The 72,089-nt window shown below is 38.5% G+C and overlaps 1 protein-coding gene and 1 pseudogene across 4 annotated transcripts; one reads left to right on the top strand and one right to left on the bottom strand.

The window, feature by feature from the left end:
* Positions 1-962: 962 nt before the first annotated feature.
* On the bottom strand, positions 963-28,334 carry CD55 (CD55 molecule (Cromer blood group)). 4 transcript variants are annotated; one of them, XR_009531203.1, is made up of 10 exons: positions 28,082-28,331; positions 27,069-27,251; positions 25,467-25,658; positions 24,976-25,075; positions 22,951-23,036; positions 18,714-18,902; positions 13,794-14,528; positions 10,204-10,224; positions 2,650-2,755; positions 963-1,771 (listed from the first exon to the last, which is right to left on the bottom strand). XR_009531203.1 is itself a non-coding variant. In XM_060090983.1 (10 exons), exons 1-10 carry the CDS (start codon positions 28,182-28,184, stop codon positions 2,738-2,740), a joined length of 1,701 nt encoding a protein of 566 aa, XP_059946966.1. In that variant the 5' UTR covers positions 28,185-28,333; the 3' UTR covers positions 2,651-2,737. The 4 variants fall into 4 exon arrangements, 3 of the variants coding, with proteins under 3 accessions (XP_059946968.1, XP_059946966.1, XP_059946965.1); XM_060090983.1 differs by lacking the exon at positions 963-1,771 and adding an exon at positions 4,671-4,744 and having other exon boundaries at positions 2,651-2,755; positions 28,082-28,333; XM_060090985.1 differs by lacking the exon at positions 2,650-2,755 and having other exon boundaries at positions 965-1,771.
* Positions 23,265-23,890, top strand: LOC132483889 (DNA-directed RNA polymerase II subunit RPB11-a-like; annotated as a pseudogene).
* Positions 28,335-72,089: the final 43,755 nt, after the last annotated feature.

Consider the following 72,089-nt stretch of genomic DNA (forward strand, 5'->3'; position numbering starts at 1 on the left):
AGGAGCCCACCTGCCACAATTAAAGAGCCCACATGCTGCAACTAAGGAGCCAGTGGGCTGCAACTAAGATCTGGTGCAACCAAATAAATTAATAAATAAAAATTAATTAATTAATTTTAAAAACACTACTTTTTACAACCATATGTACCTGTTAAGTTTATTAATAAAATTTAAATTTATTTAAAAGAGAAAAAAATTATTTGATCACCAGGTAAAGTGGTATCAAGACTTCAGAAGCCTCACAATCTCCTACCAAATTCCCATTAAAACTATGAAAAAAAAAAAAAAGGACAAGACCCTAAAAATTCTGTATTATCAGATGGGTGAGAATGAAGCATAGCTATAGATTGTCATACATAATGGCAAGTATATGATGACTCCCCCTTCAAAATGAGAAAATAAACTTGACTCAGATTTAAGGTAGAAATATACCCATATATAATGGATGGGTATAAATCTTTAAAATGTCTGTAAATGTATCATTAAAGTATTTTGCAATCCATGAAACTCTTAACTATGTCACATAGGTGTACATTTGTGATCTCACAAATCTTGAACTTAAGTATAATTTTTGGAATGGAAACAGAATCAACTAATTTTATGCTCTTTGGAGAAGAACTGTGTATAGAAAAGGAAGACGATCTGCCTGGCAAAGATTAGAAGAGAATCAAAGATCTTGGAAATATTCATCCAAACACAGTAAAGAGCTCCATGACACAGAGATTATTCTCTGTGTCAAATACCACCTGAGAGAAAAATGTGATCAATTATTTCTATTTAGGGAAAACAAATTTTTCTTTATGTATCTTCTCTAACTTTTTTGGTATACATGTAAAATATAAATAAATATAAATTAAGCTTAATATTACAAAAGAATAAGATTTACAATTTGAATACGAACATCTCACTTCAGAAATACAGAATCTTTTCTTATATTAATATTATATTACCTCTGGAGACCTTTAAAGACATTAAGTCAATAAAGACACCTTTCACCCTTTCACAGGGCTGTTTTTTTTTTAATTGTCTTAAGAACAAAATTATAGCTGATTTATCTGACGAGTAAGGAGCTAATTCACTATCTGTACTTGTATGACAAAGGAAGAATTGTTCCTCCTTTGTCACCAAATAACCCAAGAAACTCAACACTCTTGGGTCATCGGCATGTTTTTCCTTTAAAAAATTTTGCCAACTGATTCAGACTCATTTTAATGGAATAAGAAAAGATGAAAATGCCTTTTAGTCAGGAAGGATTATTTTATAATGTTTCATCACTCTTTGACAATTTTCCTTAGAAGAGAATGGTTTATTTGTTTTCAATATCCAATTAATGTTTTTAATTTGTTGTGTCCTTTGTAAGTAAAAATAACATTACACATTCATTGAAAACAAATTCACTTTTTTCCTTTTCTTCTTGTTCACATTCTAAGTATCAACAAATCTCTCCACTTTCCCACACTTTTATGAAAGTAATCACTCTCAATCTTGTGAGTTCTTCTATTTTCAAGAGTCTTAAGAGTGCTGAGAATGTGACTCCAGGACAGATTTGTTTTTCCTTGCTTCTTGGACATTCTTATTCATCTTAAAGACAAGATAACACACAAAACGAAGAACACTACCACATATGCTGTGTTCACTCCATCAGAAAGTTCTACAAAACTAGAAATATTCTGTGTACTCATGTGCACGTTCTTCTCAACTCTTCTCTGGCTCAGTTAGCCAATGGTTACTAGCATCATAAGCAAAACTGTCAATGTCATGCATATATGTCCTGAAAGTTAAAAAAAGTTTAAATCAAAATAATTTTATTTACTGGTGATAAACATTAATTTTTAGTTACTATGTGATAAACCATGAAAAAGAATTAGTTGGTTAATTTGGGGTGCAAAACAAATGCAAAATTCGTAAGTTATAGAGTATGGACAACCTTGGCCAGCATAGTTTAGAGTTTGGTAGCTATAGCAATACCAACTAAAACATGACACTTGAGTTTTTAGTTTCTTCAGATTAAGTGGCCAAGCTGGATTCAACTAAGATACTTTCAGATTAAAAGTCAGTGAAAACTCCCTGGAATAGAAGAAAGTTTAATCAAAAGAAGACACCTAGAAGGTTTCACGGGTACATACATATTAAGTTAGTTTTGTGTGATAATTTTCCCTAACGACGTAAAACAGATAAGATCTGTAAACTTGACTTAGAAAAGACACGTTAAAATAGATTTAATATTTCTTAAACACTGGAAACTTTAAAAGTCACCAAGCAAGACGGAGGAGCAAATACAATAGGGGCCAATCATCTCATGATGCAAGTAGTCACAATGAAGGCATTCCTATTTGTAAGCCCTAATGTATCAGCCTTTTGTTTTTTCCAGATATTTGTAGCATTGTAAGCATCCAATCATTTCAATAAACTGAGAATAAAGCACAGGATGAGATAATGAGTATACTGCTGAAGAGTGGAAGACTGAAGACACATCATATTAATGAAAGATTCAATGTGTTAGTCACTCGTTCAACAAAGAAAAACAATTCTGACAATAACAGAGGTTTAAGCCTCTATTGTCCTTTAATAGTCACAGATAGATATCAAGCTAATTGTGTTAATGGACATTTTCCAAGATACAGAAATTGATTTTATTGAACCATATACCTGTTGTAAATTAATAGAAGATCTTACTTCCATAGCATCACCAGTCACAGTCAAATTATGAAACTTAACATTAAACGCTTTGTTGTTCTCATGTGTGTAGTAAGAGCTGAATAGTAGAGAAGGAAAATACTGATTGAATTATAAAAGTTTAAGTTCACTCAAAAAGCAGTATCAGCATTTGCTTACAATCACATTCTTTTCATAAACTAAAATTTATCATACATATCCAACACTCCTAAAAGATGTAAATAAACCCTTTGATAGGCAAACACAAAGGATCACCAGGTGAAGTTACATTACACCTTCACAGGCATTAACTCTTTCTCCTGTCTCATTAAGATCAAATTTTAATTAAATCAGTATGAAATTGAGGGAATAACCAGGAATGTATAAAGTTAGCTCTTACCCTCAACATCTTATACTTCCAAAATAAGGCAAGTGGAGTGTTTTTAAGTGCACATTAAAAAAGGCAAATTCTTTCTTAGAGGTTTGCATGAATTTCCTCTGATTCAGAAATAGAAGAATTAGGTTTACTGCAAAATCCCAATAAAATATAAAACAAATATTCCTTCCTTCTACATTTCAGCACTTTTCATTCTATTAAAAATATGATGGTCTTGGGCTTCCCTGGTGGCACAGTGGTTGAGAGTCTGCCTGCCGATGCAGGGGACACGGGTTCGTGCCCCGGTCTGGGAAGATCCCACATGCCACGGAGCGGCTGGGCGCGTGAGCCATTGCCTCTGAGCCTGCGCGTCCGGAGCCTGTGCTCCTCAACGGGAGAGGCTCGCGTACCGCAAAAAAAAAAAAAAAAAAAAAAAAAAAGATGGTTTATTATTTTACCAAAGTATCCAGAAAACTAATGATAGCCAAGAGACAGCCAAGAGGGAGCCAACTCATCACATTCCACCCCCCTCATCTACCAAGCCCCAGAGCAATGGTTTTAGAAGTAAATTAATAATGCTCCAATTCAAAAGGAGAGCTGGACCAAATGTAAGGAAGTAGAGAAGATTGGTGGTTTATTCTTTTTTCCAGAGTAGTTTTGCTGAGACTTCTGTACCAACTTAACTCACTTTATATGACTTAGAATTCTGTTCATTTATGCTGGGCTCTAAACCACATTCTTTAAAAGTTTTTGAAAAATCTGAAGAGAGAGTTATATTTTACTACATTTGTTCTTATAGCATCTAGAATATTTTATTGGCAGCAAACAAATATCTGTAAAAGCTATTAAAAAAAAAGAAACAACCCAGGACCTAATGGTCAAATATTTTTTGTAAAAGACTGAACCATTTAGTGATTTAAAGAACGTTTACATACTTTAGGTTATAATAGGCTTAAATAATATTGTTAATTTAAAGAGTAGGGAAAGAGCCATGGAGGGTAAATAGTAGATACCTCACATCATCCAAAGAATTGAAATAGGCAATTTAGTAACAGCATTAAAATATAGTTGTTCTTAATTAAGTAATGAAAAATAGGTATTAGGGCACTTCAGAAAGAATTCAAGTTTATATGAAATCCACAATTAGTTTTCTGAACAACAAAATCTACAAAACAGAAGACAGTCAATTTAAATAATACTCTGTCTACAGGATACATCAGAGCCAACCATGACTTTATACTTAACACATGTAAATTCAATGCAGATCAGATGTTTCAAATACTGATTTTTTTTTCTGTGTGTTGTTGTTTTATCACCTGAGTGCTTACCATGTGACAAGTAAGGTTCTAACCTCTTTACAGATGGCAATTCATTTGACCCCATGAAATAGATACTACAATCCCATGAAGTAGGTACTATGTTTCCCCCATTTTTACAAATGAGAAAATTGAGGCATAGAGAGGTTAAGCTGCTCACAGAGTCTGTTCATCCAGGATAGTAATCATAGACAAAAGGAAAAAAGAGACAGCATATCAAAAAACGCAATTAAGCTAAGAAAGTTATCTACTGGCATAGTGTCAAGTTTTACTGGAAAGAAGCTAAAAATAATTTTTTTTAAATCATCAGAATTTCTGCTCACCCTGATTTTCCACTGACCCCAGAAAATTTTGACTAGAATTATGGTACCAATTATTAGAGTACCAGCAACACATCCTTGAGGGGGAAAGAATTTAATAAGACAGTTAATATAGAAACATGAACAATTATATATACAGTAGTTCACAGTGACAAACATATTAATTATGAGGCAAGTTAAAGAAAAAATAGGAGACATGAAATATATTTTGCTTGCCTGCTTATGTCACAACTCTGACAGTAAATACTGCATGTTATTTATCCTGTTTTCTTTCAAGGAAAGATGAAATATTTAGAATGAATTATCACAATGCTCAAATAAAATTTGACAGGTTTGAGAGGATTCTAAAGTGTTTCAACCCCACCATGCTTAATTTTAAATGATTTGATCACTGACTTAAATATGATGACTGTATTATATAATTTCAGCACTAGAAGGCATCTTAGAGTTCATGCTCATTTTGTAGATAATTAAACTGAGTCTCAGAAAGGTGACGCGTTCATATGTGGTTAATGGGAAAGCCATTTACTTAGTTCATAAAGGTAACAGAGATGTAGGTATTTCTCCATCATAGGAAAGGTATCATCATCTGAGCACCGAGAGTAAAACATACTTTGTCTATAGAAATGCTTTTCAGTGTTTAGTCTGTTGCAGATAAAATTTCTTTTAGGAAAACTAATATTTACTTTCAAGATTAAATGCACGATTTTGAGTTGAGCAACAGAAAATAATTGGTTAAACAAGTTGAATAACAGCAAAAAACTTTTGACTTTTACACATAAACTTTCTTCTTAAAACCACCCATTGCCCTTTCCCCTCACCATCTTGGGTCTCCCTTTACCTCCCCACTCCACCCTCCAAATCCTTGAACTCTATTCTTTTGATCTGTACTACAAAGAAAATTATAGATGACACTAGAAAAGCAACTGAAGGTAATATGACTAACAAGTGTATCTGGTTCCAAATCAGCAAAATACTACAGATGTCACACAACTGAATGGCCATGTCAATACATAATTTTAAAAACAGCTGTTTCCACCACAGGTTTTACACTATTTTACCCAATCAATTTCTTTAATTGATCCCTTAGCACCATAGCATTAGTTTGAAAAGACTGTACTCATAAAATAAATCATGGCTCCTCAAAAACTTGGGGTTTCTTTTCCTTTCACCACTCCCCATTAATCCTACCATTTTCAAATGATGCAGAAAGATCCCATTTCAGTTTGAATGATAAATGAAAATAGAAAATTTTAAAGTGATCCAGAATGTCTGGATGACATAAGTTAGGAATATTCTTAGAACACTGATCAGCACATATAAGTGATTCAGGAAGAAAGTGTGTGGAGGTTGATGTTTTAACAGAAAACCAGTGCAAAATACAGAAATTGAGAAATATAATTCTAAATAAATGATTCCTCAATAATTAATAATTAATGAGAGTATTATTTTGCAAATTAGAAACAAAGAAAACTTTATAGTATAAAGGCAATGATCTTAACATTCACCCAAAGGTGAATCAGTGTTAATTTAAGATTGACACAACTTGAGCTACATGAAACTATACAATTATAAATGAAATTATTATTATGATTCCAATGTTCTTAATTATTCATTGAAGAGATCATAGGTAGGAAAATTACATAATTTTAGAAAATGTAAAAGGAGTAGTTTAGTAATGCTCCCCATTATGTAGAATTATATTTACCTAGTACTTAAAACACTGCAAGGCAATTTGTCACCTATTGTCTCCTTATCTCCAATAAATGGCATGGTACTTGTAAATAGTAAAGAGTGTTCAGTAAATATTTATTAAATTGCATTGCATGATATTCTTTTCGCAGATGAGAAAACTGAGACTGAAAATAAATAAGACAAACAGTTTATCACCAGAGAAAACCTATTTCTAACCCCTGGTTCAGGGCATGATTTTTTTTTTTTTTTTTGCGGTATGCGGACCTCTCACTGCTGTGGCCTCTCCCGTTGCGGAGCACAGGCTCCGGACACGCAGGCCCAGCAGCCATGGCTCACGGGCCCAGCCGCTCCGCGGCATGTGGGATCTTCTCGGACCGGGGCACGAACGCGTGTCCCCTGCATCGGCAGGCGGACTCTCAACCACTGCGCCACCAGGGAAGCAGGGCATGATTTTGACTGTTCACAATATTCTCAATAAAAATACCTGAGATTACTCAAACAAAATTTGTATTAGATGGGTATTACATTAATATATAGAGTATCATCTCCATTCCTGAACAACCCAAGTCAGAACCTAACTACAAGATCGGGTATTATCAAATGAGGCTTGTCTCCTTTTCTGAAGAAATGTGGATTCATCCAGTCATTTCGAAAGGTCTCATGTATACATCTCATAAAGTGGAAATGCAGTCTATATATTATGAAAAACTAAGAAAGCTATGAATAGGTTTTGTTCTTCCTTATAATCCTATTTAACATAAAAATATAAGTCAATAAGCATGTGATATTTAAAAGAAAAAGTATTTTAGATATTTCACTGAGCATTCTCTAATTTTTTCTTTAATATTCCTCCAATTGACCTATTAATTCCCACAAGGGATTTATGAATGTCACAATATAGGATTTCAGCAATGGAGGGAAAAAAAGCAATACTTGTAAAGAATCAGGACTATCTTAATTGTCAAATTTGAGTTGTGCAGCTTTAGGAGAAGAATTTTTCTATCCTTTCAAGTATTTAGTGCTGAAGAAGCTAGTCATCTGCCTCTATTTAAGAGCCTAATAGCTGTGTGACCTTGAGCAAGTTAAGAATCTTGCAAAGCCACAGTTCTCTCAGCTAAAAAGTGGGACATAGCTACATTATAGGATTGTTGTGAGAAGTAAATGAAATAATACATAGGCATATTTCAGTACAGTCCTCGTCACACACCAAACACACAAATATTGCTCTAATAAAGGACTATTCTTATTCTTTGGTGTGGCCAGAGAGAATGATAAAATTATCAGAGGGCCTCCCTGGTGGCGCAAGTGGTTGAGAGTCCGCCTGCCGATGCAGGGGATACGGGTTCGTGCCCCGGTCTGGGAGGATCCCATATGCCGCGGAGCGGCTGGGCCCGTGAGCCATGGCCGCTGAGCCTGCGCGTCCGGAGCCTGCGCGTCCGGAGCCTGTGCTCCGCAACGGGGGAGGCCACAACAGTGAGAGGCCCGCATACCGCAAAAATAAAAAATAAAAATAAAATTATCAGAAATCCATCTTAGGAAAATAGTGATAAAATAAAAATGAATTCTTAAAGCTAGGATTTATTCAATTTTTAGCACTATGCTAGTAGTTTTCACATCCGTTATCTCATTAAGCTTCCAAGACTTTAAATAGGAATCATTATCACCATCTCATAAATGAGAAAATTGGGAGTCAGAGAGATTAAGTAAATCACTTGGGTTGAATTATTACTAAATGGAAAAAAAAAATCCAAAAGAGGATTGAAACCAAGGTCTGACTGACTCCAAAACACAAGTCTTCCTTCTATATGACACTGTTGACAAAAACAAAAACAAAAACCCCACAACTGGGCTTCCCTGGTGGCGCAGTGGTTGAGAGTCTGCCTGCCGATGCAGGGGACGCGGGTTCATGCCCCGGTCCGGGAAGATCCCACATGCCGCGAAGCGGCTGGGCCCGTGAGCTATGGCTGCTGGGCCTGCGCGTCCGGAGCCTGTGCTCTGCAACAGGAGAGGCCACAACAGTGAGAGGCCCGTGTACTGCCAAAAAAAAAAAAAAAAAAAAAAAAAAAAACCCACAACTATATAGAGCATGTATTCTCAATGGGGTTGGTATCATCCCTAGACGGGAAAAAAAAAATCTCACTTTTTTATGTATAAAGTACAAATGTGTATACAGTACATAAATAGATTTATATTACATCTGTAGTATTACTATTTCATAGGGATGATTAAGAAAAAATGCCTTAAAAGCTCCATGAGGGGGAGAGGGTAATAATGAAAAAAAAATTTTTTTGAAAAACACTGATACAGAACCAACAGAGAATAGCTTTAAAAGTCAAAATGCAGGCTTCACTTACAGAGCAGATAAGAAAGTTCTGGGAAGAGTCATCAGTCTCTACTTCTTAGCAGAATTAAATAGGAAAAATATTAAATACTTGCAAAGTTCTAATATCATTTGTATCATTCATGTGCACTGCAGTGTAATCAATAAAAGAAATTTCCTTGCTATATAGTTTATCTTTAAAATGAGAAAAGTGACCTCATTCACAGAATATATTTAAGAAGTAAAAATATCAATAATTTTCAGGTTTATATTTTACAAGTATAGGATCCTAAAGGAAAATATTGTCATATGTCTGATATAAGAGGGAAGGAGTTCCTCTTTATTTTTGAGCACATGTTGGAATTAAAACTAACCCTAAGGGAAGGTTTCTGGGAAAACACACAGTATACACTTAAAGAATTTCAGAGAAAATAATAAGCACCTCAAACCTTCATTGAATGCTACTGAGTTTGTAAGAAAAAGCTCACCTATTAAAATTTTAAGCTCATCTATTAAAAATGTCATCAAATCATTAAATCATGAGATTTTCATTTAGAATACATTTATTTTTATTTAAAATATAGAATGAACAAAGTGAATTCCAACTGTTGGAATCTTTCAAGATAAATCTTTTAGCTTAAAAGAGGTTCATTTAAAATATAAAAACTATAATAAATAACAATAAAAATAATAAAACAAGTACCTGCTTTCAGTTTTATAGTCCCTTGGCTAATTCATGCATGCATAAGATAGGAGACTTCAGCTTATTAACACATAAATCAAAACATTCACTTTTTAATATATTCCATTAGACATTACTTATCAATATATGCCTATTTAGCTGTATTGCTTCTTAACAAACATTTCTTTTACCATCTTCTTTAGGAGTTTATTAATCTTCTTGTTAATGCATAACATCAAGTAATTTACTTACGAACAAGAAAAGGACTAGACCAAATGGTAGAAGAAACTGTAACAGGTATGTTTTTGGCCTCATGCCTATAGCAACAGAATACTTTTTAAAGATAACTTTAAACCATTGACAGGGAAGGGAAAATGAAGAGGATATAACCAAAGGTAAGACTCTTTGATTTACTTGGGATAAGACAGACATCTAGAAATGGTCAAGGAGTAGTTTATGATTAATTATAAAATACTTGAGGATAGAAACTGTATTGAAAGCTCTCTCCTCTTGTGGTTCTTTAGCCACTAGAATGAGATGTATTGAGACAATGGGCACACAATAATACTTGATCAATTGGCCAAATGATTTGAAGTTGTCCTAAAATTACCTTGGAACAAGAACATGGTGGGGAATACTTGGGAACATACCAAGTACCTGATGGTAATACAAAACACATCGATAAAATGCATTTACCTGTTTTCTCTTTGGCACCCATAAACACTGTATTTTAATAGTATTCCTAAGACACTTAAAAGACAATATACTTTTCCAGGAACATAGATTACACATCCGAAAGCGAGGACAAGTTTTGTTAACTGCCAGAGGGCCACACTTACCCGATGCAATGATGCTAGCAACTAAAGAAAAAAAAAACAAGCAAAGAATTACAAAACTAAAAATATTTTAAAGTCATTGATTTGCTAGCAATTTAACAAATATATAAGTTTATCAACAACTGTACTTGAAAGTTCAAAAGTAACTCAGATTTTCATAACTAAAAGAAATAATTGTAAATAAATTGGTGAAAACAATTATACATTATTAACTTAATCAAGTAACATATATAGCAGTGCTATCTCTATTAAACAGAGTCAACACTATAAACATAAAATACGATAAAGAGTTATTGAATACTGAAACAAACACCATGTAAATTTGGTTGTATGACTTGATGGCAAGTCAAGGTTATTGTAAGGATTAATACTAAAAAATGGAAGGTGCATGGTACATGACACTATGGAACACACTCAGTAAGTAGTAGCTACTATTATTTTTTCAATAAGAGCAAAAAAAGTAAATAATATTTAAAGGGTAAATTAATTGTATATGAGAGAAATTTGATCCCAAATATTTGTTTGCATTTTTATCATAATAATTGACTTAGGCTTAGGTTAAATTTGTTAAATTATCTTGTATTCTTGCAGAAAAAAATATTTCAACAAAGTTAGTTCTATAACAAATTTATATAAGGTGAAACTTGTTTCTCTTTGCCTTGCCCTATTAAAAATTGGATGTATTCAACCTAAAACTTTTAGACCCAGAGATGTCATAAAATTTTAAGAAGTCAGTAACCACATATGTGTTAAAATTAATGAACTGAATCTAAATATATCAATATAAGCCACAAAAGCAACGTTGAGTGCAAAAAGTCAAGTTAGGTAATGAAATATATGGCATACTGTTTAAATTATAAAAAATATACAAAACAATAATATGTACAAAATAATAATATGTATGGTGACGTACATGTAGCATAAGAACAAAAACAGAGAGGAAGCTTGCACAATGAGGTATTACCTCACACCAGTCAGAATGGCCATCATCAAAAATTCTACAAACGATAAATGCTGGAGAGGGTGTGGAGAAAAGGGAACCCTTCTACACTGTTGGTGGGAATGTAAATTGGTACAGCCACTCTGGAGAACAGTATGGAAGTTCCTTAAAAAACTAAAAACAGAGTTACCATATGATCCAGCAATCCTGGGTATAGATCCAGAAAAGATGAAAACTCTAATTCGAAAAGATACATGCACCCCAATGTTCACTGCAGCACTATTTGCAGCCAAGACATGGAAGCAGCCTAAATGTCCATCAAAAGATGGATGGATAAAGAAGATGTGGTACATATATATAATGGAATATTACTCAGCCATAAAAAGAAGGAAATAATGCCATTTTCAGCAATATGGATGGACCTAGAGATTGTCATACTGAGTGAAGTAAATCAGACAGAAAAAGAGAACTATCGCATGACATCACTTATATGTGGAATCTAAAAAAATGATACAAATGAACTTATTTACAAAACAGAAACAAACTCACAGACTTAGAACATAAAATTTATGGTTACCAAAGGGGAAAGGTTGGGGGGAGGGATAAATTAGGAAGTTGGGATTAACATATACACACTACTATATATAAAATAGATAATCAACAAGGACCTACTGTATAGCACAGGGAACTCTACTCAATACTCTATAATAACCTATATGGGAAAAGAATCTGAAAAAGAATAGATATATGTATATATATAACTGAATCACTTTGCTGTACACCTGAAACTAACACAACACTGTAAATCAACTATACTCCAATAAAATAAAAATTTTTTAGAAACAATAATATATACTACTTATAGTGACATACATGTAGCATAAGAATAAAAACACAGAGAGGAAGCTTGCAGTGATTGCCTTAGAGCAAGAGAAGTGGGAGCAGGGAAATGTGCAAGGAAACTTTAACAGTAAGATTTGTAATGTTTAAGTTCCTAAAAATATTCAGGTAATGGCAAAATAGGCCTCAAGATAACCATTATTAAATGTATGAAATAATTATGAAAGTATGGTCATAATGTATAAAACACGATTCTAAAAGCACAACTATCTGATGCCACTGAATAGTGATCAAAAGCAGGCAGGTTCTGTGACAAACCATAAAGGAAAAGAATATGAAAAAACATACATATGTATATGTATATATGTATATATACATATACATATATACATATATATATATATAAAACTGAGTCACTTTGCTGTACAGAAGAAATTAACACAACATTGTAAGTCAACTATACTTCAATAAATTTTTTTTAAGAAAGAAGGCAGGAATTCAAGTTCCCCTTTTAAAGAGGGGAACTAAATGGAGTGAGAGTTTGTGTATTTGTGGGTATTTGGCCTTTTACCTAAAGGAATTAAGAAACATACAAAGGAAATTTCAACAATAACACCTGTAATGTTTTAAGTTCTTAAAGATTCTGGGTAATGGCCAAATGAACTTGATCATGGCAATTATGAAATCTGGACAAAATATTAAAAAAAACAACAATAACAATGATTTGAAGGCATGGAAGAGCAAACTAACTCAGACAGAAACTAATCAAAGCTGAAGAGCTCAGGCAGGGCTTAAGCTGCAGGGAGTGAGATTTGCATGGATGCTGCAGGGGGAAATCCCTAGGCCACTTGGTGCAGGGAGCAGAAAGCCACAGTCACACTGGTTGGAGAAGTCAGAGAATAGAGTTCAGAATCAACAGGGCATCTGGAAAGTGAGGGGCTGCTGATGCTCTATTTCTTGACATATGTGGTGGTTATACCAATATTTGTTTTAGAAAAGTTATTAAGCCTTATATGTATATTTTACACAGTTTTCTGTGTGTTGACGTCAATGAAAAATTAAAATAATTTGAAAAATTATCTCTTGGCTCAGTCCTATTGAGATTTTCCAAAAAATTAAACAAACAAAAAACACATATCTCTATTAGAGAACAAGAATGTCTATTAATATAGCTGTACATTAAGCAAGTTGTAAAACAAGAAGACATCCGGGTGGTCTGAAACAGCATTAATTAGTAAGAGGGGTTTCATTCACTCAAGAGGTTTTTCTGAAATCTACAGCATATTTTACTCTGCTTACATGAAAACTGTCATTTAAAGAGTTAATGTGAACTATTTCAAAGAACTCTGTTTTTAATTACTTAGAAGATATTATTAAGGTGCTTTACCAAATTAGCAACTCTAGGGAATCTGGAGAGTTCCTTTAGCATGCTTGAAGGATGGGTCTCTGTCAATGAATCAGACCCGGAACTAAACCTTAAGGATTATACATATTTGGTTCTTTGAGGGGTCTTGAGGAATTCAGTGACTCCCTAAAGCTAACATAAAAAACAAAATTTCTTCACCGATCTTAATTTAGCATTGCTTTTATGGAGCCACAACATTTTTCTATATTACTGCAAAATGCTTCTTTCTTAAAGGTGTGCCTAGCACAATCCAAGTCTGCCTCTGAAGAAAGTCAGAACATCAGTATGAAGAAGCTCTGCCTACAATAAACCAGAATCTATTTAATTTTATAATCCCAATCAATTTGAAATTTCCACCATAGCACATAAAATCCATACTTGGAAACCTGAACAGAGTAGTCAACTGACCTGAAGGAGAGCTTCCTCCTCCTTTAGGTGTGCTTGTTGCATGAAAACGTGTGGTTGCCCTGGGAACAGCTGGACTCCTTGTTGCTGTAACATGAGTAGAGGTCAATCTTTGTGTTGCATGGAGACTCTTGGTCACTGGGGTATGTACAGCAGTGGACTTTTGTGTTGCTCTAAGATTCTGTGTAAGTGAAGATTTTGCCGTGGTGAATCTTTGGGTTGGTGGTGTGGCCTGTGATGCAGAAGCATTTGCCATGATAGGATTCTGAACTGCTGTAGAGACAGTGTTTGATATGAGGGAATTTTGGGCTGTTGTGGCTGAATCATTTGCTGTGGAAGGTTTCTGAGGAGCTGATGAGACTTCTGTAGCTGGAACATTTACAGTGGTGGGTTTCTGAGAAACTAGTGGGGACTTTGTAGCTGAAGAATTTATTTTGATGAGTTTCTGAGGAGTTGATGGGGCTTCTGTAGCTGAAACTTTTACAGTGGTGGGTTTCTGAGGGGTTGGTGGGGCTTCTGTAACTGAAACCTTTACAGTGGTGGGTTTCTGAGGAGTTGGTGGGGCTTCTGTACCTGAAACATTTACAGTGGGGGATTTCTGAGGAGTTGGTGGGACCTTTGTAGCTGGTGCATTCACTGTGGTAGATTTCTGAGGAGATGATGGGGCTTTGGTAGCTGGAACATGTACTCTGGTGGGTTTCTGAACTGCTGGTGTGACTTTGTAAATTTGAAAGGTTTCTGTGGAGGAAAAACGTTATTTAAAAAATTAGCTAAATAATGCTGTCCAAGTTAAAATTTAGGAACCAATTGTTTGCTCTATGACTCTTTCTTTTCCCCACAAACAACTAACATGATTTTTAGGAAACCAAGTATTCTCATGTATTTCCCAAAGAACTAAAATGTTATATTGTCTTTGCTTTGAAATAAATTATACCTTTAGGCAACTAAAGTGAATTTACACCCAAGTAGTGTTGAGGTTCTTAAAACTGTTTTCTGTGTGAAAAAGGAAACCAAAGTCAGAGTTGGCAGTGATCTCATTCTGTGACACACCCCAAATAAAGATAGTTTTTCTCATAAATTGTCTTCTTTCCCTCATGCCAAGACCAAAGAACAGCAGGCTGCAATCTTGAACCAACAAAGATAATCACAATATAGTTACTTTTTCCAAAGCTTTCAGGACGTGTTAGTGACCTTGGGAACTTGTTTTGTTTCACTTATTTTTTAAAGCAATAAATTCAATTAGAATAAAATAACTCCCTTTTTCTCCTCTTGTGTTGGTTACCAACTTTACATAGGTTAGTTTAGTTCCTCTTTGGATTTTAGGTGAGATAATAAATATCTGGAGTGCAAATTCTGTGAAGATCCTATTCTGAGAGTCACAAATCTAACATTAAAATTTTAGGCCTTCAGTGCCTGTTTGATTTTGGGTTGCTTATGCAATCTCCATCATAAGGCAGTACTGAGCAGTGCCTAAGCCTGTTTGACCACATACTAGAGACTGTTGTCAATTTCTCTAAGCTTGTTTTCTCATTTGTAAAATGAGAATTGAAAACAATGTCTCTTAGTGCTTTTATCATTGCTTTAAGTTGCCAAAGTTTTGCTATGAGGTGCCTGGAAGTGGTTTTGGTTTTATTCTGCTTAGAGTCTTGAGAGCTTTTGGAATCTGTTGGTTGATGTATTTCATCAGTTTGGGAAAATTCTCAGTCATTATCTCTTAGAGTATTTCTTCTGCTTCCCTCCCTCTCTCTCTCTCTCTCCCCTCTTTTTTATCATATGTTAGAAGAGTTTAACACGTCTCAAATATCTCTTAAATTTGATCTATATTTTACATTCATTTTTCTCTTTGTTCTTCAGTTTTAATTAACCTTTCTTCCAGTTCCCAATACTGTCTCCTGCTACATCCAAATCACTGTTAAACCTATCTATTGTGCTCTTAATTTTAAATATTATATTTTCCCACTGCAGAATGTCTATTTTACACCATTTTTATAGATTCCAATTCTCTGTTGAAGTTCTCTATTTATCTTTTCCGTTAGTATCTTAAATACATTAAACACTTATTTTAAAGTCCTTGTCTGCTGACCTAATTATCCAGATCTTTTTTATTTGATTTTCATTTCTCCTAATTTGGTTATAATTTCTTGCTTCTTTCCATATCTAATAATTTTTTATTATATGCCATACAATTCAGATGATATGATCCACCAAAGGGAGGGTTTCCTTTTCTGATAGGCAGATTGGTTTGAAGTGATCACATCCTCAGCCTATGAGGGACTCAGCCTATGAAGGACTGATTCTGTAAGACTCAGTCTACTTCTGCTCTTGTCTCTGCTCCTTGGAAGTGGACCTTCTGGGTTTTGGATTTGACAGCCTGGTGGATCTTTGTTTCCTCATCCCTGAGAGACTGCAGGAGAGCCAGGTCTGTCCTTCAGCAGTGTCCCAGTCCAGCAACGTAGCCTCCTTCCCCACACAGCTTCAAAATGAGCTTAAATGTCGTAAGGAGGACACTGGCTGTATGCTTGATACAAGCCTCTTCCTGTGATGGGTTTGTTGTCCAAATACCATAAGGTTCAGGGAGATCTCATTTTGTACTTTGGAAGTTTGGGGTCTAGCTCCCCAGTCTCACCTGCACTCCCAGAAATCAGCAAATGGCTCTTGGGAAAAACTGGGTCAGCATTTGAGGACTTCCAATTTCCAGTGCATTATCCTAGCTCACCACAACTATTGAAAGCTTTGTTAGAGTCTCTCTTTCCTGGCAATGGTCTTTTATCTGGGTCAAGATGGATCCTCAGCCCAGATGGGCCTTAGAATGGTTTGCCTTCACTCCCTACCCCCAGGAATTTTAGTTCATTCAGCACTAGCTGTTCCCCTGATGGAACAACCTATGCCTTTAAAATATGATTAAAAAAAAAAAATCTACCCGGGTTTTGCAGTCATTGTCATGGGAGCACTGGCCTGCCATGACTTCCTTGGGCATTGCCATAGAGCTGTAAGCTCTAAATAACTGATGATTTAATAAAACAGGGGAAAGTAAATGTGAAGTGGATCAAAAGGCTAAATTTTAAAATATCAAAATTTACCCACAATTAAATGAATTCAACAATTAAATGAAATTTTCACCACTTATACTATCACATCTCCATATCATAATAACCATTTTCATTAATGGTGCAGAGAATAAAAATACAATATTGGTGGGACAGTAAATTGGTACAGTTTCTTTGGAAACAATATTGTTAATGTTTCAAATGTTTAGATGCATATACCTTTGATACAGTAATTACACTGCAAGGAACTTATTGTAAAACATGTACTTGCACACATGTACAATGAACAGACATACAATAACATTTACTGTAGCACCTTTTGTAAAATATTTTTTTAAAAAACTAGAAAACTAAATTCCCTTCAATAGGAGACTGCTTAAATAAATAATATATCCATACAATGAATATGATTTAAAAAAAGAAATATGTGGGGCTTCCCTGGTGGCGCAGTGGTTGATAGTCCGCCTGCCGATGCAGGGGGCCCGGGAGCAGTTGGGCCTGTGAGCCATGGCCGCTGAGCCTGCGCATCCAGAGCCTGTGCTCCGCAACGGGAGAGGCCACAACAGTGAGAGGCCCGCGTACCGCAAAAAAAAAAAAAAAAAGAAATATGTATATGTATATTTATTTTCTAGAAAAAAACACAAAAATTTGTAAACAGTGGCTACTTCTGAGTGTAAGACTAGAGGAGACTTTTACTTCTCATTTTATACAATCATTGGCATGGTTTTAATATTACTTCACTATATTTATGTATACCATTTATATGAAAAAACTATTATTAACAAGCAATAGTATTTAAAAATTCATGCTAATAGAATTCAAGTATAATTATAAAAGTAGTATTTGCTTGAATTATATTGGCATTCAAATATGACACAGCTTAAATAAATGCCACCTCCTGGTCCTGTGCAATGTTATAATCCAGCTTCATTGATCTTCTAAATATCTTTTCAAAAATATACTTAAAAAGCAGTTCTAAAGATTCTGAGAGTACAGCCTAAGTATCAAAAAGCACTGAGGGAAGAAGAGGTCTAAAAAGATGAAGAAGAGAGCATTCTCAATAAGAGATAAATTCTGGAGGCAGAAAACATATAATATAATTCAATGAAGTCAACATGTAGGCAAGAGTTTCTCTTCGTTGTCACTATATATATATATATATATATATATATATATATATATTTTTTTTTTTTTTTTTTTGGCAGTATGCGGGCCTCTCACTGTTGTGGCCTCTCCCATTGTGGAGCACAGGCTCCGGATGCGCAGGCTCAGTGGCCATGGCTCACGGGCCTAGCCACTCCGCGGCATGTGGAATCTTCCCAGACCAGGGCACGAACCCGTGTCCCCTGCATTGGCAGGTGGACTCTCAACCACTGCGCAACCAGGGAAGCCCTGTCACAACATATATAATCATTATCTAGATCCCTTAGTTCAATCTAAGATTCTCTCCCAATTAAATAAAATAAACCATTTTATACACTCTTTGTATCAACAAAGAGATATCTATATTAACTTACTGAAAGTAACATGGTAAGAAACAGCAAATTTAAGCTAATTCACTAAAAACATGAGACATATAATGTGTATGTGTATGTGTGTGTGTGTGTGTGTGTGTGTGTGTGTATTCATAAAGGTCATGTGTGTATTTATTTATTTATATGTTACCATATGTTCTCCACATCAGTAGTTCGTCCTTTTTGGAAGTCATAGACCCCTTGTAGAGTCTGATGAAAAACTGTATCACCCAGAAAAATGCAAATACGCACATGTACAACATTTTACATTCATTTCTCAGGGAGTTCATAGATTCTCAGATGCCCATATATAGACCTAAGGGCAAGAATAAAACAGAAATATAACTCTGCAAACTGATTACCTTTGCATTCAGGTGGGGGGCCACTCCACTCTCCTTGGTCATCTTTTACAGTACAATTGATAGAGCTCTCTCCATGCAGGGTGAAGCCTTTCATACATTTATATGTTACAGATTGTCTATATGCATAACTGTTTTGTTTCTTTTCAATCATTCCATGGTCAACTTCTGGTGGTTCTGAACATAAAATTTCTTTAAAAAAAGCCCAACATATTTTAAATTAATTAAACTGGCAAAGTAGTTTTATAAACAAGTAAGACTAAAATTTGTTAAAGATTTTATTTACAGAAAAAAACTTATTCTTCTAAATTAAGCATTTCATCTCAGAGGTGAGATGAAAGCAGGGCAGAGATTTCCATCTAGGGAGTAAATGGACTTGAGTTTAAACCTAAGATGTACCCTTCTTCTTAGAGCAGAGAAGAGGGCTCTGCTTTTCATTCCAAGGAGAAAAGATGCCAAATGAAAGGAGTTGGGAATGTTAAGTGGCAAGCTTGGGAAACAGGAATTTTGGATAGAGCAAAAGATTTTAAATGTCAGGTTTAGACTTTGACTTTCAGGGTAAAATTTTTTAAGCATGTGTTAACTCTTGGCCTTTTATTTAAAGTAAATCTTACTGAGCAGCTGAATTTGTAAGGCAAATACAAGCAGAGTATTGCTTGTTATATTATAGAAAGAAGCCTCTCCCTCGCAGTTGCCCTGATAAAAAATTCAATGGTTCCACATTCCCTGGAGCCATGAAGTTGTTTTTCTTTCTTTCTTTCTCTCTCTTTTTTTTTTTAAGCAGGAAAGCAATGTGATCACATGTGAACATCAAATTATATTACACAAATACTCTTAAGTACCCAGAGAATACTAGCAATTTACGAATTACTTTTAGGCCATTGATCAAAGCAAGGAACAAGAACAAGTTAATCTGATTTACACTGGGCTGGGTGGGCGATGACAACACATATTACCATCAGTTCAGTTCCAACATTTTCTGAGCACCTAATACATACTGGGCATTGTTCTATAAATAGAAGTGCAAAACCGAATAAGATACAGTTCCTCTGTCTTAAAATACAGTGGAAAAAGACATTCAAAGAGATCATTTCAATACAAAATGGTGAGGATTATCACAAAAGCATGCACAGTGGCGTGGAAAGAGAGAAGAGGGACAGTTAACCAGCCTGGGGGGTGGGGGTCAGGGAAAGCTTCTAGGAGAACTACAAGAGCAGACCCTTAAGAAAAAAAAAAAAAAACTAAGCAAAAAAGGGGCTGAAGGACATTCCAGGCAGAGGCAGTGTCACAAGGAATGATGGGAGGGCATGAAGAAGTCTGAGGTATCTGGACAACTACAGAAGTTTGCAAAGGATGAGGGCAAGACATAAGCATGGAGAAGCAGGTAGACCATGTCTAGCCTTGAACACTATATGAAGGAGTTTAGACTTTGTACACGATGAGGAGACACTAATAAGCTTTAAGAAGGAAAGAGACAAGTCACATTCGTGTTTTAGATGGATCACTAGGTAGAAGATAGATGAAACACTAATGGAGTGTAAGAATGGAGAATGGAGGTCACTGCAATCAGTATCACTTTTGAACTCGAGCAAATGGGACTCCTGCCTTAGCTCCCACAGCTTAAAAGGCCATGCTCTGGCCCTCCGCTGGCTGTGCCTCTCTCTACTAGATGGGGAATCTGCAGGGCTGAGGGGGTATGTTCAATGAGAGCTCCTCCCCCACCCCATTCTAAATCATGCTCCAGGAACTGGCAGCCAGAACTCCCTGTGCCAACACCCCTTTCAAGTCTTCTCCTGGTCCATATTCTTGAGGATGGTCTATACTGTGGATGTGTTCACCTTTAGGCCAAAGTTCAATGGAGTGGGGATAAGGGTTACAGGGGACGTGACTTGGGTGTGTAGGCCGAGCTATCCATTTACACGCATCAGAGACCCCTCACAGTGCAAGAAGGGGGAGCTGACTTGAGAAAGGCTGGGTCTTAGGCCAGCGACTTCCATGTATACCCTTGTCCTGGACCCTGAAAACGTTAGGGGTGGCCCTTATCGCAATAGTCCAGACAAGGGATAATAAACTATATTAAAAGTGTTATAGGGCCTCCCTGGTGGCGCAAGTGGTTGAGAGTCCGCCTGCCGATGCAGGGGATACGGGTTCGTGCCCCGGTCTGGGAGGATCCCATATGCCGCGGAGCGGCTGGGCCCGTGAGCCATGGCCGCTGAGCCTGCGCGTCCGGAGCCTGCGCGTCCGGAGCCTGTGCTCCGCAACGGGGGAGGCCACAACAGTGAGAGGCCCGCATACCGCAAAAAAAAAAAAAAAAAGTGTTATAGGTGGAAGATAAAACACAGGTTTGAGAAATAGATCAAGGAGTAAAGGAAAATGATTTAGTGATTAGAAGTGAGAAGATAAAGAGAGGGGCCCGGGACGACAGATATTATATAGCACGGATTGATTCCAGGCTAGCATGTACTAGCAGTCTACTGAAATTATTTTTGAAAAAGAAAATATTGGCAGAGAGAGAGGAAAGCAGATCTTTCTGATACTGAGGCTTTGTTCAGAGGTGAGCAACTATCACTCTTGATTGATGTATAACCAAGGATAATTTTTGAATATGTCCATTGTTCCTTCGGTCTTTATATCCACACCTCCATATCAACATCCACACGTGGACATCAGTGCTGTCTCATGCGTTGATAGAGGCCAGGGCTGCATACTTGAGGTAAAACAGCTCATTGCTTAAGAATTTATACTTTCCACTTGATGTTTTTGGTACTGTCAAAACAGAAAAGTTATGTGGAAAATCAACCCTAGGAGAAGTAGGGCTTTAATAGGGATAACTGAAGACACTGGGGTTGCTGAGAAAAAAGGGCTCTTTCCTGCAGGGTTCAGATGTCAGTGGTTGCTGAGTTGCAGAGACAGATAAAAGAATCAAAGAGGAAAATATGAACATCAGGATGTTCACCACAGAGTTGAAGATACCAGACAGAGAGTAGGACCTGGCCTAGCCGTGGGCAAGCACGAAAAGAGAGTGGGTTTGCAGTGCAAAAGCTCTTCTATGCTGGAATACGTGCTTGGTGTCCACATTTCTGATACTCATGACAGCAATTGCTTGTAAAGATATTGGCCTCAACTGGGAAACCGCTTGTTCAGGCTTTGTGACAAGTTGTTGCCTCTGTTAGAAAAAAATATGGTCCAGCCCCTGCTTGCTTTCCATATTTGGTTCAGTATCATTTACAGCATCCCTTACTGGATGGTGGAAATAGGAAAGGTGATGGTGGGTAGTAATGATGGATATTTGAAAATAATAATGAGAAAAAGGGAGAAATAGTAGCTATGGGAGGGCAGGGCGCCAGATGGGTGTGGCTGGAGTAAACTCCTGGTTGGCAAGGCTTCATTTTATTTGTCTTCATATCAGTTGACCCCACACATTCCCTACCATAGAGTGTCAGTCAATAAATGCTTGATAAATTACACTGCATCTACTCTAGTTTCCTGCTCCTAATAACCCCCAAAACTTGCACTTAGCAATAATTTTAATGACAATGAGAGAAATAAAGCCTACTTTTTAGAATATTACATATATTTATTCCTCTCAATTTTCAGGAGACATATGTCTCTAATGCACATACATTTAACTTGATATATCCATTTAGGAAATTATCTCCGTGTCCTATTCCCCCCTTGAGAAGATAAGATTTTCAAGTGCAGAAACCATACTTCTTCTTTATTATATAACATTATTTCTCTAATGATAAAAAATATATACCACACTTTAAAACACTTCTACATAACTACCTCAGTTAATAATCCTTAAAGGAACACATAGGTAACACTAGGTGTTAGAAGACTTATGGGTTTGAAATCAAGAGATCGGGGTTAAATGCCTTCTTTTGCCACTTATTTTGGCATACAGGATCAAGTCATACAGACCCTCTGATCAATAGTATTTTAATCCATAAAATTAAAAATTATGGGGGGAAAAAAACATATCTATTTTACTTGACTCTTGGAAGGAATGGTAAGATGACCAAGCACAATATAAACCTTAGTATTTTTTAATCCTTTACCCACACAGTTAATAAATTAAGAAGCATTACTAATAGAGATCTTTAAATTACATAAAACACACACACATTGGAAGGTGAGGGTACAAATACATACTGCGGGTTATTCTTAAGGAGCAGAAAGCAATTTATTATTAATTATTCAGTCCCACACCTGAGTGCTTAGAATTTTTCAGTCTAACCTTGGCATTCTGGAAACGGATCACTCCACTCAACAGTACTTCCCGCAAGAGAACAGTAACTAGAAGTTGCACCAACTAATTTGTACCTAAAACAATGAGGGAAGAAAAAAAATTAAGTTCCATTCACACATATTTGACTTCCCTTAAATTCTCCAGAATATCATCTTAAAATATTTATGACACCAGTAAATAGAGACAAAACAATAGTTGATAAAAGTCCATGTGGCAGTTTAAAGGAAAAGAAAAAATTCTATCTAAAAGGGTGACATTAAAGAATAAAAAAGGGCGTCTTTGGAGGCGGCTGCGACGCTAGGATGAACGCCCCTCCCACCTTCGAGTCCTTCTCGCTCTTTGAGGGCGAAAAGAAGATCACCATTAACAAGGACACCAAGGTACCCAGTGCCTGTTTGTTCACCATCAACAAGGAAGACCACTCTAGGAAACATCATTAAATCGCAGCTGCTGATGGACCCACAGGTGCTGTTTGCTGGCTATAAAGCACACCCCTCCCCCCACCTTGGAACACAAGATCATCATCCGCATGCAGAGGGACTACAGCCCCCAGGAGGCCTTCACCAATGCCATCACAGACCTCATTAGTGAGCTCTCCCTGCTGGAAGAGCGATTCTGGGTGGCCATTAAAGACAAGCAAGAAGGAATTGTGTACTGGGCCGCACCCGGCCCTTTTCCAGGCACCAGGTGGACAAGAGAACTTCTTCCAGCTGTAGGCCTCCTTGTAGAAATTCCAGTGAGCCCCTCACCCCCGACACCGATGTGTCCTGTGCATAGTTTTATCTTCCTAATAAAATATGGCAGGAAAAGACCCAGCTGTGACTTCAAAGCAAATGGACCATCAGTTCAGTGGAGGTTGGGGACCTGTTCCAAAGCCACTCAGGGGCCTCATTTCAGGACTGGCCCAGAGACCCAGATTTCTGTCTGAGAAGGTGGCAGGAACAAACTCATTCTGGACAAAACCTGGGAACCTGGGGCTGCCAGGCAGCGTCTCAAGCAGAAGGAAACTGAAAACCCATGTGCTTCCAGGAGTCTCTGCTCTAGAAGCTTCAGCTGCCAGGCCTGCCTCCCAGCAGCTCTCCCCAGGCTTCTCTTACATAGTAGAGTTTAATAAAAATATTCACTGACTAAAAAGAATAAAAAAAGTATAAGACAGGCAAAATATTTTTGATTTGGATAGGGCACATGTTAGAAAATAGTAAGGTGTTTTAAAACATTTTTAAAAGATACAGATGCTTAAATATTTTATATTTCTGACTTCTAAAAGATCACTACAGACACCATAGAATAATAGAATGTACTTCTATTTAAAGGGTACAAAGTACCCCCAGATTTAATATTAATGATATTAGTGATCCAAACATCTATGTTTAGTACAGGAGACAAGTGATAATGATAGTTTTATAAAGAACAGGGATACACACACAGAATAAAATATCATAATTCAATTTGCAGATATTAAATGAGAGAATGAGTATAAAGGTTTTAGAAGCACCTGAGACACTGACAATACTCAGTGAGTAAGTTCCTTTTCCTTGCATAGAGAACTTATAAAAGATCTTAGGTCAGAATGATATTTTCACACTGGGAATAATTGTTTTTAATCCATGATATTTTATAACAGATTGTTCGCATACAGAAAAAACAAACGCAAATTCATTATTTAGGTAATAGTTTCATATTTAACACTGAAAGGATTTAATTTCTCCGAGGATCATCAACTTATCACAAGTATTTTCCTATACATATCACACTTAAAATTTTATAATGAATCACATAGGTACTGAAATCTAACCATTGAGAGAATTTTGGTGGTATTATAAGAACTCTTCCTTTCTTGCCCCATTTTACTAAATTTAACTGTGATGAGTTCATGATAAAGATCTTTGAACAGAGGGGTGGTTTTATTGCTACTAGCTTGTAAACACTGGCTACAAATCTAAAAGCTTCCATCTTAAATCCTAATTTGTTTTTCCATTTGTTAAATATAGTGTTTCATATATCCAAACTTACCCTGTATTACATGAAAAATGGATGGACGATCCAAATAATAGGTCATGTGGTATAGTGACATAACCATTTTTTATTTCTCTAGGGTTAGCACATGATTTTTCTAGAAGAGAATACAAATTGATTTTTTTAATTAAATTATCAGGTACATCTATGTAAATTCATCATCTGAACCATTGATATTACTTATCCTTAGACTATTTAAATCGTACCTTCATTTTATCAGTTTCAAGAAAGCAACATATTTAGACTATACACTATTTGATTTTAGGTAACCTTAAACTAATTAAATGTGAAATCAGTGAGTAAAGTAATATTTCTAGCTCACAGGTATTTAGTTTCCCTAATTTAAAATAAAATGGTTCCAATGGTTCATTTAAGAATCATTCTAAATAATAACATGTTCACATAGACTTCCACTGTGAGTGAAAGAAGAAACACTATTTTCCCCAAACACCATATGATTAAGAATAGTCTTTAAAAATTATACTCACTTTTACAAAATTCATCAGGTTTGGACCACGTAAAATTCTGAAGGCAAGTTAGATTTCCTGAGAGAGAATGGTCCCTTATGTAACCCAAACGGCAATCATATTCTACAGTGGAACCTTCTGGGAAATAATTCTGTTTGGTATAAGACTTTTTGAGAGATGCAAAAAGTAGCCTGGTTGGAACATCACAGCTACCTAAAAGTATTAATGAAAGCAACAATGAAAAAATTAATATCAGTTTATTTTATAACCTATGTTTAATTATCTGGTCCTAGATCACTCCTTTTTCTATACCTCTTTGTACATATTTGGTATTTATATTAATGTCACTATGGCATTGACAGTGTATCAAGCATATTCACATATAAATTTTCATTTCCTAGTTACTAGAGGCCTGTGAAATAGATCTGGTACATAGAAGTCACTATGCCCACAATTTAGAAAATAAAACTCATTTAAGTTTCTTGGCATAGTTCTGGAACTGACTCAATTAATGCCAGTTCCCTTACCCTGCCCCATGTAGCACAGGGGTAGATAAGACCTGGTATTTCCAGATCCCTGGGCTAGTGTCCTGCACAACGATAATAGTTAACAATAATAGCTAATATTTATTGAGTGCTTCTAAATGTTTTATACATATAAACTCATTTAATCCTCAGAACAACCTATGGGGACAAGGATCAGATGAGCCAATGATGTACCTAAAAGTATTTACAAACTGTAAGCATCCAGGCAAACGTGAATTTATAGTGGCACGGTATAGTGGAAGGGGCACTGGATTTATAGTCAAAAGACTCAAGTTTCCACCCTGGCTCTCCTGCATAAGGGAGCTCCTGGTCTCAAGGAAGTTGTTTAACTGGGGGCTGCTTTCTCAACTGTAAAATGTGGATAAGTCCCTAACTAACCTCAGGGAGTTGTCGGGAGGATTAGATGAAGTACTATATGCAGAAGAGTTATAAACTCTAAAACATGATACATGTGCAAAGACTTATGTGCTTCAACCTTCTGCCTCGTATCATGGGTAGATAAAAAGTTAAAGCTGATCTCACACCTGATTTCAAAAAATACTTGTGGCAGTTTCTATCTTTACTGTAGCTTCCATTGCTCCAAATTGTTCAAAGGCAGGAATCAAGTCTTACCTTTATCTTTACTTGTATATGTCAAAGTTAATCTAGGGCTATGCCTATAATGATAGATTTTGAGATAAAAATTGAGAATTTTTAAAAATATCACTACAGAGTTGTATTGGGTAAGTCCTACTTTACAAAATGAAATTTAAGAAAACAGAGGATCTCTGTTATGTGTCTCAAGGTAATTGCCAAACGTAGTTATATATAATTTACTCCCTAAACAGTACCTATTGTTTATTTTTGCTATTAATCAGTTCAAGAGTTACAGTGTTAAGGGGGAAAATTAACGAAGGGCAGGGCTCATTCCAGAAAGCAATGCCGTCAATTAGCTAGATTGTGAAGTGCCAAAAGGTATACCCTGGTGATTAATAATGCTAGAAAACTATCTATTACCAGTCACTCCAAACAGGGATAAAATTAAACTTAAGAAACATTCCATTCCCATAACTTTTCTAAAATGAAATGAAAGACTTACGATTACAAAATTCTGCAACCTCTGACCATTTATTATTCAGACAGACCACTGAGTCTGCCTTGCCAGGAACTTTTACAAAGCCTTCGTTGCATTTGTATGTTACTGTGCTTTGTTCGGGAAAACTTGTAAGAGCTCCCAAAGCTGGTTGGGCATTAGGTACATCTGGGGGAAAGCTGCAGTCACCTAGGGAGGAAAAAATAGAACTGAAGGAAATACCACTTTTCAATTCATTGCAGCATTCCTTTCCCAAGACGAATAAGGGAAGCAGCAATGGCTTTCTATGCCCACATAACATTTCCATCCAGTGCTCAGCTGACATACCCAGAACTTGTTAGGCTTCCTGTCTGTCAATTAATTCAAAACTAAAATAGTCGAAAATAAATTCCTGCCTTTCGTTATCTAATATATACATATACATATATACATATATATATATATATACACACACACACACATATATACACATATGTACATATATAAAATATATATAGTGCTTTAGACTTTCCCATACATACTGTTGCTAGGCACACAATAAAGACAGACGCCCCCTTGGAACTTTACACCTGGAGGAGATGACGCGCAAACTTGTAGCGCCACGTCTGTACACGACTGGACCCTGTTGAGAGGTGAGAGTGGTCAACTATTTGGCCTTCCACCCTTAAGGAGATGCTGAAGATTCAGTCTATTCGAGCCCTACCTTTTGGCTTCCGGGGGTTTGCTCCCTCTACCCTACACGCCTCACTCCTAAAACCCTGCCAGCTGGGGTCCAGCACAGCAAGCTTCCTAACTGCCGGCTAGCAGCGGAGAGCCTCTTCCCGTCCCCAGGGATCATGCCAGTAGGAGCGCTGATCCTTAAATGTAGAGGATTACGGGAGCAATCAGGGATGCCGACATTCCTCAGCGACCCTGCTCAGCCGACTTTCCGGTTGCTGTAGAGACGGGCCTTGCCCTTCCCACACTGCCTAAAGGCTTAGCCTGAGGGGTGGGGTGAGGGATCCCCGACCCCCACTCACCCGACGCAGCCGGAGGACGCAGGAGCAGCAGCAGCAGCAGCGGCGGAGCCAGCCCGCCCAGTAGGCGCAGCACAACGGGGGCGCTCCGCCGCGCGGGACTCATGGCGAGCGGGGACGGGGATCCGGCGTCGGGGCTCCGCGGTCTCTGAGGTTAAGACCAAGCAGGCTCGAGCCAGGAGCTGGAAGTAGGAGCAGCGCCCGGTAGTTCTGCAGTTCGAGTTAAATTAGCGCCTTGGGCGGGGCCAGGGCCCTGAATCTCCAAAAGAGATGGGTGGGGTAGGGCTTTACTCACACCAGGTTCTGGGCCGGGTAAGGGCGGGGGCTCCATCGTCGCTGGCCTCTGGGGACCCAAGCAGAGGAAAGAGGGATCCTGGACAAGGAGAGGAGCTCTCCGGCGCTGGACACTGGTGGGGCGGGGTGGGGGTGGGGGGCCTGCAATGAGCCGCCAAGTGGAAATGTAAATATCTGTTTTCTTAAGTAAACAAAAAAATGGGGGGAACGGAAGAGGGAGCAGAATGGTTAAGTGGCACAGGCTTTGCTCCCCGGGAATCTGAATTAGTTTAAGTGGAAATTAAGCGCACTTGAGTGCTGCAAAGCTGAGCTGTGTGTGCGGTGGGTTTTGAGTTTGCTCCCGGAGCAAATTGAAAGTGGTATTTCCTTCAGTTCTGCTTTTTCCTCCCACCAGGGACGCGGTGTCTTCAACTAGGAGGTCTGTCAAATGCCAACAAGAGGATGGGAGAATAAAAACCACAGTGTGTTGTCTCCTAGGAAATTCTGTAATACGAAAACAGCAAGTGGGAAACCACCCCAGAAAACAGGTCAAGAAACACAGCAGGGAGTGAACATTGTTTTTACCATGTTTGCATGAGAATCGCTTTCGTCTCCAGGGTTCTCCTTATATATCAAGGACACCTCTTGAATTCTACTTAGGGACTATTGTAGTGTGACTGCAGATAGAAAGTCACCATCTGTGGAGTATGTGTGTGTGTCGAGCCGGGAGAAAGATGACAAAACAAAAACTGGGCACCAGAAGGCTAAATGGTAGGATGGTGGATTTTAAGAGGAAGGTTTGTTAGAAGACCTTAAGTATATGCCAGGGGTGTGCCAGGCTGACCACACCTTAGAATCACATGGGGTGTGTGTGTGTGGGGGGGTGTTTCTAAAATCCAGATGTTCAAGCTACACCTGACAAGTTAAATTAGAATCTCTGGAGATAGGACCGGGCATCAGGATTATTTAAAGCACTCCAGGTAATTCTACTTTGCAGCCAGGCTGGGAACCACAGAGCTATATGGTGCTGGTCAGAGTGAAGATCCACCCAGCCCAGGACTGTCTCTGTCAAAAACACTAAAGGACATTGATGAGAAGGCCACTTACTCATCTTCAAGGAGAGTAACTCAAAGTACATGTTTCCCTTAAGTAATTTACCTGATCTGGTTAGCAGAGTCCTAGCCTAGGTTTCCTATGCCCTCAAACCCTTTACCTAATTAAATGGAATCCCTGACTTGGAATTATGCCTTGTTCCACAGACCAGCTGTGGAATCCATGCCTCCTATCCTTTCCAAAATGCTTTCTGATCACTCTTTATTGGTTTGTATGAGCTTTATAAGGAGGAAAACAGCAGTTTTGACAACAGCATTTTCTCTAACTCATGCTTACTCTACTGAACGGAACCTTGTGTCACCCAGTGCTGGAACCAGTCCTGTATGGATTCCAGGAAAGGAACTCCTATAGGCTTTCATGACCTATCAGTATTAAAGCATTCTAGAGTTTAGAAGGGGGGTAGGGGAGGTGCTTTTAGAACCATCTAATATGATCTTCATATTTGATATTAAAACACCTTATTTTTACTCCCATAATTGACATAAAAACACAAAGTATATCAGGGATCAGCGGTGTTTTAGAAGTAATACCAGGTCTTCATTTATTCTTCCAAAGAGCCTCCCATGACCTTAACTACCACTCCCTTCTGCCACACCATCATAGGCAGGTAGTGTACATTCCTGCTTGAGCTCATAGAATTGGTGTGAAAGGCAAGGTGGCATCATAAAAATAGTTGAAGATCAAGTCCAGTTATGGAACTGTTAGAAGACTTCACTTTGAGGCCTAAGACTTAACTTAGAGCTAAGTTTTTATTAAGTGAATATAATAGCTTTTTATCCGAAGAAAACAATGAGGTCTGCAAAAAAAAAAAAAAAAAAAAAAAAAATTATGTCTCTCATCCAGCTTAGCCACACTAAATTCTCTAAGCATTTACCTTCCAAACTACTTAGCTGATAATACATTATTTAAAGGAACTTTTATGAGAAATAACTGGGTGGACTCTTTAGTAACACTTTTAGTAATACAACTCCCAGGAAATTTCAACATTTCCTCAGAATGTTTCAAAAAGAAAAAAAAGAAATCCAGTATCCATTTATTCAATTTAGAAAAAGCTTCTATGACAAAAATCTATACATGATTAAGAAAAATTAAATATGCAAACTCATAATTTACTGAAGATTGTTTTGGCCTCAATTGGTTGTGTTCCAGTCACTTCATATACATTATATACAATTTTTCCAATACAACTTCCTGAAGTGGAGATAACTGTCCACATTTTATAGATGAGGAAACAAGCTGTGTAGGCAAGCAATTTACCCACATCTGTGCAGCTACTAAGTGACCAGGCCAGAATCTAAATCCAGTTTGTCTGGTTCCCAAAAGTACACTTACCTATTTTACCCTACCACACTGCATCCTTTTTGTTGGAATCAGTCAGCAAAGGTTTCTTCTGTGTGGAGGACATTGAATTAGGCAATTTGGGGAGGTGAGTTGAGACCCAGCTGCATCTGGTGTCAGCAGTGGTGCTGAGCCTTCATACTTGATCTACCAAAAAACAGCTATGTATTCTCAGGGACTCATGTACCCACTGATTAAGAAAGAGTTTGGGACTAAAATAGTCTCTATAGAGCTCTCCAATTCCCAAACAATGTTTATATAATTAAATTGAAAAACATTCAACAAAATAGAAAATAGATCTATGATTTTGGCAGAGGTTAGGAAACACGGCTCCCACCACTGTCCCAGGAACCATCCAATGACTACATCAAAGGTTTTTAATAAATTGAGGGCCACTTAGTACTCAGAAGCACACTAAAAAGGGGCCAATACTTGTGTTCCAGAATCTGTAACCTAGGAGAGAGGTTTTACATGATAAATACTGTGAGCATGCCACAATCAATGTAGTATGGGGGTTCAGAAAAGAGAAAAAGGAACATGGCAATTGGGGTGGAAGAGGCTAACGGCCTAGTGATTCAGCTAAATATGACAAATGAGTATCAATGCAATAGGGAAAATATGAGAAAATATAAGAATGGTATGAGCTCAGGAAAAGCTCATTTGATTCCATGAATAGTAAGGAGTTTCCTTTAGGGAGAGCTTGGGGAACTGAATTGGACTAATGGAAAAAAAGGCTGAAAGATAGGCTGACAACAGACTTGAGAGAGCCTTAAACGGAAGGCTTCCACATTTTATGCTATTCAGAAGCATTGGAGGCCAGTTGAAGAGTTTAAGCAGGAAGTATGAGGTTAATTTGGCAGTTGTGTATAAGATATTGCAGTGGGAGGGCTTCCCTGGTGGCGCAGTGGTTGAGAGTCTGCCTGCCGATGCAGGGGACACGGGTTCATGCCCCGGTCTGGGAAGATCCCATATGCCACGGAGCGGCTAGGCCTGTGAGCCATGGCCGCTGAGCCTGCGCGTCAGGAGCCTGTGCTCTGCAACAGGAGGGGCCACAAAAGTGAGAGGCCTGCGTACTGCAAAAAAAAAAAAAAAAAAAAAAAAAAAAAAGATGTTGCAGTGGGAATGACTGTGGGTAAAGACTCAATTTAGCTAACTATGCAATGGTCCAGTGACTTCAGATTGGAGAACAGAAACGTCTTTAATTTTAAATTAATAAATCTATATTAAGGAAACAATCTTGTTCCTCTTAAAAACCCCTGACACAATTATTATAGCCATTTGAGTTTCTATGTTTGTTCCGACCAAATACATTTCAATGGAAGAACTCAGAATTTGGTGACTGTTGAGGAACAAGGAAAAAAAGCATTAAAGCCGGCTCAGTGGTTTGATGTCTGTGAGACTAGAGGCCCTATTTGAAAGAATTTTCTATTCCAAAGTCAAGAGATAATTTAGGGAAGAAATAAAAATTTGGCTGAGCACTTGTTGAATACAAAATGCCTGGGCAGGGTGTCCATTTGGAGATGTACAGCATGAGATGAAAATGTAGGAGAGATTAGGCTGGAGCCTGGATGAGACATGGCTTGAAGGCGAGGTAACCAAGGGAAGGAGTGTAAACAGAAACTCAAAGAGGCCAGAGGAGTGAGCCTTGCTACCCCAACCCCCCGCCTCCCTGCCACCCCCCACATTAGAGTACAAATAATAAAGGGGAAGGAGAGGATAGTGGAAAGGGAAGAGGAGAAAGTAATTTCCTGAAAGCCTAGAGACACAAAACCATGAGCCAAATATTATCACCCTAGTTATAAGTGCGACAGTTGGTGTTTAGGGAAGTAACTAGCCTCAAATCACTTGGTTTATGAGGGGTGGAGCTGGGGCTTAGGATCTTAACTCTCTGTTACACTGCTCAGCATCACTTCCTCTGGGAAAACTCCCTGACCACGACGTCAGGCCTAGTACCAAAGTACCCCAGTCTTTCAGTGTTTTTCAGTGCCTCAATTCTAGAAAATCAATCTGTTTCATATTTGCCTTCATAACTCAGCCTAGAATTATCCCCAATCAGTCTTAACATGGCCAACGAAAAACAAAAACTTTTTATTGAGGTATTTTGTCATGCAGCTGCAAACAAGATCAGCTGTGCTGTGCAGAATAAGTAAAGTGTATTCTTAAAAAGTAAGTGAAAACAAATGAGCAGACTCCCATTTCTTATAAAGGGAGTTTATTCTCCAGGAATTCACTAATCAAAGCATCAGTCTACTTCATCAGATACAGCTTTCTTTTTTTCCACTGGGGGCAGGTTTAGCAGTACCCAGTAAAAGTGGCCTAATACCATGAGACATTTTCACCTGGCACAATGGCATCCTCCCCTGCCTCTGGCTTCCTTGTGTGTGAGGAAGGGCTCAGCAGCCAAATGGAAGCATGATGCTTGACTCACATAAGCAAATGTTTCTTTGCCGAGCCCTAATTTTGTGAGACAGCATGAATTTTTGCCAAAGTGGAGGTGGTGGCAGGAGCCAGAAACTTGTGTGTGGTGTGTGTGTGTTTGAGTATATGTCTATGTGCATGTATTTATGTGTATTAATGTCTGTGTGGCTGTGCATCTGAAAGGATGTGGATGTGTGAGTATGTGTGGTGTGTGTATGTACATCCATGTGTAGGTATGTAAGTATGTTCATGTGTGTGTGAGTATATGTGTAGGTGTATTAGCATGTGTGTATGAGTGTGTGATGGGAGACAACATAGCACAAAGACTGAGTGGGCAGGCTTGGAAGTCATACTGACTTAGTCTCAAATACTGACTCTATTGCTCCCTTCCTTACTTTCTGTGTGGGCTGGTATCCAACCACTCTGTGACACAAATTGCTCATTTATAACTCAGGTGTGATAATGTTGCCTATCTCATCGGGTTTTTGTGATGGACAAATGAGATGTTGTGTGTAAAGCATTTGGTATATTGTTTGACCCACAATAAATACTCAATAAGTATTGACAACAATTGATGGCAATGACAGGCATGAATGAACACTTCATATACAAGGATGTGCCCACTTTTCATGTAATTTATAAAAAAGAGCATGTCATGACAGAGAATTTGAAAAATCTATAAAAGAAATATAAAGGAGGTGCTAATAGTGTTGAGATCATTCAGTTATTCTCCTTATTCTTTCCCCACCCAGTAGAATTTCTGCCTTGGCAAAGATGACATCATTTACAAAGATCCAGATTTGTTTAAACATTGTTCTCCTTCCCTCCCTCCTCTGTAGTCCCATCTGTGTTTTGTTTGCCTTGATTTATGATCTTGCGCATTAAAAAACAGAACTACAATCTGAGCTCATTGGAATTGCACAAGGGTGAGAAGAGAAGAAAGAAATTTGTATTTAAGGATCACATAGCATGTGCTACTCTTAGTTTGAAGCTTAACCTCACTGCTTAACCATCACAGCAGTGCCATGAGTAAACTACTATTATGTCCATTTTCACATGATAAAACTGAGTCTCAGAGGAGAAAATGATCAGACCAAAGGATACAGACGGCAAAGCCAAGATTTGAATCCAGGTCTAAGTAGCTTTAAAATTATGTTACTTCCACCACACATTACTTTATATTTGTTGGTATATAATTAAAGCTAACTGTTCCTTGATATTTCTCCGAAGTATTCATTAGTGGGTAAATATTTTCCTACCATTTCTCTTTTAGTTGTCAAAACCTAGTTACCTAAAGATGAGCATTTCCTTGGGATAAATTGCATTTTCTCATATAAAGCCAAATAGTTTGCTATAAAGAAGGCAATTTACCTCAAACCAGCATTAACTGCAATCACTGTTGAAAATGCTCTTTCCTCAAGGTCTCCACCTATTACCACCTCCTCTAAGATTTCCATGGTATCCTTTCTTCCCCTCTTCTACACATTAATCCTTGTGGTTCGAAGCACTTGGCCTCTCCCTGCTGTTACTTTCTTAGTCCGTTCTGCCACATATGGGCTAATTGAAGGACAAGTCTAAACTGCAAGGAGATTTGAACTTACTGAGGGCAAGTATAAGATCTAATTTATCATTTTATCTTTTATTCCCTAGTGCAATTCATGCACAGAGTAGGCACTGAATAAATAGTCGTTAAGTTGTATTTACCAGTCTATCTTCTTTATGACCCTGGAATTTGTTGACTTGTTTACTAAGTACTACAGATATATTAAGTAAGATGAGGACTGAAAACATTATTTCAACCTTTGGCCATTTCTCCCTCGTAAGTCATAGTTTAGGTAAATCTTCCCTGACCTCTGTATCAGATTAGAACTTTACTAGGTAGAAAAGAGAGGAAAGAATTTTCCAGGATAAAAGAACTATAAAGAAGATTTTGAATTTATTTGAGAACTATATGGAAGTGAGCTCAGTTTTATATTCAATCAATCACCTCTCTTTCTACTTCAAACCTGCTTCATTCAAAGAATGGTATCTTTATCCACCCAAATTTAGGTGCCTCGCCATCTATTGCTTTCATCACTTGAAGACATTTTACAAAAAAAAAAAAAAAAAAAAAAAAGGTATTGGAATGGCCAAAATAAGCACAGGGGGCAAAAAAGCTCAACGTCATTATTCATCAAGGAAATGAAAATTAAAAGCAAAAAAGCAATAAACTACTACTAAACACCCATTAGAATGACTAAAGTTTAAAAAGACCTTTTATTGGTGAGGATAAGAACACCTGGAATTCTCATACACTGTTACTGAGTATGTAAAATAGTACAACCACTTTGGGAAACACTTTGGTCGCTTCTTATAAAGTAAAACAGATACCTTATGACCCTGCAATTCCAATTCTAAGTATTGACCCAGGGAAAATAAAAACATATCTACAAAAGACTTGCACATAAATGTTCTTAGCAGCTTTATTCTTAATTAGCCACAACTGGAAACAGTTCAGATGTCCATCAACAGCGGAATGGATAAACAAATGGTAGTGCCTGCATACACTGCTACTTCCATATCTACTCAATATTGAAAAGGAACAAATTAGTGATACAAACAACAACATGAATGAATCTCAAAAAATGGTGAGCCAAGAGAAGCTAGACACCCAAGAGTACATACTATATGATTCCATTTGTGTGAGGTTTTGGAACATACAAAATCAATTTACTGTGATAGAAATCAAATTAGTGGCTGTCTAGAGTGGGCACTGCAAAGGGGTACGAGGACTGACTGTAAAAGGGCCACAGGGAACTTCTGAGGGCAACAAAAATGCTCTGTATATGGATCAGGGTGGTGGTTACGCATGTATGCATTTGTCAAAACTCGTCAAACTGAATACTTTAAATGTTTCCATTTGGCTTATGTAAAGTGCACCTCCATAAAGTTGATTAAGAACCATAAAATGAGATCAAAGTTTTCAGTTCTGGAGTTGGGGGGCTTTAGCAACAAAGGACCAAGTAAATCATTATATCGAGGACAGCACAATCAAATGTACCTCTTCCCTGTTTGCCCCCTAACTTAGTAGATCAGTTTTAATTAAGTAGTGTTAACCTTGGTTATGCAATAATCTTAGCCTATAAGGAACAACAGTAGTGGCCTTTGCTGACTTCCAAAACACTGAGTTATTATACATGAGAAAATTGACAACATGACAAAAAATTATAAGCATGTTGGATCAGTCTTCTGATTTGGGTAGTATAATCCTGGTTGTTTACTATATTCTGAGAGGCCCAGGGTCAAATCAGAGGGCTCACCATTACCAGAACATCCGTGGGAACTTCCAGTGTGACTTACCATCAAAGGGAAACCAGGAAGATTCCATTACCTGTACAGTTTTGACCCCTGCTTGTTCTCACTGTGAGAACAAGCCACTAATTTGATTTCTCAGAGCTAGTGAGGAGAGTTTCTGGCTCTCCTCCAATGACCTGTCCCATGTAGTGAATCCCCACTAAACCTTGTGCCAGCATAATGTGGGGGACAGATGTGATGACAGCAACAATTCAGATGCTTGGAGGGTCTCGTTGCCTCTAGGGTGCTCTGCACTGATATCTCAGTTAGTCCTCCATCCACTCCTTGAGATAGGTGTTATGATCCTCTCCTACGTGAGTTTCAAGGATTACCTAACTAGTCCAAAGTCATACATCTGGTAATGATCAGGGCGAAACTTGAACCCAAATCATCTGACTACAGATTTTTCACTGGGTCCATCACACCACTCACACGTCACAATACATGTCCTGCAAAATGAAATGGTAACTCCTGCAGGCACCACTCCAAGCACATGATTTTCACTCTAAGTGTCAGTGGGTACTAACTGGATCAGATATCTCTTTCCCATAATCTTTACTGTTTCCATGAATTCAGGATTTTTAAACAACAGTAGGATGAATTAGGAAAATAATTGTACCCACACTTAAGAACGTACTATGTCCATTTTCCCAGTTAACTTAGTAAATACCTGTAAAGGTAAATGCAATATAAAAACACATAAATATAGACATAACTAGAGTGTGCTTCTCATGTTAATTATCAGACCATAGTTGTGCCTACTTGGATGTTTTCTATGAGCTATTTCCCTTGTGTCATTATCAGTTGTCCTTCAGGAGCAGCAGTGTGGTTAAAACAAACGGTCATTTTGTTGTCTCACTAAGGTTTTGCCGTTTAACTCTTTCACCTCCACCTAAATAGAAGTTATGTTTAAACTGGCTGCTCATTTCATACTCTCTTGTTTCTCCTAAAGATCTTTATCTGGAAAACTAGCCTAAGGACATAATTCACAATTCAGAAAAAAAGACTTTAAGCAAAAAGATACTATACTTATATAAAAAAATTTTTTTTGTCAAGTACTTAAATATCCAATGATATTTGGTTACATACCTTTTGGTATGTATACCCACAATACTGAATGTTATGTAGTGATTGAGTTACATATACAAATAAATTTGTAACAGAATATGAAATGTTTTATTACAATGTTATTCAAGCAAGATAAAAATTATAAATTCTATACATATTATGATCATCAATCTATGTATCAACATGAAAACAAAGTTATATATAAAAGAGATTGAAAAAAATAAACCAAAAGGTCAACTAAGGATATATCTGTGGGGTATGTTTACTGATTTTTTCTTCTTTCTATTTTAATTTATTTTCTATTGAGCATACATTACCATTAATTCTAGAAATCCTTACTCTCATTTTAAAAGAAATCCTATCAGCTGATTCAAGATCATAATTACTCAGTATTTGATTGTTCTGGGTTGTAACTTGTTTGAATCTAGTGATCTGAACTTATTTACTTGAACTTCTTGCAATTTAATTCCATTTTGATCATATCAGTTCCATCCTTTCTAGTTTGAAAAAATTTCTCCTTGGTAGAGAAGACAAAATCCAACATTTTTTGGCAAGTCTTGATGGTTCTTCCCATTCAGAATCCAGCCCTTTCTTTGCACTCTCGCTAACCCCAGTCTGATCTTGAAAACTCTCATCCAGACTGTCACAATAAGCCCTTCCCTCTTCTTCCCACTTCCTCTTCTCCTATCCATTGATTATGGGTACCATGTCCAGATTAAGCTCCCACCTGCTCAGTGATGACTTCCCATTTCCACAGGATCAAGTTCAGTTTTCTTAGCCTGCCATCAAGGCCCTTTGTAATTTGACATTAGGTCCTTCCTGCCTTGTTCTCACTGGTCTCGTGTGTGGATGAACAAAACTTGCAACGCCCTGGTCAAATCACCTTCCATGCTGACCTCTGGCATCCAGTTCCCATCCTGACTCACTCACAAGGAATGCCCTCCCTGCCCAGCTTTGTCCAAGTAAATTCTTCCTTGACCATTAGCCTGAAGGGTTCTCACTCTCCTCTGAATCTTACAGTAATACACTTATTTTCCCTAAAATATGCTTACATGCATTTGAGACATCTATTCTAGCATTATGCTGAACTCTTTTAAATCTCATAAGGTCATTTAATTCTGTCTGTTCTTCTCAACTAGGACATAAAGCAGTGTGACACAGTGGATAACAGCATCAACTCTCAAGCCTTCTACTTGGGTTTGAATTCTGGCGCCATCTCTTACGAGCTCCGTGACCCGGATAAGTTACTTCATTTTACTGGGCCTCAGTTTTCTCATCTATAAAATGGAGATAATAATAGTATCTAACTCATAGAATTAAGTGAGTCCATTTAAAGTACTTGGAACAATGCTTGGTGTGCATTTTACACCAATTAAATATTAGCTGTCATGGCTTATTTTAGTGTGAGGATTATGTTTCATAGTTCTTTTTTTTTTTTTTTTTTTTTTTTTTTTTTGCGGTACGCGGGCCTCTCACTGCTGTGGCCTCTCCCATTACGGAGCACAGGCTCCGGACGCGCAGGCTCAGCGGCCATGGCTCACGGGCCCAGCCGCTCCGCGGTACGTGGGATCTTCCCAGACCGGGGCACGAACCCGCGTCCCCTGCATCGGCAGGCGGACTCTCAACCACTGCGCCACCAGGGAAGCCCTCATAGTTCTTTATATCTTCCACAACTCTTAGTAAAAAAATGTTTTACTAGAGAATGATGAGTAAAGATGTACATGTATTTGCTGATTATTCTGTTAATGAGATCATCTTTATATTACAAACTGGTAAATCTTAGGAATTTATTAATAATCTATGATGTATCAATACTATATTATGTGCTGTATACACATTATTTTACTAAATATTCACAATAAATCTTTTTTCCTACACGGCTTTATATGTGACTTTTAATATAAATTTTATGTTATATGTGTGTGTATGTGCAATTTAAAAATCCAAACAGTACTTTTTAAGGGCATGAAGCAGTAGTTCCCTGACCCAGCATCCTCCTAAAAGGTAGCAATTTTCAGCACTTTTAACTGTATCTTCAGGTATATACCTTCATAACTCTATTCTTCATGTCTTACGATTTCTTTATCAATTTTAGACCTTATCTGTTGACTTCTTATGGAAGATTAGAATTTAACTCTCTTACACCCCTACTCTCCCCACATACTTCCTGTCTCTCTCCCTCATGCTCTCAATATAGTTATATAACAATCTTTACTTAAAGTAATATTCAGTATTTATACATTAGTACTATAAATATTAACAGATTAGTATGTAGTACATTATTATTAACTTTTCTTTTTGCATTAATTTTTAAAATATTTCTTTCCATTGATAATTGCCTCATTCTACTGTTTGCTCAGTTTTTCTATGTACCTCTCACTAACTTTACACAGACCCTAAAATATGGTCAGACATTAAATAAACTATGAGTTCCATTTTTTTCTTCCTCTTGGAGTACAAACTTTTGTAGTCTTTCATTATCTTATACCAATCTGTACCTCTGTCATGTTGGGATTTCCTTTTATCATGATTCTGAGAATTAACTTTGCCTCTTTTGTTATTATTGTTATTGGAGTTCCTGCTTCCTGCACCTCTGTCTTCTTGACTTGTGTTTCTCCCCATTTTGATAGCTTCCTGAAAGGGGGAGGGGGAGCATTGGAGGTAATTTTCTCTTTTTAAATTTTTTGAATATTTGAAAAATCTTGGTTTTACCCACAAACTTGACTGAAAGTTTGTCTAGGTTTTTTAAATCTAAGTTGAAATTTCTTTTCCTTAGAATTTTGAAGGCATTTCCCTATTGTCATCTATTTTCAGGATTACTAACTTCCAGAATTTTGATGTCATTCTGAATCCAAATTCTTTATGTTTGGCCCAGTTTTATTCTCTATAAAGCTATACTTTCTTCTCTTTGAGCTTGGAACTCTGAAATTTTACCTCAATACGCCTTGTTTTAGACTTTTTCATTTGCTCTGCTGGACAAGTCAATTTAGAAATTCATATCCTCCAGTTTTGGGAAGTATTCTTATATTATTCTTTTGATAATTTTTTTCTGTATTCTCTTCCTTAAACTCCTATTAGTTAGACCATTAGTCCTAAGATTCCTATTAGTTCTCTCAACTTTGTATCTTTTTTTTTCTATCTTTTATCTCTTTGTCCTTTTGTTATATTTCCTTAAAGGTGTCCTCAATTTTATCATTTAGTCCTTCTATTGAACTTTTATTACTGCTATGATCTTTTCAGTTACCATTAGCTCTTACTTAGTCTCTGAATATTCTTTTGGTTTTACCAGCATCCTTTTCTTGTTTCATAGATATAATATCTTTTTTTTATAGATGATGATATTAATTATGCAGGTTTTGTTTTGTTTTGGTGGCGGGTAACTCTTCCACTGTTTGCACTGTCTGCATGTGTCTTCTGAGTTCCTTTTTTTTTTTTTTTTTGTCTCTGTTTTTTTAGTTTTGGCCTTTTGGAGGCTTTTCTCAGCTCTCTTATGATTTGTAATTTTCCTTTAATATTGAAGAGTAAGGCTCCAAAAAGTTGGTACAATGTTCTGTGTGTGTGTGTATGGTCCAGGTTGGTTTCCTCATTGGCTTGACTGTAGAGTTATTGACAGTAGGAAGTAGCTCCATATGTTATTGTCTGAAAATATTTTCCCTTAGGTCTATCTGTTTCTCTAGAAAGAAATCCTCCAAAGCCTTGCCTGGGATGGAACAGAGAGGTATAAGCCTGGCTACTAACATCCTGGGACCTTAATATTTGTCTTTCCTACTCCTCTTCTTTCACTTTCTGTTATCTTAGAATCGAGAATTACTCTGCCTTGATTTTTCCACTTAATACCCGCTTCCTCCTGCCAAGGTAGTCACCTGGATGCTCTGGATATGAGAAGGATCCTTGGAAGTCTATATACTTCACGTATATTTTCAACCCATTCTCCTAATTTCAGTTCAAACCCTCTTTCCCCCATCTTCAGAGGTTCTTGGTGACTCCAGTTTCTCAGCTTTTCTGAGGTTCTTCAGCATAAACAGACCAGCTTCTCCCTCTGCAGGTAGTTAGGTTTTAACTTCCTACTCTCTGCTAAATTAGTTACCGTTCGGGCACCCGTGTGCATCTCCTCACCCATTGTCATTCTCTTGTGTTTTTCTGCCTTTAAAAGAATTCCTTTCCTGGACTTCCCTGGTGGTGCAGTGGTTAAGATTCCACCTACCAATGCAGGGGACACAGGTTCAATCCGTGGCCTGGGAAGATCCCACATGCCGCGGAGCAACTAAGCCCATGCACCACAACTACTGAGCCTGCTCTCTAGAGCCCGTGAGCCACAATTACTGAGCCCGCGTGTTGCAACTACTGAAGCCCACGTGCCTAAAGCCCATGCTCAGCAACAAGAGAAGCCACCACAATGAGAAGCCCACGAACTGCAACGAAGAGTAGCCCCTGCTCGCGGCAACTAGAGAAAGCCCGCGCGCAGCAATGAAGACCCGATGCAGCCCAAAATAAATCATTCATAAATAAATAAATTTATTTTTAAAAGTTCCTTTCCTGTCACTTTAGTGGCATTTTGAGAAAGAGTATAATAAACATGAATATTCATTTTTCATCATTTTAAACCAGAAGTCATTGTGTGTGTGTGTGTGTGTGTGTGTGTGTGTATATATATATATATATATATATATATATATACTGCTTAACTATTTCGTGTGATGCTATTATCACTTAAAGAACAGAAACATCTTTATCAGCCAATATTTATTTAGCATCTGGGTAGGAACTTTGAGAAAACTGGATATATCAATTAAAAATAGAGAAAAGAGGCAAGAGTTTAAAAATCTTCTTTGTTCTTAGGACAGAAACATCCAGCAAGTAAGGCAAACTGTGGATTAGTTGTTTCCTTTTAAATGGCTTAGAGAGTAGGCTCTTCTTATCCAAAATATTACCTCAAATGCAACAAAGTGCGTCAATACATGTCCTCCTAAGCCAATTGTGAGTTATTAAAGAAAATCTTCAGTTTCTTAATAAAATCATTTGGCAAAGTGCTATTCACCATGGATAAAGTAATGGGGCATGTTGACCCAAGAAGAGCCTTCCTTCCCTAAAGCAGCCAATACAGAAGGGCTGCCAAGGATCACAGGTGCTCAATCTGTGCACAGAGCACTAAAGTTTTTACTTCTAACTGAAGTACCGTTTCAGAAATAACGTTTTTTATCATTTCAAATATGTGACAAGTCCAAGCTTCCAAGAGGAGGTCCCCAAACTAAGAATTTTTCTGTGATGATATCAACATGCACTTAAAAGGCAAATCAGATTCTTGGAGAGATGTCAATGGTTTTAATCTAGGGGCTGAAATTATGTAGCTATCTGTTCCTGGTGGACTAAGACCAAAATGTTAAAAAGAAGTGTAAGTAGTTCTAGTGTGGATGATGCAATTTGAAATCAATTCAAGCTTTATTTCTTCATTTCGAACCCAAATTCAGCTATTTCCAGAGCACATGATTCCCTCAAAGGCCCACCAATTATGGGCAGCAGCTTTATCTTGGCAATGTTTACAATGCGGAAAATCTGAATGTTGGTGATGTTTCCAAAGAAAGCTTTTTCTGCTGTGAAGGACCCACAATGTCCAGTATATTTTCAGGATAAGCAGATATAATGTGCCGATGTTGCAAACTGGCGGCCTGCATGTTGGACCCAGGACTCAGTGTGCATTGTTGTCTAGGCTCCAAGCCTCCACTCAGGCCCTGGATCCCACCTTTACCTCTCTGACTCTAGGACATTCTTCCAGCAATTGTCTCCCCTCTCACCTGCATCATCAGTTTTTTCTCTCAGTTGGATCTTCCCTGCAAACATACACACATATTGTTATTTCTCTGATTTTCAAAGAAACAGAAGTCCTCTCTGGACCCACTCCTCCCTTCAGCCACTGCCCCATTTTATTTATTTATTTATTTATTTATTTATTTATTTATTTATTTATTTATGGCTGTGTTAGGTCTTTGTTGCTGTGCGGGTTTTCTCTAGTTGTGTCGAGCAGAGGTTACTCTTCATTGCGGTGTGTGGGCTCCTCATTGCAGAGAATTCTCTTGTTGTGGAGCATGAGCTCTAGGCACGTGGGCTTCAGTAGTTGCCACATGAGGGCTCAGTAGTTGCAGCATGCAGGCTCAGTAGTTGTGGCATACTTGGGCTTAGTTGCTCCACGGTATGTGGGATCTTCCCAGACCAGGGATCGAACCTGTGTCCCCCTGCATTGGCAGGTGGATTCTTAACCACTGTGCCACCAGGGAAGTCCCACTGCCTCATTTTTTATTCCCCTTAGGACTCTTCAAAAGATTTGTAAATAATTTCTGGGTCTAATTTTTCTCCTCCTTGAACTTATTTCAATCAGGATTTTGCCCCTCCCCCCATCGCTTTACTAAAACTGCTTTTATCCAGGTCATTAATGATGCTCACATTTCTTAATGGTCATTTCTTGGGACTGGCAGCAGCACGTGGCACAGTTGACCACTTGTTTCTTCTTAATGCACTTTCTTCTCTGGGATACCACATTCTCTTGGTTTTTCCTCTATTTCTCTGGTTGTGTCTTCCCAGTTGGCTTTGCTGCCTCCTTTGAATTTCCCCTAGTCCTAAAGACAGTGCTTTAGTGCTCAGTCCTTTGACCTGTTCCCTTCTCTATCAACACCTACTTCCTTGATGACATCTAGTCTAAATGGTATGATTCCCGAAATTATATGTCCAGTCTGAATCACTCCCATGAATTCTAAACATATCTACCCAATTGTCTAATTGACAACTCTGCTTGGAGATCTAATGGGCATTTCAAACCTACCAGGTAAAAAACCGAGCTCCTATTTTTCACCCCAACTCCAACATCACAGTTTTCCCTATCGCAGTTAATGAAAACACATCCTTACAGATCAGGCCAAAAATCCTGAGACTCTTATTTGATGCTTCACTTTTTTGCACATCCTGCTTAGAATCTATCAGTAAATTTTGTTGTCTCTACATCCAAATACATCCCAAATCTGACTCCATCTCCCCACCTCCACACTTTACAGTCTTGTCTGAGTAGGCTTCATTTCTAGCTTGGGTGACTGCTTCCTCTCAGGTCTCCTGGTCTGTCCTGACTCTGTAGAAGTATGTTCTCAGAATAGCAAGCACAGATCCTCTCAGCTCAGACATACCAGTGGTTTCCTGTCTCTCCCAGGACAACAGCTCAGACCCTGACAATGGCCAGACAGACCTTGTAGGGTTCATGGATTGAACCATTCTCAAACTCAACCATCATGTAGTACTGTAGTATTTTTTTTCTTATTTATTTATTTATTTATTAACATCTTTATTGGAGCATAATTGCTTTACAATGGTGTGTTAGTTTCTGCCGTACAACAAACTGTATCAGCTATACATATACATACACCATCATATCTCCTCCCTCTTTCATCTCCCTCCCACACTCTCTATCCCACCCCTCCAGGTGGTCACCAAGCTGGTCTCCCTGTGCTATGCGGCTGCTTCCCACTAGCTATCTACTTTACATTTGGTAGTGTATATATGTCTATGTCACTCTCTCACTACGTCCCAGCTTACCCCTCCCCCTCCCCATGTCCTCAAGTCCATTCTCTACGTCTGTGTCTTTATTCCTGTTCTACCCCTAGGTTCTTCAGAAACACTTTTTTTTTTAGATTCCATATATATGTGTTAGCATATGATATTTGTTCTTCTCTTTCTGAATTACTTCACTCTGTATGACAGATTCTAGGTGCATCCACCTCACTACAAATAACTCAATTTCGTTTCTTTTTATGGCTGAGTAATATTCCATTGTATATATGTGCCACATCTTCTTTATCCATTCATCTGTTGATGGACGCTAAGGTTGCTTCCATGTCCTGGCTATTGTAAATAGAGCTGCAATGAACTTTGTAGTACATGATTGTTTTTGAACTATGGTTTTCTCAGGGTATATACCCAGTAGTGGGATTGCTGGGTCATATGGTAGTTTTATTTTTAGTTTTTAAAGGAACCTCCATACTGTTCTACACAGTGGCTGTATCAATTTACATTCCCACCAACAGTGGAAGAGTGTTCCCTTTTCTCCACACCCTCTCCATCATTTATTGTTTGTAGATTTTTTGATGATGGCCATTCTGACAAGTGTGAGGTGATACCTCATTGTACTTTTGATTTGCATTTCTCTAATGATAGTGATATTGAGCATCCTTTCATGTGTTTGTTGACAATATGTATATCTTCTTTGGAGAAATGTCTATTTAAGTCTTCTGCCCATTTTTGGATTGGGGTTTTTGTTTTTTTGATATTGAGCTGCAAGAGCTCCTTGTAAATTTTGGAGATTAATCTTTTGTCACTTGCTTCCTTTGGAAATATTTTCTCCCATTCTGAGGGTTGTCTTTTTGGCTTGTTTATGTTTTCCTTTGCTGTGCAAAAGCTTTTAAGTTTCATAAGGTCCCATTTGTTTATTTTTCTTTTTATTTCCATTTCTCTAGAGGTGGGTCAAAAAGGATCTTGCTGTGATTTATGTCATGGAGTGTTCTGCCTACGTTTTCCTCTAAGAATTTTATAGTGTCTGGCCTTACATTATGGTCTTTAATCCATTTTGAGTTTATTTTTGTGTATGGCATTAGGGAGTGTTCTAATGTCATTCTTTTACATGTAGCTGTCCAGTTTTCCAAGCACCACTTATTGATGAGGCTGTCTTTTCTCTGTTGTATATTCTTGCCTCCTTTATCAAAAATAAGGTGACCATATGTGCGTGGGTTTATCTCTAGACTTTCTATCCTGTTCCATTGATCTATATTTCTGTTTTTGTGCCAGTACCATACTGTCTTGATTACTGTAGTTTTGTAGTATAGTCTGAAGTCCAGGAGCCTGATTCCTCCATCTCTGTTTTTCTTTCTCAAGATTGCTTTGGCTATTTGGAGTCTTTTGTTTTTCCATACAAATTGTGAATTTTTTTGTTCTAGTTCTGTGAAAAATGTTATTGGTAGTTTGATAAGGATTGCATTGAATCTGTAGATTGTCTTGTTTAGTATAGTCATTTTTACATGGTTGATTCTTCCAATGCAAGAAAATCATATATCTCTCCATCTGTTTGTATCATCTTTAATTTCTTCTATCAGTGTCTTATTGTTTTGTACATACAGGTCTTCTGTCTCCTTGGGTAGGTTTATTCCTAGGTATTTTATTCTTTTTGTTACAATGGTAAATGGGAGTGTTTCTTTCATTTCTCTTTCAGATTTTCATCATTAGTGTATAAGAATGCCAGCGATTTCTGTGCATTAATTTTGTATCCTGCTACTTTACCAAATTCATTGGTTAGCTCTAGTAATTTTCTAGTAGCATATTTAGGATTCCCTATGTATAGTATCATGTCATTTGCAAACAGTGACAGCTTTACTTCTTCTCTTCTGATTTGGATTCCTTTTATTCCTTTTTCTTCTCTGATTGTTATGGCTAAAACTTCTGAAACTATGTTGAATAATAGTGATGAGAGTGGACAACCTTGTCTTGTTCCTGGGCTCATCTTTTCTATCATTACTCTGAATTCTTTTTCAGGTAGACTGCCTATTTCCTCTTCATTTGTTTGGTCTGGTGGGATTTTACCTTGCTCCTTCATCTGCTGTGTGTTTCTCTGTCTTCTCATTTTTCTTAACTTACTGTGTTTGGGGTCTCTTCTTTGCAGGCTGCAGGTTCATAGTTCCCATTCTTTTTGGTGTCTGCCCCCAGTGACTAAGGTTGGTTCAGTGTGTTGTGAGGGCTTCCTGGTGGAGGGGACTGGTGACTGTGTTCTGATGGTTGCGGCTGGATCTTGTCTTGCTGGTGGGCAGGACAGCATCCGGTGGTGTGTTTTGGGGTGTCTGTGACCTTATTATGATTTTAGGCAGCCTCTCTGCTAATGGGTGGGGTTGTGTTCCTGTCTTGCTAGTTGTTTGGCATAGGGTGTCCAGCACTCTTAGCTTGATGGTCATTTAATAGACCTGGGTCTTAGCATTGACAGGGAGATCTCTGGGAGAACTCTTGCTATTTGATATTACATGGAGCCAGGAGGTCTCTGGTGGACCAATGTCCTGAAATTGGCTCTCCCACCTCAGAGGCTCAGGCCTGACACCTGGGCCAAGCACCAAAACACTGTCGGCCACACAGCTCAGAAGAAAAGGTAGAAAAAAAGAAAGAAAGAAAATAAAATAAAGTTATTAAAATTAAAAAATTAAAAAATAATTAAAAATAAAAAATTAATTTAAAAAAGAAAGAAAGAAAAAAAAGAGCAACCAAACGAAAAAACATGTCCACCAATGATAACAAGCACTAAAAACTATACTTAAAAAGAAAACGGACAGACAGAACCCTAGGACAAATGGTAAAAGCAAAGCTATACAGACAAAATCACAGAAAGAAGCATACACATACACACTCACAAAAAGAGAAAAAGGAAAATATATATATATATATATTTTTTTTTTTTAAGAAGGAAGAGAGCAACCAAATCAATAAACAAATCTACCACTGATAATAAACTCTAAATACTAAACTAAGATAAACATAAAACCAGAAACAAATTAGATGCAGAAAGCAAACCCCAAGTCTACAGTTGTTCCCAAAGTCCACCACCTCAATTTGGGATGATTCGTTGTCTTTTCAGGTATTCCACAGATGCCAGGTACATCAGGTTGATTGTGGAGATTTAATCCGCTGCTCCTGAGGCTGCTGGGAGAGATTTCCCTTTCTCTTCTTTGTTCGCACAGCTCCTGGGGTTCAGCTTTGGATGTGGCCCCGCCTTTGCGTGTAGGTCACCTGAGGGCATCTGTCCTTCACTCAGACAATACGGGATTAAAGTAGCAGCTGATCTGGGGGCTCTGGCTTACTCAGGCTGGGGGAGAGAGGGGTATGGAATATGGAGCGAGCCTGGGGCAGCAGAGGCCAGCATGTCATTAGGACAGCTTGAGGCACACCATATGTTCTCCCGGGCAAGTTGTCCCTGGATCACGGGACCCTGGCAGCGGCGGGCTGCACAAGCTCCTGGAAAGGGAGGTGTGGATAGTGACCTGTGCTTGCACACAGGCTTCCTGGTGGCTGCAGCAGCCGCCTTAGCATTTCATGCCCATCTATGGTGTCTGCACTGATAACCGCAGCTCAAGCCCGTCTCCGTAGCTTGCTCTGAATCCCCTCTCCTTGCACACCCCGAAACAATGGTCTCTTGCCTCTTAAGCAGTTCCAGACATTTTCCTGGACTCCCCCGTGGCTAGCTATGGTGCACTAGCCCCCTTCAGGCTGTGTTCACGCAGCCAACCCCTGTCCTCTCCCTGGAATCTGACCTCCGAAGCTGGAGCCTCAGCTCCCAGCCCCCACCAGTCCCAGCAGGTGAGCAGACAAGCTTCTCAGGCTGATGAGTGCTGGTCAGCAATGATCCTCTGTGCAGGAATCTCTCCGTTTTGCCCTCTGCACCCCTGTTGCTGCACTCTCCTCCGTGGCTCCAAAGCTTTCCCCCCACCCACCCCCATCTCCTCCAGAGAAGGGGCTTCCTAGTGTGTGGAAACTTCCTTCTTCACAGCTCCCTCCCAGAGGTGCAGGCCCCATCCCCATTCTTTTTTCTCTGTTTTTTCTCTTTTCTTTTGCCCTACCCAGGTACATGGGGAGTTTCTTGCCTTTTGGGAAGTCTGACGTCATCTGCCAGCGTTCAGTAGGTGTTGTGTAGGGGTTGTTCCACATGTAGATGTATTTCTCATGTATTTATGGGGAGGAAGGTGTTCTCTACTTCTTACTCCTCCACCATCTTGAAGGTATCCTACCAGTACTGTAGCATTTATTGAAAAAATCAACATATAACTGGGCGCACAAGGTTCAAACCCGTGCTGTTATATGGTCAACTATATTTGCTGATGCCACCAAACAGTGGTCTCTCAAGAATAAAGATTAGGAACTAAACACCTTTATGTTTCTAACAACTAGCTTTATGTTTGTCTAGCGGTGTATGACGTAGAAAATACATTCAATAGACATGTGAATAAATGGATAAATGAGTGAAGTTGCCAAGGACAGAGATTTGATTCAATTCTCTTTCCTTTCATTAACTCTCTTTGTCAGGGGCTGTGCACGTAGTAGCCGCCATCTCATGGACTTAAAATAATAAAGTATCAGATCACTTAGCTGCAAAAGAGTGATTAAATATCTCTCAATCTTTCCTAGGAATTGTGAGTCACAGGGATCTGGGTGTGGTACATGATGCACTCTGTCATAATATACTACAGGGCTGTTTACTTTGCAAACAAGTCAACTCTTCTACTAGACACAGAGCAGAACAGATCCGTTTTAAGAGAGCCTAAAACTAGGGTAAACTCAAGAGGCAGAAAACATGACACAGAAAATATACAAGCAAGAGAACAAAATACATGCCATCTACAAGATGCTAATTCATTTTCTATTTAAAATTTTCTAAAAGAAAAAGTTAAAAATGCCAACTCAACCTCGCCAATTCTGTGGTTTCTATTAGTAAATACTATTTTTGTTCCACACTGTCAATTTCAGATTCTTTCTCTTCCACCATCTCTTTAAAAAATATCCAGCCTCTATGGAAACAGTTCCATTGAGCAATACTATTCCATGCCTTCTTCTTCCTGTCAGCTCCTGACCTCTCTTCACCACTGCTCTTGATTTATTGAAGCCTTTGGCATCCTCACAGGCTTCCTCTCCATCCAACGTCCACCCATTTTTCAGGATGTCATCATATCCATGTTTAACATCCTAGACACATTTCCTTATTTTCAATGACTTCCCCTATTTCAGCCACCCATTTCCATAGACACACCCTGGAACTTTTCACCTAGAATTGTTCTGGCTCCAAAAATATTTTGTTAGACATCAGACTCTGAACATAACCTTTAATCAATTACTCCCAATCTACCATTCTTTGTCCTCAGTGAGACCTCCAATACATAGATTCCTCTACTTTCTATCCCTCCCTCAACTCCTGTTTTCATTTCTTCCTTTCTGATTGAGATTCTCTGACCCATCACTTCATTTTTCTTTTCAATGCCCTTAACTTTCTTACCCTGCTCTCCCATTGTACCTGCCTGATCAAATACCAAGGGGATGAATCCCCGTGCAGCCCATTTCAAAATCCTCAGGCAATCTACTAGAGAAAATAAAGACAACCCAATGGCCACTAAATCATCTGGACTGTGTTTCTCCACCAAATCTCTCTGCCATCCTCTATCTCACCTATTTCACACTTTTTCCACTTTTCTTAAATATTTACCCTCCCCCCAACATATCTCTCTCTAAATCTCAGTGGAGGAGTTTCCCTAATTAGGGAAACACACTTTAAGGTTCACTTCACCAGTGTTTCAGGAGAAGGCAGGCTTTGTCTCTTGAGCCCTTGGAAGCTGCTTCACTCCACTGTCTGCTTCTCCTCAACTCTCCTAAACTCACCAGGAGAAAACCTTTCTCTGCTGCCAATCACCACCTGGAACACATGGACACAGCCTCTTCAAAGTCATGCTGGAATTCAGCAGAGGGGTAAATATAGGACAGGCCACACTTTTAAAAAAAATTCTCCATCCATTTATTCTTTGCAACATTATCATGTAAAGTTATCCTGATACATCAAATTTTCTGACAAGTTGGTGGTAGGTAAAGAGATCCTACTGTGTAGGGGGAAATTAAAAAGATAAGCAAATCAAAACAATAACAACCAAAACTCTTGGTTAAACGTAGCTGTAAGCATAGGCCAAGAGAAAACAAGGAAAAGGTCAAAGTATTCACAAGAAGTGCTCTCATGGACATACCCTATTGAATGGCTTTGGCCCCTTGTCCTATAGGGCTGTGGGTCAGTCCTCTCCCTAATTTTGGGCTTTGGTCTGGCCATGGGAACCAGTCCCCAGCTTCCAGGCAATACATAGGTGGAAATGACGAGTAGGAGCAACTGTCAGGTCCAGGAAGGAAGGGGCCATGTCTGTCTTGCTTGCTCTTGAAACCTAAGACCTAGCACAGAGCTTGAGAGAGAATAAGATTTCAATAAATATTTGAGGTAACAGAGGAGCGAAAAGAAGAAGAAGATGTAAACAAAGACCACCTTGATATTGACTTTGCCTAAGTTGTGTACTGGCTATTTTTGTATTGTCTTCTGACAAACTCAGGCAATCCCTGACTTCGTCACCTTTTCCTTAGTCTCTCATATAGTCCCTTTGGAGTTCTAGTGGACCTTCTGTAATGTCCATTTATTCTTAGACTTGAAGTTCTTGGTCTACTTATGACTAGCAGAATAAGTGTGGATTATGTCATGTATCTAGTATCTTGATAGATATGTCATATTTCTCTTAACATTTATGTGGATCACACATTATGTAGCATCCCTTCTGTACCAATTTCTATTCTAGGTCCTTGATGAGGGCAGTAAGAACAAGTTCCACATATCAAGATGCTTATCATCTAATAGGTATAATAAAGTAATGAATTTTGTAAAAGATGACACCCAAAAGCAATTTTTACCTTTAATGCAAATGTAATTTATCCATTTAAAAAAGTTAGTCATGTATATTTTCCTTTATCCACATAATAAGGAGATACTACATACATCCCTGTTGACAGACTCATTGAACAAAAGCAGTCAGAACCAAATTGTAGAGACGCTGTAATTATTTCAAATCCAGTGCCTGCTAAACCTTGTCAGGAATACTTTGGCCTCTGTGGAAGTCTCTGTAACCAGGCAAACATGGTATTGCTATGGCATTGTCTCTTGGAACAAAATAAAGCCCCAAGGTCTTTGGGGAGTTGAGGCCACTTTGGGCTTTAGATCAAATTGGAGTCTAAAGAAGTCAACCATAAAGTACACCAGAAGCGTAGTATATGTTCATATATACACTGATGCACCCACAAATATAAATCCTGGGTTCCCACTGTTAGTACTCTAAAAATGTGGTTGGTTCTTCTACTAGGATGTCTATTTTGTCTTTTGACAGAAGAAGAGAACTTCAACTTAAATATTTATTTTTAGAAAGCAAGATTGACTTATTTTAATAGAGTAAACAACTAAAAAGGAAGGAAGGAAGACCAAGAAGTGGAAAACTTTGTTTCTTTTGGTACAGGGAGTGTGGAGGAGTTTCAAAGAGAACTGAACAAACATGATTGTATAGGAAGGAGGTGTAATTACAACAGAGTGAAAGTTCTTTGATGTCCGAAGTTGGAAATTGTTATTCTGGCATGAGCACACTTAAACACACATTGCCAGAGCCATTGTATTGAGATTTTAAGCCTATATGAAAATGATGTTAGTAGAAAAGGAAAAAAGACATTTCTGCACAGCTGGAATTTTAATTTTCCTTTGAAGCAAGATTCTCCTACTTCCCAAGCACTTCTGGTTTAGGCACAAAGTCCTGGGCTTAGAATCAAGAAATGTGAGTGCCAGTATCAAATCTCCTAGTAACGAGCAGTCTTACTTTAGGAAAGACAAAGAATAATAGAAATACAGCCTTGGAAGAAATTTCAGAATTTTCTTAATCCATCACAAATGCAGCCGGGACTTGCCTGTGCTTCAGTTTTCCATTCTGTCAAACACATTCATCACTTCCCTGCCTCCATAACAGAACTGTACTGAGGGTCAAATGAAATGAGAGGTTTGAGAGTGGCTCATCCCTATCATCTCTTTTTTCCTTGGATCCCCATGTTATTTACTGTTATTCAATCACTTTTTTTAATTGCCTAGGCTTGTTTGTTGCACTGCATTTTTCTACCTTGATTTTGAAAGCAAGGACCTATATGTTAAGTATATAGCATATATTAAGTAAATAAAGAGCCTGAAATATGTTATTTTGTTGAGCAGATACTAACAACTGAAATTCACTATGTGGTTACTATGGCACCAGGCACCGGGCTACTGTATAGTCCTTAGAAGTGGGTAGTATTGATCCTCCTTTTCCATCCAAGGAGACTGAGAATCAGAGAGGTTAAGCAACTTCCCAAGAGCACACAATTAGGAAGTAGTGGAGGAGGACCAGACTCAAATTTTTCCGGCTCCAAGGCCTTTATTCTTTCTATGCAAACAGGATTGATTAAGTTAAAAGTGGTTTGGAAGTGTTAGACATAATTATGACAAACACTGAATTTGCCTCAGGGACCTAGGAGATAAGTGCAGGAAAAATCAGGAGGAAGTAAAGGAGGAAAGATCCTTTTGATACTATTGAAACCAAAAGTGAAAAAGTAGGGAGAGAAGTAGGAAACTCTCGTGCATCTTATACCTCCAAGGATACTCCACAGGAAATTTCATTCAGCCTTATCTTCTACCCCTTTTCTCAGCCTAGCTACTGCTCTGCCATATGTTCTACTGTTCTTCTCTTCTTATCCAAATGAGGCATAAATCTTTTTAACAATTAGATTCCTTAAATTTAATAACTGTCCAAATGTCTTCCATTTTCTACTTTTCAGATCCTCTTACCTCTTCTTTCTCTCTGGCGGGGTGGTGCAGTGGGCTCAGCTTGGGCACTGGCTTTCAAGGTTTGAAATGAGTGGAATGATTACTCCATTAATGAGTGGATTAATGAGTGGAAAATTACAAGCCATTACCTCAGGGAGCGCTTGAACCCTGCTTTCTGCAGCTTCTAAGCTTTCACGAGTCACTGGCCACCAAGGATACCTGGCAATAAAAACAATTGTAGTTTTAAATGGCAAATCCTCCAGGAAAAGACTCTTTATACCTTTCTCAGATTTTTCTAGAATTTTAACTCCTTTGTAGCTGCTGCTTTTTAAATTACAGGCAAACTTCACCTGAAGAAAACTCTAAAGAACAAATAGTCTGAGTAGGTGAAATATGAACCTCCTACACTTTTAATTAATTCAGTACTTGTTGATTGTCTACTATGTGCAAAACTTTGTGCAATGAACTTTGAACTGATGGGAATTCAGATTCCCAAATAGATTGCCAGAGCTACAACATCACATGCACAACAACACCTGGACTTTCCCAAACTTCTCTTTCTCCCACTTGCTATCTTCTTTTTCTTCTGCTCTACGTCCTACACAAACACTGACCACTTTTTTTTAATCTGCTGGGCAGAAAGCAATCAAAGTTTTGTTATAAAAAGATATGAAGATGCATACAAAGTATAATCTATGAGTGTTTGGCTTTCTAGAAGTTTGACAATTGTCCTGTTAGTCAGAATTACCTCTAAAACAGAGAAAATAATTAGTGTCAACTCACATATTACATACTAATATAGATTTCATATTATTGACATTGAGTAAAATATAAATTAAAGACAAAAAAACTTCTAACTGAACGATCAGAAGTCACCACTCAGTATCTTGGTGTATTCCCTCCTGATTTTTTCTCTCATATTATTTTTACTTAATATTAATTGTGAACATTCTTATATGAATAAAAACTTTTAAAATATAGCCCATTTCTAAGTTTTCAGTAACTTATTAGTCATTCTCCTATTGTTGAATGCTTAGGTTGTTTCCAGTTTTTCACTATTGTAAATAAGGCAAAGATAAAACATCCTTTATGTACATTTTCCCAGTATTTTTATTATTTTATTGGTGGACAATTTATCTTATACCATACACAAAAATCTATTCAAAATTGGTTAAAGGCTTAAACATAACACCTGAATCTGTAAAGCTCCTAGAAGAAAATATAGGTAGAAGCTTCTTGACATTGGTCTTGTCAAAGATTTTGGATATGACACCAAAAGCAAAGGCAACAAAAGCAAAAATAGACATGCAGTATTGCATCAAACTAAAAAGCTTCTGCACAGCAAAGGAAACCATCAACAAAATGAAAGGGTTTCTATGAAATGGGAGAAAATATTTGCAAACCATATATCTGATAAGGGGTTAATATCCCAAATAAATAAGGAACCCCTCAAGTCAATAGCAAAAAATCAAATAACTCAATTAAAAAATGGACAAAGGAATTGAATAGAAATTTCTTTAAAGAAAACATACAAACGGCCAACAGGTGTATGAAAAGTTGCTTGATACTGCTAGTTATCAAAGAAATGCAAATCAAAACCATGATGAGATATTACCTCATACCTCCTAGAATGACTGTTATCAACAGAATGAAAAATAACGTGTTGGTGAGGACGGTGAGAAAAGGGAGCCTTTGTACACTCTTGTTGCAAATGTAAATTTGTGCAGCCACTACGGAAAACAGTATGAAGTTTCCTCAGAAATTATAAAATAGAGTTACTGTGTGATCCAGCAATCCTGCATCTAGGTATACATCCACAGGAAGTGAAATCATTATCTTTTTTTTTTTAAACCATCTAATTATGAATTTACTTATTTATTTTTGCTGTGTTGGGTCTTTGTTTCTGTGCGAGGGCTTTCTCTAGTTGCGGCAAGTGGGGACCACTCTTCATCGTGGTGTGCAGGCCTCTCACCATCGCAGCCTCTCTCGTTGCGGAGCACAGGCTCCAGATGCGCAAGCTCAGTAGTTGTGGCTCACGGGCCTAGTCGCTCCGCGGCATGTGGGATCTTCCCGGACCAGGGCTCGAAACCATGTCCCCTGCACTGGCAGGCAGACTCTCAACCACTGCGCCACCAGGGAAGCCCCGAAATCATTATCTTGAAGAGATATCTGTTCTCCGTGTTCATCGAAGCATATATACAATAGCCAAGACATAGAAGCAATCTAGATGTCTGTACATGCAATGGAATATTATTCAGCTTTAAAAAAGAAGGAAATACTGCCATTTGCTATGGATGAACCTTGAGGACGTTATGCTAAGGAAATAAGCAAGACACAGAAGAACAATTACTACATGATACCACTTACATGAGGGATCTAAAATAGTCAGACTCTTTTTTTTTTTTTTTTTCCTTTTTGCTGTATGCGGGCCTCTCACTGTTGTGGCCTCTCCCGTTGCGGAGCACAGGCTCTGGATGCGCAGGCCCAGCGGCCATGGCTCACGGGCCCAGCCGCTCCGCGGCATATGGGATCCTCCCAGACCGGGGCACGAACCCGTATCCCTTGCATCGGCAGGCGGACGGACTCTTAACCACTGCGCCACCAGGGAGGCCCTAAAATAGTCAGACTCTTAAAAGCAGAGAGTAGAATGGTAGTTACCAGGGACTGGGGGGAGGGGAAAACAGGAAGGTAGTAGTCAAAGGGTACAAAGTTTCAGTTATACAAGATGAATAAGTTCTAGAGATGTAGTCTATAGCATAGTGCCTATTGTAAACGATACTGTATTATATACTTAAAACTTTGCTAAACTTTGCTAAGATCTTATGTTAGGTTATCTTATCACACTCACAAAATAATAACGAATAACGAGGATGGGAGAAAAGTGTTGGAGGTGATGGATGTGTTTATGGCATAGATTGTGTTGGTGATTTTCATGGGTGTATACCATTCTACCTCCAAACTCATCAAGTTGTATACATTAAATATGTATGCTTTTTGTATGTCAAACACACCTCAATAAAGTGGTTTTAAAATGATTTATTTTGGGAATGAGTCTCAAATACAAAATTATTACATCAAAGTCTTCTAATAGAAATTTCATGTTGCTTTCCAAAAGAATTATACCAACTTGTAATACTAAGAGAAAAATATCTATTTACCACACTCTCAAATTTATATTCAACTATGATATCTGTTTTAATAACTAGGAGGCACTCTGAGTTCCCATGACTCTCTGACAATAGGCTTACTGGCAAAGTTAAGATTTTGCCTTATCCCATTTCATGTTCCAGAAACAATTTTTACAGAATCTGGTTTATCTACACAAAACATTTCTAAATGAACTAACAAACATTTCCTGAGTATCTACTCTGTGTGAAGAACTGTGCCTGGTGCTATGGAAAATACAGTCCTTGCCCTCAAAGCACTTACTCTCCAATAGAAAGGGTAAAATTATGATGTCTCTCTTCCATGGCATCCACTTCTTATGGTTACACAGCTAATACAAAACAGAAAGTAATAAGAGACATAGAAGAGATACAAATAATTTAAGGAGAAGATAGAACAGGGAAACACATTTGGTGAGTTGGACAGATCTAATATCAATTGCTTTTTGTCCTTTTTGAATTAAGAAGAATAAAATATTAGAGACAGAGCTTTGGGTCTAAGATCCTTTTATAGAAGGCTCTGGCAGAAATAGGACTTTATTTAGAAATTTTGGATTTCCTTAAAGTATTTTATGTGATGGAATGAAGAAATCCTGTGATTATGTTCATCATTATTTCCACTAGTATAAATATCTTCCATAGTGTTTCAAGTAGAATGGATATACAAATCAGTGCTCTGTATTTCAAATACTCTTGATTTCTATGTATTTTGAGGTCTTTGCTTTACCTATATGTAATAGAGATTAAATTGATTCTTACAGTAGAGTCACATAAAAGGAAAGGTTGAGACCTTAGCCTACGGGGATCCAGGCTATGTGTACTGGACCGAAAAAAAAAAAAAAAAAAAAAGGAAAGAAAGGAAGATGTTCTTGTTTTATCTTAGTACCATTCACTTATCACCCCTTAAATTCCCAGTGATCTAGAGATGCATTATGCAATATGGTAGTGGCTGGCCACATGCAGTTGTTTAAATTTACCTTTAAATTAATTTTATAATTAAATAAAATTTAAAGTTTAGTTTCTCAGTCATACTAGCCACATTTCAACTCCTCAATAGATAGTCCATGGGGCTAGTGGCTACTATACTGGACTGTGCACCTATAGAACATTCCATCATTACAGAAAGTTCTGTTGGACAATATTGTTCTAGAGTGTTAGGTAGTTCAATAGGCTCACTGTCTGGGAAAAAACTCACTGTTTTCCTCTACTTATACTCATAACACTTCTGACACCAGATAGGTGGGTTTTCCACACCAAGAAATTCTGACACTGCCTGGAGTTAATGAAGAATCCACAGGTCAAGGGCTCAATTACAAAAGACTGTCCCTACCCCTTCAGGTGCCAATATCAAGTAGTGGTTACCCACAACTTCTGACTTAGCTACAAATCTGAGGTTCCCATGACCCTCTCTGTGAGTTCAGTAATTTGCTAGAGTGGCTCAAAGAACCCAGGAAAAGAATTTACTTACTATTACTGATCTATCACAAAAGATATTTTAAAGGATACAAATGAACAGACAGAAGAAGAGATACCTAAGGCAAGGTTTGGAAGGGCCCAAGCACAGGAATTTCTGTCCCTGTGGAGTTGTGGTGGCCCACCTGCCTGATACATAGATGTGTTCACCAACCTGGAAGCTCCCTGAACACCATACTTTAAGGATTTTTATGGAGACTTCATCAAGTAGGCATGATTGATTATTAACTCAATTTCCAGTCCCCTCCTCTCTGGAGAATGGTGGGTGGAGCTAAAAGTTCCAAGTTTCTAATCATGGCTTGGTCTTTTTGGTGACCAGGCCCCATTCAGGAGCCCACCAAGAGTCACCTAATTAGAACAAAAGATGCTCCTATCACTCAGGCAACCCAAGGGAGTCAGGACCTCTGTGTCAGATGCTCCTATCACTCAGGAAATTACAAGACTTTTACAAGCTCTATGTCAGAAACTGGAGTCAAAGACCAAATGTCAGCAGAACCAGTAGGAGAAACCAATATATGTATTGCTTATTATTTCATACTCATGAAAAGTCTTAAAAGTTTGAGTGGCCAATATTTAGAGATTTTGTAATTAGAGATGAGAGATCCAATTTGCTAGGCATGAGGAAAGGGGACATTTTCTAGGTTATAGTTAACATTCTTTGAACATCAACTATTTTCAGAGCATCTTCTGTAAAATGTGACCTAGAATAGGGTAAAGAAAAAAAATGTTGAACATTAAGACATCTAAATCTATGAATTTTTTTGGTTATAGATAGAATAATTATATGTCCCAACTTACCTGGGCAGTCCCAGTTTGCACCTGTTTTCTTGGTGCATGGTTATCGATATTATGAGTTCTCCATTTTACTCTCAAAGTGCTGCAGTTGGAATGATAAATTATATGGTCACCTTACTGATGACAACTTGAAATTATAATGGAGTAATCACTCTTCAGGCATACAAAAATGGAGTCTGAAGGACCATTGGAGACCTGGTCTCAGACACATCTCTGCACCATTGAGAACTTGAACTTTCTTTGAACTGTACCAGACCCAAGGACACCACCAGCCATATTCAGAACAACACCTGCCAGCTGCAACCTTAAGATCTCAAAGTCTTCCCCTGGAACCATGTTGGATGCCAACCAGTACTTACTTAACAAGCACCCTTAATTCTTGCCAGCTCCAATTATAATTCTTGAAAAGCAAACCGTATAACTAACTGTAACCTTGCAGATTTTTGCCTTTTATAAGCCTCCCCCACTTTGTAGTCTGGTGGAACACAATTCAAGTGTGTCTTGAATCTGAGTCTCCCAGCCTGCAGTCCTAACAAACCCCAAACCAACACCTTTTTATTTCAATCAAGTCTAAATTTCTCAAATTTTGGTTAACACTACCTATAGTCTCATTTCCTCCTTCCCAATTGAAACTTTGTAGATAGGCAAAACAAAAGCCTTCTAAATGCAGATTTCCTGAAGTCGGCTTCACCCAGGTCCCACTCAGGTCTATGTGCTCAAAGACTATAAAATTGTTCCCCACATTTTTACTTATTGCCAACTTACTTGTGGCAAAGTTCCACATGTGATCTTGGACTTAAGTAATTCTCTTAAGGATGAACAGTCAAGAGAGAACACTGTTTAGCTAGAATGCAGAAATATATGAATGACTTAAGGTGGCATAAACTACATCAAGTTCTTGCATATGTTTATCTTCCGATCAACAGGTTTCCATGAGTGTGATAAGGAAAAAGAGGCTTGACATTGAAAGAAATGCAGAAATAGAAATATTTAGAGGAAAGAGAACTGATCTGGGAGTCAGATTATGTGAGTTTTTGCTAGTTTAGCCATATGTATGAACCTGGGTTCGTGCTTTTTATGTCTTGTCCCTAGAGATTTCAGTTATCTAGAAGGAAAAATTATGATGTAAATTTAAAGCATTATTCATTTGAGCCAATCTGAACTTCTGAACATCCTTCGTCTCCTTAAATATATCAGTCTCTCTCTCACTTTCTGACCTTTGCACATGCAATTTCTTTATTCTTGAATTCTCAGCATATCACTTCCTCGTGGAAGTCTCAAATTCCCTGAATCAGGTCAAGTGATCTCATGGTTTTTAAACCTCATCAAAGCACTGAGGTTTAATTTCCTATTAAATTGTCAAAATTCTTCCTTTAAGACCTTAAGCTCTATGAGAATAAAAGCCATGTCTATTTAATTTGCTTTATACCCCCAGCCCTAGAACAGAATACACATAATTGATGCTCAGTTATATTCGCCAAATGAGTGAATAAGTGAATGAGCAAGGCTGTGTGCAAGTCTTCGTATCCAAGGATACAGAGCCAAGGAAAACATGGTTCCTACCTTGAAGGAGCACACAGTTAAAGCCAAACTGGAATGACTTTAATACGAAGCAAAATAAGTTTCATAGAAGAGGTACAAGAAAGATTCTATAGGAGGTCAGAGGGAAAGGACAGCACATCAGAGTTAAGAAAAGTCTTCTTGAAAAGGGGAGTATTAGTGATAGGCCTTAAAGGAAAGCTAGAAATTCAATAGGCAGAGATAATTGTATGCAGCTAACATGCAATTTACTGTAAAATTATTATGTACAGGAAGATAGTTTTGGGCACTAAGTTAGTAAGAAGACAAATAGGACAAAGGTCCTGCCTGAAAGAAGCCAGTGATCTAATTGGAAAACATACAGACGTACTAAAAGCTATGGCACAAGGCAAAACTGTATTCAGTGCTAAAATAAACAGTGTAAACAGAGAGCTGTGGGAGCTCAGAGGAGGGGTGGAGAGGGCAGAGAGAGAGAAAAGGGATCGTTCTGACTGGGTCTGTCCCTTCCACTAGGGTGGAGAACAGTAAAGCAAAGCCCTGCAGCTGTGGATTTTAATGAACTTGGAACTTGCCTTTGTTTCTCTTGTTGCTTGGCAACGCTCCTTCTGGCTCACGAGACAGTCACCAGTGGGAACAATTTTTTAAAAGGCTAAACTTTAAATCCCCCATTTACAAACAGACCACACTTGTAAAACTTTCCTCCAGATAACTGTCTATTTGGGCAATGACCTTGGCTGTGTTAAGAGCATTTCACCCAAATTTCACCTTCCCTTCATGTTTGCCACAGCTTCATGGGGTAATCACTGGACTCTTTTTACTTTTTTTACTTCAGTAACTCCCAGGTACATTTTGAACTTGTTTCTTCCAAAGGGAGCTCTGACTGGTTGGAACGTACTTCAGGTGAGATCTATTTATTTCCCCTTTCCCTCTTGGACTCTCGCTTTGGGAGTTACAGGCAGTGCTGCTCTGCAATTCCCCGTGGTGCATGTACCAAATGGCATGCCTAACCCAGCTGGCTGCCTCAGCTCTTGGGGTGCTCCAAGGTTGCTCAGCAGTAGCCTGAGCTGGGGAGAAGAGGTTTTTTGTCTTCAGTTAAGCTGAGGCTGATACATGGATTCTAATTCCTGCCATGGACACAAATGAACCGTATCTGTGTAAGTGTCCAGGGGGACTGAAGCATCAATGTCCATACAACTGCTGACCTCACAAATTTGAGGATCCCCTGAATCATCAGCATCATGGCATTTAGCTGATGATCAGAGACCTCTACTCCAGACCACTGAAGATGTAAGGCCGGTATTAACTAAAAGTTTCTAAAAAGCCCTTGGATACATCATAGCCTATACACTGTTCTGTGGTTTATAGAATCCTCCCTCCCCCTAGATTTCTGGAAATATGGGAAAGTTGACAGGGAACTTCTTTTTTTCTTGGACGGGGATGTCTTCTAGGGACGAGGAACATAGCAATTACTCTGGGACCACAGGATGGTATAATGTGACAATGAGATCGTCTTGTAATGCCCAAATCCATCTAGTCCTTACCAAAGTGAGAAATGCAATTTATACAAACACCAGGTGACAGCACCAGTGCTATCATCCATACTATTGGCGCTAAATGACTTTGGAACCTCTCCCCATTCCACAAAAAACATGTCTGCCTTGCAGATGAAACTTTTTGCAAAATCTGGAGGCGTTATTTGTTTAGAGCAGGAAAACTATTATAAATGCTATGGACACTAAAACATTCATTTTCCTGTTAATTTAAGCATAGCTGATGCAGAGTCAAAATACAACATATTTCAGAGCAGAAATCACATCCTCTTCCTGTCTCTGGCATCCCTGAATGTGACCAGCCCACCCAAAGACAACAATTATGCTGAGCAAGCCCTCTGTCATTTGTAAACCAGATGAAAATCTGTGGGAAAAAAATCCTTCCCATCAAAAAAAAAAAAAAATCTGTGAATTTTATGTTTAATTCATGGGGAGGGTTTGATTTTTAATTTATAGTTCTTTAAAATAGATACACCAGTATTCATGGTGGAAACATTTCCCTCTACCCTTCCTGGTTCTTCTGGCTGGTATAATGATTAAAACAGATTATCAGGAGAAAATCAAATTTATCTTGTACAGAAGGGGTTCTTTAAGAATATGAGGCCCCAAAGGACAGTGAGGCAATTGAGGCTTATATGCTCTTCTGAGCTAAGGAGATGTGGGTAGGGAACTGGGACTTCAAATGGGAGGAAGACAGTTCACTGGGAGATGGGAAGAGCATGCAGTTTGGTAAACAAATGTTTGCCATGCCACTTGGAGGAGGCTTTCTTATGTACAACAAAGTTATCTTTGGTGATGGCTCTCTTCTGGCTCAGGCTCCTCATCTAAATTCTTTTAGGCAGTTAAGGGGGAGGTAAAACAGACAACTTTCTGAGTCTTCTGTTTCTTAAAAATAATCAGCCTAAAATAATCATCATGCCAAAGAGACACATTTTGGGGTGGCAAATTTTGCTCCCCTATATCCAAAAGAGGATGAGTAAGGAAAAATAAGCACTCTGTAGGAGGGAGTTTAAAGAAAGAGATGCACACCCATGTTATGTGCGTATTAAATGTTTTATGAAGTTATATTTTGGAATCAGCAGTCTTACTGCCAGAAAGCTGAAAACTGCTCACTATTGACTCTGAGCCACAAAAACACTACTGACCAAGGGCCACATCCTTCCATTTCACTGATTCAGTTAACGTTTTTTTCTCAACTGGAAACATCTTACTGTGTGTCTGGGAAATCCCTTACCACAATATTTACAATGCAAAGCTCTAGGGAGGGCAGATTCTGGCTAGAATCTGTAAACCAGGCATCTCATAGTGGCTCAGGTGATGCTAAAGCTGGTGAGTTCTGGGCACACACATGCCTCTGGGGCATGCCAGTAACATTACAGGAAAGAAATATAAGTTGCTGGTGAAGGTGGGAGGGAGATTCCTGCTGCTTACGGGAAAATGATTATAAAATGTACCATGCTGGGTACATATCACACCCATCTGAATAATTCAAACCTTTATGTGGTTTCTTTATTAAAGCTAAGATAAAGTTCAAGGGGAAGATAAAAGACACGTACACAGATAAGAACTCAGATACACCTGACAGCCTTACCTGCAATCATTGTCCTAGGGGTAAGAGATAATTCACAGGCATTCCCCACTGGACTAGTAATCATTCTGGTTTTTCAAATTCCTTTCATGCTCTACATCCTTATAATTTCCATTCCCTGTGCCCACCACATTTTGAAATTTTGTGTGATAAAATGTTCCTTTTCTGCATATTTCTTTCCAATGTCTGAAGAGTTTGACTTTTGTTCTTGTTAGCAGGCTTGATCCTGTCGCAGCTTCACATGAGGCAGGATCCCGAAAAGAATGGAGAGAAATGTCTGAACTCAGTTCCCAACTATGGCACTAGACACTTGTGAGTGTCTTCACATGCCTTTGGCTGAGCTCCAGACATGGCTGGATAAGGCAGAGATGGAAAAGCTTCAGCTGTATTATATTCCCAGTCACAAAGACAGGTTTTTGCTTTGTTCTGAATCCCTCTCAGAAGGAAAATACGTTTTTCTCCTGAGATTGAGCCTCAACAGAGCTCAATAAATGTAAAACACTCACATCAGTTCTGGTTAATTCTCTTCTCCCAATCCTACTGACCTGTGGGAGTACCATGTGGCTTCTGTTCCATCCTGAACTTGGCTAATATGTGTCTTGAAAAATTGCAACATTCAAAATGCTTAGGCAAGCTCAATGGACAGAGGCAATTACTAAGGGCAAATTTCATGGCTAAAATACCACATCCTCCGCAAAGCCTTCCAGTTAAAATGGTCTCTCTCTCTGTCTCGGCCCTGAATTCCTATACATGGCACTGACGTTTAACCAAAACAGCTCTGACCTTCCACTTAGTTATTCTGCTACTGATGTCTTATCTCTCCAGGTGGAGTTTGGATTGTTAAGGGGAGGAGGCGTTATTTTAACTTTCCCTTTATTTCCTAGTAACACATGCTCAAATAACCCTGTATTAAGCACTCAATAAATATTTGCTTGATGAATAAAGGATTCTTCCTCCCTTCTCCTCTTCCAGAAGTCCCATTAGACTAAATTGATTCCCCCAACATTTTACACTCTAGAGTCTGTTAAAAAGAAAAACTACAGGCCCAAAATGGTGTCAATAATGCTAAAATCCATGATACCAAACTTAGAATTAATACCTGACTCAAATTCAGTTTCAACCTTCCCCAGAAATGTAATCTTTTTTTTTTTTTTTTTTTTTTGCCGTATGCGGGCCTCTCACTGCTGTGGCCTCTCCCGTTGCGGAGCACAGGCTCCGGATGCGCAGGCTCAGCGGCCATGTCTCACGGGCCCAGCCTCTCCGCGGCACGTGGGATCTTCCCGGACAGGGGCACGAACTCTTGTCCCCTGCATCGGCAGGCGGACTCTCAACCACTGCTCCACCAGGGAAGCCCCCCCCCCCGAAATATAATCTTGATCAGCCATTCTGGAATTTTCTGGTCCACCAGTGGGGTAATCTGTTGCCTGGGCCCTCTTCATTCCCATCCCCCCACCCTTCAATCCCCCACTCCCCCATCCCCCCCACCCTGCCCAGTAAGAAGCAATCTACATGATAAAACCCCTCCCATCTCTTCACCCCAAAAACATGTCCTGGAATAAAAATAATTGTTTTCCTTTGCTAATAGCTCCCTTACCCCACCTTTTTTCCTACAAAAATCTCCTGTTTTGTACAACCCCTCAGAGCACCCTTCCAGTTGCTGGATAGGGATGCTGCCTCATTCATGAATCACCTAATAAAGTCAATTAGATCTTCAAGTTTACTCAGTTGAATTTTGTTTTTTAACAAGTACAGCACTAGTAAACTGTTTTTATGGTTCTGGCTATCAGTCTTCATGAGACTCACTGCAGTAAAATCAAACAGTCATCATCTGGGAAGGGCTGGCCAGTAATATTCTTAACATGAAACACTCAGTTTGCTCTCGCCACTCTCATCCTTCAACCTGGCAACAATCCTCAGAGGAAGGAGGGCACAGAACATATTTTCCAGCTACAGTGTCATTGAAAACAAAGTAAAACAGATAATACAGTGAAGTTACATAAATTATGATGAAAATTGGGATTAAACGTTTGTTAAATGATACTCATCCTATGACATTTTGATTACAATCCTAAAGGTCATGCCCATTTACAAATTGAAAGGAAATCTGGCCAGGAAAAACAACTATGACCAATTCTAAGCAGAAAAGACAAGTCATTTGTTCTAAGTGTGCCTCCTGTGCTCATGTTTCCATATCTCCCCGTCTCCTCGCCCCCTGCCCTGATTGATTCCATTGCATTCTCCACCACAAACTGGCCAGTTGTTTACTATTATTCCTGACTTCAAAAAACATGTTACAAACAAATGGAGCTTAATAACTTTTCTCTGTGAGAAAAAATCCTTTTAAGAAGATGCAGAAAAACAGTGATGATTAACACAGATGCATTGTAAATGACAGAAATTCCAGCATTAGCCCAGTCCAGGTGAAAAATAAAATGTATTTTTAAATTTAAGGTAAGCAACTACTGACCCTAAGTATTAATGAGACCAGCTCTAACTGTCATAAATGTCTCCTGTAGATCTAAGAGGTCAAATATTTCTGTACAAATCACTTAGGGTTGTTTTATTTTTAAAGGGAGAGATCATCTCACCCAGCTGTTGGGTGATCTCGTATCCTGGAATGAAAACAGCTAAAGGTCAGTAATAAGTCTTGCCTAAGGCTGTGTTGATATTTTCACTTTAGAGTTCTGGGTTTGCCTAGAAAGGAACTGCCAAATCCATTAGTAAAAGGAAATGCAGTACTTCTAACCTTTCGTTTTATAAGAGAATTTTCAAATGCGTCCAACAGCTAGGCAAGCGGCTCTGCTTCTCCCAATCTACCTTTTGCTCTAGGCTCTCAGCTTTTCATTGTTTCTACCACCCTACACTGACCCCTACTTGAACTCCGTGCCATGTCACTTTGGCCAAAGTGTGGACACAAACTCATTTCTCTGTTTCCCCCTTAGCACAGCTAAGACAGATTGGAACTTTCACAAAAGCTTTTCTAAATGCCACATAAAACCAGAACAGTAAAGGAACCTAAAATACATGAAAACTCTGTGGCACATAGACTACAGTTTTCTAATTTTATATGTGCCGGTGTGCATCCAGGAATTATAGAACTTGTCCTGTTTTACACCCTATCTGAGAAGGTTGTACTTAACCCTAAATAGCTGACAAAAATTTGTAGCCTTCTACCTGTGTTCTGACTTACAAAGTTCCGGCTCAGCTTCCTATGGAGGAAATCATTTGAACATGCTGATAACCTTCTAGATATCTTGACTACATTGTGGTCAAGATCAAGAGAGATGGGTTTTCACTCTGTCCCCAGGGCTTCTGCTTCCCATCTCTACCAGCACCAGCAGGGCCTCCTTCTATGTTCTGATCCTTGTAGGCAGCAAAATTTGCCAACCCAAAATGTTCTCTATGGCATGAGGATTACTTTAGACTGATTATTTTTAAGAAATAGAAGATTCAGGAAGTTTTTCTTGTTACCTCTTCCCCTTTAACTGCCTAAAAGAATTTAGGTAAAGGAACTGTTCTTGGAATAGAGCTATTACCAGAGATATCTACAAAGAATATGGGCTAAGTGTGGTGGGAGAGATCAGAGTCCACTCTTTGCCCCATTGTCTCTGCAAAGCCCAGCAAACATTTGTTTATCAAATATTTGCTTTTCCATCTCCATATAAATTGCCTTTGTCCCCTTTGAAGTCCCAAACCACTACCTCCAACATTCTCTTTTGTCTTTAGCTGAAGATGGTATGTAAATTGAGGGCTTAGGCCCTTTTGATGAGTTACTCAGTCTTCCTGTGTCTCTTCCATGTATACATGTTATTAAACGTTTGTTTGATTTTCTCTTATTGATCTGTCTCATGTCAATTTAATTCGCAGACCAGCCAGAAAAACCTAGAAGGGTAGAGGAAAATCTTTCCACCCCTACACCAGAGAAACACTATTTTAATCAAGTGATTGATGGCCATGAAGGACTCTGTTCCTTAGGTGAGAGACTCCTATTCCCACACACCAGAAGATGCCTTCATCCTGTAGAGGTCCAATAATATAAGATACCATAAATGATTAATTAATATAGCATTTCCCTGTCCATACAATGAGAGTGGGTGAGGCGATAGAGGCAGTTCAAGAGCTGTACTTCCCCCATAAAAATCAAATAAGTTATCCCCCCCCGAATTAACATTGAAAACTACCAAGTTTTTTCTGTCCCAGTAGCTTGTCATTGGGTTCATGTCATTAGAGTGTTTATTGAAGCAAAGAGGCTTGATGACTTTTCCAACACTATACTGTTTATATAAAATGACAACTTCTGATTTATCTGCATAAGATTTCCATCAATAAAAATTTTCCTTTATGCTGGTCTCATGTGATCAGCTTGCCCAAACCTACACAGACCCTGAATATATTTGGTAAGGTTGCATGAGTCTTTTCAAGGACAAGTATGTGGTGATAGTTGGGAAAAACTGGGCTTGCCATGGACAAGCTCAAGTTCCCAAAATAAAGGATTAGATATTTGGTCATTAATGTTTGTCATTATAAGTTCAGTCATTCTAACCTCATGACGAATGTCAGGAAGCTAATGAATAGGAAAAGGAACCTGCTGACTTATGGCCAGAACTTCCTCTTCTTTAAAAAGAATGGTGAATGAGCTGAAACAAAAGGCTCCACTTCTATCGTTTGGCTTCTGAAGCCTGAGAAAAACAGGAAATGGACTTCTGACCTATTGATTCCACCGAGTTCATATACATGAATTCAGAAAAAAACAAAATGTTTTCTATTTATTGGAAAAGGAAACAGGTCTAGAAAACATTTTTTGCTCAGCTCTTGAACGTCTAATTAAATTCAGGAGTGTGTATTTGGAATAAACTATGCCTACATGAATAAAGCTATCAATTTGGAACCTTCCTGCCACCCACCTCAACCCCCTTTACCAATAAGATGTGCTCTAGCTTGTTCCTCCCTGCCCTTGTGCCTAATTTTATTCCCGGCCTACTACTTAAGCCTTCAATTTCCTTCATCCTTGCTATTTACTTCTACTACCCAACCTAAGACAAACAAACAAACCAAAACCATCACCCCTGCTTTCCCATCAAAATAATCCAACCCTACTCTCCATCGTCAGACTTTACTACTAGGCCTATACCCACAGCTGGCCTTGTTAGACAGGCTCACCTTGATTGCCTCTTATCTTAACAGAAACGTAGCTATCTTGATATTACTTCATGCCCAGCTTGCTTTTCCTTGTGAAATCCCCATCTTCCACTCCCACTTGTTTTTTGATGGAAGAGAAATTTCTATCCTATTGTGCCTTTCAACCCATTAATCTATTTTTATTAGAAGTCTTTCCAACCCTTGATCGTTACACTTATTAACTTCCAGAATGTTAACCCACTGTCTGCATGGTTTGGTTTTGGTTTGGTTTTGGTTTTTTTGGCTGCTCCCCTGCACAGCATGTGGGATTCAGGATCTTAGTTTCCCAACCAAGGATTGAACCCATGCCCCCTGCAATGGAAGCACAGAGTCCTAACCACCGGACCACCAGGGAATTCCCCCACATGGCTTTTATTGATGATATTTGCTCTCGCATTTTTATTTTCCATCCAAATTCCTGCTACTATCACTCATTTTGTGAGGTAACCTTTTTAAAACATTTATGTGTCAGGTCTATTTGTATCTACTGCTTTGGCCTCTTTGACATCTTTATGCCCCAATTCCTGTTTCTCCAGCTCTGCTGATCTTCATCGGTTCTGCACTTCCCACCAGCATGTCCCCAGTCTGACCCTAATCATCTCAAAACCCCTGAACTCCATCTCCATACTCTCCTATTGAACAATTGCCTTGCTGTCTTCTATCTTTATCCACACATGTTCTATTTTCCTATAACCACTGAACCAACTTTTGACTCTCACCAGAATCTTTCAATCAAAATTTTTTTCATTCAGTCTGTTATAATTGCACAATTCCCAATTTAACCCTGAATCCAGGTAGTTCAATAGTTTCCCATAATCCACCTATTCATTCATTCTTCCAACAAATATGTTTTAAACATTCTCTATGCACTAAGTGCTGAGATATGATTGAGGAAGAAAATAGACATGACCTCGGCCTTCATGGAATTTGCAGTCTAACAGGAGAGACATATTAAACAAGTAAATGAACAAATTTGTAATTACAAAATAATAAATTAAGATTTATGAAAAGTACTAAGAGAAAATAATGGGGGGGCCCACTTTAGATTGGGAGGGTGATGAAAGTGCTCTCTGAGGAAGTGGCATTTAAGCTAATGTATGATGAATGAGGAGGAATAACATGAATGTAGGGCCTGAGATAGGAAAGTGTTGGGTGTATCTGGGGAAAGGTCAGTGTGGCAGGAGCAAGCAAGAAAGTGGCTCCAAATGAGGTTGGAGGACTAGATAGGATTCTAATCACGCAAGATTTTGTAGACCATGTTATGGTGTCTGAAATACGTTCTAGGGCTTCCCTGGTGGTGCAGTGGTTAAGAATCCACCTACCAATGCAGGGGACACGGGTTCGTGCCCTGGTCCCAGAAAGTCCCACATGCCACGGAGCAACTAAGCCCATGTGCCACAACTACTGAGCCTGAGCTCTAGAGCCCTTGAGCCACAACTACTGAAGCCCACGTGCCTAGAGACCGTGCTCCGCAACAAGAGAAGCCACTGCAACAAGAAGCCCTTGCACTGCAACAAAGAGCAGCCCCTGCTCGCCGCAACTAGAGAAAGCCCATGTGCAGCAATGAAGCCCCAACGCAGCCAAAAATAAATAAATAAATAAATTTATGAAATATGTTCTAGGTGCAATGGAAAGTCATTAGCAGTTTTAAGCAGATTAATAGAATAAAATTTGCATTTAAAAAAGGTCTCTGGGTTTCTCAGTGGAAAATGAGTTAAAGAGAGCAAGAGTAGAAGTAGGGAGAATAGTTAGGAGGCTATTGTAGTTATTATAAATCAGAGATAATGATGGTTTGGACTAGAGAAATGGCAGAAGAGATAGAAATGTACTTTGGAAGTAGACTCAACAGAATATGAGACTAGATTAAATTGAGAATCTGAAAGCAGGGAAGAAATCAAGGGTGGCTCCTAAGATTCTTACGTGGGCCCTGGGCAAGTGATAATATTATATATGAATGTAGTCATGATGGGAAGGGGAGAGGTTCGGTAGTGTTAACAAAATTCAATTGAGTAAATCTGTAGATCTAATTGACTTTATTCAACAATTCATGAATAGGACAGCATCCCATCTAGTAAATAGAAAGACGCTCTGAGGAGCTGTACAAAGTGGAAGTCTTTTATAGTCAAAAGGGGCATGAGACAAGGACATCATAAGGAAAAGAAAGGACTATTTCAGACAAGGTCACCTTCCTTTGGGGGAAGTCAGATTACCTCACTAGTACTGACCAGGAAATTCAAGACTAACTGGTTAAAAGTCACATTCCTGGCAGGGGCTGAAATTGCAGCTAGTTTAAGTATTAAGACTTGGTTTACTGACACAGAGCTTAGCACAGCTGACTCCGTTTGGGGCCTGTTGTTTCTTTTTAACAATATCTACGGGTCAGGCATGGCAGACAGAGGAGGTAAAGAACTCCTCTTGGTACACATTAAATTTGAGATGCCTATGAGATTTCCAAGTGTAGGTGTCAAGTAGGCAGTCCTGCCCACCCTCTGCCATAACTGCCCTGCCATTTTCCAACTCTGGAACACTTTTAGTATCATCTATGTACTTTGTACTTGGGCCCAGGCTACAGTACTCCTGAGGAAAGCTCCAGAACCATGAAAATCTGACTCACTGGAAGTATGGCAGAGAAGGCTCACTGCCCACCAAAGATCTGTAATCCTCTTTCTTAGAAAACAGTTTTAGCTATGAAGCAGCTTCTCAGACAGCTTTAAAGACAAGGGAATATGAGCATAGGTGAGGTATAATTCTTCCAGGAAGAAGTGGTTAA

This window comes from Mesoplodon densirostris, chromosome 2 (genome assembly GCF_025265405.1).
Source record: "Mesoplodon densirostris isolate mMesDen1 chromosome 2, mMesDen1 primary haplotype, whole genome shotgun sequence".
In the NCBI taxonomy this organism is placed as follows: domain Eukaryota; kingdom Metazoa; phylum Chordata; class Mammalia; order Artiodactyla; family Ziphiidae; genus Mesoplodon; species Mesoplodon densirostris.

What these genes read in the sequence shown, in the direction of transcription:
- CD55 (XM_060090982.1), bottom strand. Translation starts at nt 28,184, where the DNA reads ATGAGTCCCGCGCGGCGGAGCGCCCCCGTTGTGCTGCGCCTACTGGGC. An exon ending in ACCTGATGAATTTTGTAAAA is followed by an intron (nt 25,076 to 25,466) that starts GTGAGTATAATT and finishes ATTCTCTTCTAG; the next exon opens with AAAAATCATGTGCTAACCCT. An exon ending in CATTTTTCATGTAATACAGG is followed by an intron (nt 23,037 to 24,975) that starts GTAAGTTTGGAT and finishes TCATTGTTTTAG; the next exon opens with GTACAAATTAGTTGGTGCAA.